This window comes from Micrasema longulum, unplaced genomic scaffold, assembly GCF_059751315.1.
Source record: "Micrasema longulum isolate JH-2025_06_02 unplaced genomic scaffold, ASM5975131v1 h1tg002923l, whole genome shotgun sequence".
Lineage (NCBI taxonomy): Eukaryota > Metazoa > Arthropoda > Insecta > Trichoptera > Brachycentridae > Micrasema > Micrasema longulum.
Window position 1 is genome coordinate 9,232 of NW_028280041.1, and position 72,089 is coordinate 81,320.

General features: G+C 30.3%; 1 protein-coding gene across 1 annotated transcript; it reads left to right on the top strand.

Annotated features, from left to right (window-relative positions):
• Positions 1-19,387: 19,387 nt before the first annotated feature.
• On the top strand, positions 19,388-49,442 carry LOC148271342 (facilitated trehalose transporter Tret1-like). The gene is made up of 9 exons (XM_088241504.1): positions 19,388-19,702; positions 24,105-24,240; positions 32,095-32,309; positions 34,633-34,777; positions 35,696-35,858; positions 37,151-37,320; positions 38,882-39,077; positions 44,733-44,916; positions 49,069-49,442. Exons 1-9 carry the CDS (start codon positions 19,667-19,669, stop codon positions 49,255-49,257), a joined length of 1,434 nt encoding a protein of 477 aa, XP_088097630.1. The 5' UTR covers positions 19,388-19,666; the 3' UTR covers positions 49,258-49,442.
• Positions 49,443-72,089: the final 22,647 nt, after the last annotated feature.

Below are 72,089 nucleotides of genomic sequence, written 5' to 3' on the forward strand. Positions count from 1 at the left end.
TCCAATTTAAAAGAAAATGGACAAATAGACAAGAAAAAGACCTTCGAACCCTAGCGCTGGGTGTATTAATTTTTGTTTTATTGTTTTGTGCGCTCTGGAGTAGATTAGATTGTTTTTAAAAGGAATTCATTTTCAATGTTTTGAGTTAGTCCAAATGTTCGAATTGATTATCTAATTTTAATTCAATAGAGAAGGGAAACATTTTTGAAAAGGAAATATGGAAGTCATTAAGATTTACATTCGACCTGTCATTGACTGGTTTGAGTGGCCATTTTACACACTTAATTATCTAGGAAGGAAATCTTGCCTATTAACAAACATTTGGTTATTCTCAAAACATTGTTGATGAAATTGGCACTTTTAAGAAAAATTATAAAAATTGAAAAATTAGTTTTAGTTTGTTAGTTCAGCCGGATGAATCTAGTCCATATAATGAAAGTTTCAGCTCTTTTACTTAAAGGAAAAAATTAAAGAATGTGGATGCATAAGCATAGGCAGAATTGTCAATATTACACAGTGTGCAAAGTGGCCACGTAAACCAGCCAATATCAGTTCATAATCCCTATAAATACCTAGGTTCCCATATTCCCTTCTCAAAAATGTTTTCCCTCTCAGTAGCAACAAATTTAATCTGTTTATTTTTTTTATTTTTTCGTTCTTACGATTAACTCAAATTTTTCATTCTAAAAGCCATTCTCAACGATTTGTACATAACTCAATTTAAGAAAATGGGAATCGAGTTGGGGTAGAGTGGGATTCAAACTATGGACCTTTGAGCCGTGAGTCCAAGACGGGACCACAAGCCGATTTTTTTCAAATTAATTTTAAAATTCAGTGGTTTAGTCAATAACACTGAATCGGGAGAGCTTTTTTACATCTTTGGTAACATGGATTGTGCAGCGAAATTAAAATGACAGTGGGCAAAACACTTGGCGAGGCAAAATGATGGCTGGTGAACACCGAAAATAATAATGTGGAGACGATGGACAAATGAAAAAGTGTTAGAAGGCCACAGAAAACATAGTCGATGACATTGCTTCTATTGCCGGTACAACATAAATTATAAAATCGGGTGATAGGATGGAATGGAGACGTTTGGAAGAGGCCTTTATCCAGCAGAGAGAGAAGAGAAGAAGAAGATTAAAGGAACGTTTCTTCAAACGAGTATTTTATGGAACCAAAGAGATGACGCTTTACCTTCTAAGTTGTCTCAAATATTCAACAAACCACGCTATGTACTGGCTAAAATGAAATACAACAGAGAGGCGGTGCAAGTTGTCCGTCACAGGGCGAAAATAATACAGCTGCGAGTCGATACGGAGAAGAAAAATAAAATTAAAAACATCTTATTTTAATGCTATATAGTGGTATGTTTTAACAGTTTGTAATTTATTATAATTATTAATAAAATAATTGGGTGAATATTCCTTGCTAAAATCACCTTTTTTTATTTATTCTGTAAATTCTATTTTTAAACACTTTCTGAATAAACGGAAATGGAATCTATTTTTATATGTATTTTCAATCAAGTAAACGACTACTCGGCAAAATTATCTAAGAGTTTTATTCTTAAAAGGGGAACGTGGGGTATGATGGGGTATCCCGCAAACACAGAAAACTAGTATGATCCAGGATTAAGTTAAGTGAATACTTTTTCAATAGAATGGTGTTTGAACAATAAGTGTGAAGTTAGTGTGAAAATTGCTCGTACAATAAAGACTGCTAAATCGAAACAATATTATTTTGCGATATTCAAAACGTCTTGATTGCGGGTTTCTGTTAAAGATTGATGAGATGTTTTTAAAATATAATAAAATATTGATTGATTTACAAAAAAACAGGCTTCACTAATAAAACCGAGAAATGCCAAATAACATAAAAGTTTTTGTTTGGTTGTTTAGCGATACGTAACAGTACATTATTAACTTACGTAGGGTAGAAGCCGGAGAGAAGCCATAACAGGAGAGACGCCATAATTATCAGATCTCGCTGTGTGTGAGCGAGACGGCAAAACTTTAAATATAGAATAGTAGAAGTTCATACACGATCGTAAACAAATCAGCGCCTGTCTGGTGTTGTGATCAGAAGGATTAAAAGTTTTTTCTGTGTTAAAAGTTGGGCACAAATTTGAATAATTTGACATATTGGTACCGATTGTAGGCATAATAGAAACGCAATAAACCAAGTAATTTGTTTGCGAATTATTTATGATACAGTGTCACAGTTATTTAATAAAATGATGCTTATGTTTTGTCACCTCCACTATTTTAAAAATATGTTTAATTATTTATAATATTTTTAGAAAACATGAAATGGAATCTGACAAACAAATTTTAGTTTAAATTGACAACGAGTGCGCTAAGTGTTGGAAAAAATATTTTCTAACCAACAAAAAACGGACTAGATGAAATGTATCTATTCAAAATGGCTTCACGAGCCATGTAGTATGTATTTCTCTAATTGTAATGCCTGCACAAGGAGAAAAATAAAATCGAGAAAAGTAAATGAAAAAAATCTATGTATTTTGTTTAATATTACTCAAATTTTTTGTATCATTGCCTCTCTATTTTAATGAGTAGGAAAGATGCTTTTTTTATTGCTAATTATTTTTGTAGTGAGTATTTTTTGTTTTTTTTTTAAATCTGCATTTTAGTATGGCGCGTTTATTGTTGTTTCGAATAAATACAAAAGTAATCAATTTAATTAACAAACCTGGTTTTTATTGATGCTCAATCAAAAAGTAGTGCGTTTCTCCGGGTTTTACCCTACATCAAAACATAACATTAACACAAAAATTAAAATCAGCGGTGGATTCGCAAAAATCATTTTTAAAACATTGTAAACGAGAGTATTGGGATTCGTTTACGTTTATTAATAAAAAGATACTTTAAGTTGCTCGGGGAAATCTACTTAGAGTATATTAGAGTTAAAAAGCTTGAGCCGATGTAGACGATGATAACATTGATGAAATATACGGGTAAATAATGTTGATGAAAAACACTTTAAACTTTAATTTTGGAAAAAAGTTTTGATTATTTGTACCGGTTTTTTACCAATAAATTAGGACCTCTGCTCATTCTGTGACAAAAAGATTTGGTTCTCAAACGCCTATTAAGTTTACGCTAGAATATATTTTAGATACATTAAAAATAGTAATCAAAATATTCAAAATTGTGATACTAAGCCTATTTTATCATCTGTCAATACGTAAATATTGTGATACTTATAAATTAAAGCCCAAAATGGGGTACTGACATGTAAAATGGAGTAATTAAATCGCAAACTATTTGTATATACATAAATATACTTACAAACCACGTTATTATTTCTACTTTTAATGATAATGCTACTTTGATTGTTGTTCTTTAGCAAATTGAGCAACATATTAATACTCAAATAATTGTCAGTAGGAATACAGTAGTATTGCGTTTGTTTTCCCTTAGCTACCCCATTACGCCCCCTACCGACTGGTAGAAGTAAACTGAACAGGGAGACTTTTTTAATTAAACACAAAACGATTTGAAATTATTGCTGGTCTTATTTGAGGAAGAAATTCTTCCAATTTTCCTTTTTCTCTTAAGAGTTCGAACAAACTGTAATAAGAAAAGCCCTGTTTGATCTATCGACTTGATTACAGACAAATTAAAAATGTCTCTTATTGAGTTTGATTTACCAAACTACGCCTGATTGACTGATAACGTAATTAATCCTGTTATTAGAAAATAAGTTGTTTTCTGAATAAAACAATTAAGTTTTTATAGGAGAGATTATATAAATTGTATGTACTATGTACTCGTATCAATACAATCGACATATTTTTTTTTTTGATAATTTTTGTCGAAATTTCACGGGAATTTAGAAGTATTATTAAAAAAAACTTTACAAATTATTCATGCAAAATATGTAATAATTACATATTTTTATATTTGAAAATATTTTAGTGAACTTCATAGCAACGCCAATCACATCATTTTAAGATTATTTATTTAATAAACGTATGGTATATTTTTTTTATACAATTAAAAAAAACCATTATATCGGTTTTTTCTTTTTAATTTTGCCGATTTTGCTCATATATTTAATTATGATTCTTTTACAAGTTTACTATCATTGTTTTTACCATTTCACCTAACAGCATCCAGTGAAGTCTTTGTTATTGCATTTGTACTGAAATAAAAGCGTATTAAAAAATATATCTACAGGGAGTATTCTTGATACTCCCGTTGGATCTTTATTTTGGAAATGCGAAATGACATACGTTACTCTCGTTATTGGACTATTTTTTCGTTTTGTTAGTCAGAAAAAAGTTGAAATTAAAAAAAGAATACTACGCTTCACATCATTTATCAATAGAAACCATAAGTATAAATAGCTAACCTATGAAGAATTAGTCGATGGTAACTAAAATATGAAACGTTGGCCATAATCGCCTGGTTAAATTGTCGACTGTGGTATTTCCAAGTGTAGTAGTAGAGATTTGTACAGGTTGTGGATTAACGTTTGGCATTTAGAAGTCAAGGTGCACGAATTTTGTTCAGAGTTCCAGATTTTACAGACTTCTTTCTTTTCTGAGGATGTGGCATTTTCACAATATCTCAATAGTTTCTGCTTTTTTTTGTCGGCCTCTTAGTTTAATAGTCAGCATATTTGCCTGTCATGCAAGAGGTCTCGGGTTCGATTCCCGACAAGGTTGATATGAAATATTTATTTAAAATGGTGTTTTCACTCCAGAATATTTCATAGCTTCTGGACTGGTACCTGAAGCGTAAGACTGATCATCTTATTTCCATGTAACAAAAATGATCAAGATTCGCTGCGATTGGTGTACCAATGCATTGTCCTAAGCACCATTATGTGCAAAAGGTTATAATGATGATAAATGTAAATTTTATATTGATTTTATTTTTAACGTCGAACTCGCGTTTTCAGCTCTTGGTAGACACCTCAGTTACTAAAAACGACCAACTTGTTCCGGAGATACGACTGAACCAAGCGCACGTTGTGCCCACATAAGCCCAAACTTCGAACCTTACGCACAACATGTACGGTAAGATGTTCATTTGCATTTACATAAAAAAAATAAACTCGAAAGGTGTAGTGATGAGTTTTACACTTCATATGTTAGTCTAAGGACACTGAAAGCGTTAAATCACATTTTAAATATATACTTCATTCCGGCTTTGCTAATAATCAAACCCGGGATCCAAAGCAAGGTAGGCAAATGTGCCAACCACAACGCTATTAGAAAGACTTATTTTCTCTCGATTTCCTCTTTCAGGATATTTACGATAGGTAGTCAAGTAGCACTCGACAGTTTTCAAGTCGAAAACTATTGTCCAGGGTTCTGGTTTTATTTCACACTCAGTACTGTATTTATTATCATTCTGGACACTAACAAACTTATTTATTAATACTACTACTTCTACATCACGCTATTTCCACGTAAGTGTAGGCAGAGAGGATGCATCGCCACACACGTCTATTGCCACACACATACTGACATTCATTCCTACCTTCACATTCAAACATTTTACCATGCCCTTCGTTTGCTGCTTTCGACATTATCAGACTTGAGATTTCGGTTTATCTAATCATGTCACTTCATTATTGTATGCAAATACATTTATGAAAATTCTTGCACATGACTATTTAAATTAAATTATAATTATTTTATATTTAAGTGTCTGTAATTATTTCACACTGTGGCTTATTATTCCTTTTAAAACCACTGCGGTTGTATTTTTTATATGAAATTACTACGCATTGTTATTGCTCTACTAATGTAGTGTCTTATGCATCACTTTGTTCGTATAAGAGATTTAACTTATAATTTATTTGTTTTATTAAAGTTTCTAGAATATAGGTATATTTTTTATTAATATCCCTACAGAGATGGGGTAGAATTTTTTCAAATTCAGGATTGTGGATATTCGAGCGTTTACATATTAATAAAAAATATATACCTACTCCCCCTTGGAAGAAATCCAGATTTGTGTATGTACAAAATACACGTACCAAAAATAATATAGGTATATTTACTATTCATTATATTACACCCATCAGTGAATTCAATTAAATTTGTAAAATAATTAAAATAAATAATAAAACGTTTGATAAAACTGTACATATTTTAATCAAATTAAAGTCACATCACTTATTGTAGACAATGTAATTAGTATTACCTGCAGCAGAGATTGATTGGCGTGTTCTGAACCATCCAGAATTAAATTATAAATTTATCAGATGAACAAATCGCAATAATTTCAGCTTCTTCGCAATTTATTACGGGTATTTTAGTTTAAAAGCCAACAAGGTTTTGATCAAACACATCGATAAAATTGTAATTACATTGATATTACTTGTACCTATTTATATTATAATACCGTATGTACGTAGTGACCACACATTTTTATCGATTGTTGCGCGGTATGATCGACAATTCTGAAACTATGATGAGCATTGGTTTGTATGTTCCTGATAATTACCTAAGACAGCGTCAGCATAGATTGTTTCATATTCCGATATTCAGGACCAACCTGCCTATGGTTATGCCTGTTGGAAGGGCTACAGCTATGCTGAACAACATCGCTCTGGATATTGATCTGTTCCATGTATCCGAAGTGGTTTTCTGGAGCAGGATTCTTCGACTACTTTGACATGAGTCTCTTTCGTGTATTTTTTTTTCTTCTTCTTTATAATATGTACGTATTGAATATATTTTTGTAATTTATATGTTATATTTAAAATAAATAAATTGAATTGAATTGAATTGAATAGTATGAAATATAAAAAAAAACGACTTGTTACTATTGGAAGAGATTAGCAATGGCAGTATGTTCACAGTTTAAATCATGTTTATTAATGATTAATGAAAACCTCAATATGTTGCAATGGATACAAAAAATATTTTTATAAAGGAATATGGAAATAAAGACATTTACAGGGCTTTTGACCTGTCCTTGGCTGGTTTAAGTGTCAATTTTAAACGATAAGTAACATTCACCATTTTGTTCATGTTTAATCATCCACATTTCCTCAACTTTTTCATCTGTTGACATCTGTTTATTTGGTAAAAGAGCTGAAACCATTATAATGTGGGTAAGATTTATCCGGCTTAACCAGTTCACCTACAAGGCAACGCCTAAAAACAATTTTTTAATTTTAATACTTTTTCTTTTACCAGTTAATTTAATCACTAATGTTTTGAGTAAGTCCAAATAAGAGGCTACATTTCCTCCCCAGGGAGTTTTTAGATCTAAATTTGGCACAACAAAGAAGGAAAACATTTATTCTTTTCTCAAGAATTTTTCAAAAAGATTTCCCTCTGAGTGGTGTGTATTTCCCTGGGAAGGAAATCCAGCCTGTTAACCAAAATTTGGACATACTCAAAACATTGTTGATTAATCTCTTTTCAACCCTTGCCTCATGCCTGAGGATGATGATCAAGCCTGACTCCAGGCATGGCACATCTGTGGACAGTCTTCCTCCATCTGGAACGGTCTTGTGCTCTTCTGTAGGCATTTCTCAGTGATAAATTTGTTAATACAGTGACCAAGCCTTATTAATGAAAATGTTTAAATTTTGACTCAACAATCGAAAGTATGTAAAAATATTTGAAGACAGGTATTGGATTTTACCCCAAGAGAATATATAAAAATCTTTAGCTTGACCCACCATTCACAACACACCACATCTGAGAATCTGGTGCCCAAATATAAAATTAAAATTGTTCGGAGGAGGTAAACGTATTCAGGGGTGCAATTATGAATCTTCTCTTTCCTCTAGAGAGTGGTTATTTTGGGATATATATTGTTTCCATGCGACTAATTTTTGCTTCATATATGGCCACACTGATGATTAAACGTCAAAAAATATGAACACGTGGAATCAAAGATGTTGATTTTCATTTAAAACATTATTGCGACCTTAAGCATTACCCAAAACTTATTGTATTTATTTATTTTATAAACATAAACGGCAAATTAGCCCTTAACAAACATTTATAATATTAACATATTTGGCTTCATATTTATTTATTTTTTTAAACATGAATTTCCTTATACCCAGATTTATAAAAAAAATAAAAAACCTTAAAATTATACAGCGTATTCAGTGGAAAGTTGAAATAATAAATCATTTTACAGTAAAAAAAACAACAAAAAAAATATAAGTACTGTTTCACACAGCTAGGCAAAGTGTACAAAAAACTGTATATAATTCATTAGGTTGAATTGACCAAACCGTGGTAGTTTTATTTTCGTAAAATCATAAGTACTGTTTCACACAGCTAGGCAAAGTGTACAAAAAACTGTATCTAGGTAGTTAGGTTGAATTGACCAAACCGTGGTAGTTTAATTTTCGTTTCTTAAGCAGTTTTATACACCATTTGACGTTCAATGATCATAGTGACCATTATATGAAACAAAGTGTCCTCGCATTAAAAAAATAAAAATTTTCAAATTAATCAGTCTCCAGGGGGTAGAGAAGATTAAAAATACCACCACTGGTAGCCTTGTCGTACTTGTACAAAAAAAGATAATCATGAAGTCGGTAGTATTTACTTCAATATATTGGGAAAAATAGAAAAGTGAATACTTTTTCTGTGTCCAAGCGGATGAAAAATTCAGTTCTGTTTGTGAAATAAAACCAGAACCTGGATGCTCTCAGGTAAATATCCTGAATAAGGATATCGAACAAAGGTAAGTCCACCTTGTTGTGTAGTGATTGACGCATTTGTCTACCAGTTTTGCGGTCCTTGGTACAATACCTGGTGGAGTGGACATAAAATGTTGAATTTAAAGATTTTTCGAGCTGGAATATTTCATTGTTCCTGGGCTGGCACCTGAAGCGCAAGACTGATCACCTTACCTTTATGTAACAGATGATCGAAAAAAATGCGTTTGTTTAGTTTGTTTAGTATGAAAAGGGGAATGGTTATAATGATGAACATCATCACCGACTTGGATTAAATTGAAAAGATATGACAGTTTTCCAAAATGATTACAAAACCCTCAAAGCAACCAGATCTGTATATCTGACATGACCTTTAAAAGGACCATGGTTACTAAAGAGACGCAACGTGAAATATTCTCAGAGAGAATCAAAGGACAAGATCTCGAAATGTTTTTAAAAGCTTGATTATGATATTTTATGGGAAACGAGAGGAATAAACAATTTAATTAAACAAGTAAATCATAACATAGGCAGAATAATGAATGTAAAATGAACACTTACACCAGTTGGCGATATATCAAATATTATGACTTTTTGTGAAGTTAGAGGTAAACCTCTATTAATCTTTGTGAGTTATCAATAATCTTAGAAGTAAATTTTTTTTTGTCTAAAAAAATTTTTTTACGACCGAAAAGAATTTATTGTAAATGCGTAAAATTTATAAACTAGCCTTTTTAATTCATAGTTTACAGCGCTCCCAACAGATGGCTATCGGTTATACTAATTTCCAAATTGTAATACATAACGATTATCAAAGAAATATATTATCATTATTACTTTTCAACAATATTTTGAGTTTGTCCAACTTTTTGTAAACAAGAACTGGATTTAAACATCTTATGGGTTATTAAAATTAATATATTACAACAGAGATGGAAAACATGTTATAGAAGAACAAGGCTTATGAGCTGTCATTAATTGGTTTAAGATGCCTTTTTACACTCTGTATAACATACAACATTCTGCCTTTGTTTGAATATCTATATGCATTCCATTCTTCTCTTAAACCAGTCAATAAAAGATCAGAAGCCCTGTAAATGCCAAGACTTAAATATTAACTTTATAAAATGTTCTTCATCTCTGTTTCATAATAATTTTTGTTTAATTAATAATTTTGAACAAGGTGATTTGCGGGTTTATTTGTACATATTAATTTCTTCCTACCAACCAATGCCAATGTTAGTGAAATAAATAATTTAAGAAATATATTTTCTGTCAACAATAATAAATTAATGATACACAACATAAGAGTAATAACAAATAATGTAAATCGTTTCTTTATAAAATTACTTTTTTTTGTCGGCGTTGTAATTGATTTTGTCAACACAATATTTTTACATGACTAGTTTTTATAATATGTAGTTACATTATACGGATAAATCAATTTTTAGGAAAAATGGACAAGACTATAATTTTCTTAAAATGATAGAAATGAAACTTCTCAAAGATTTAACAATAACTCAAATTGGTGTTTCGTTATTTCAGGATGATTGTTTAAGTTATGTAACTGTACATTATAATATATTGATATTGTCTTCGGATACCGGTAACACATGTAATAAATACTTGCTGTTTTATTCTCAAAAAATATTCCCTTCTCATTATTTCATATACTGACGCAGAGCATTTTTTTTACAAAGGGGAAGGATTTTCAGTAAATTGATAATAGATTAAATTAAATGTTGCATTGAAACTTTGCGATTTTTAGCTTTATAGTATAACTGATCGGCATGGAGTTGATGTCAGCCATGTGGCTGGGGAAATGTGGCTTAGTCGGAGATTGCTCAGAATCTCGTGGACAGATTTAATGAGTAACGCCGAAGTGCTAAGACGAGCCAGTATCGAAAGTGAACTAGTGTGTTGAATAGAGCAAAAAAAACTAGCATAGCTGGGCTACATCATGCGCGGAAGCAAAACTACGCTTCTGCACCTAATAATTATGATAGGATAGATCAAGGGAAAGCATGGAGTTGTAAAGTGATAGATCTCCTGACTGAGGAACATCTGTGACTGGACGGGATTGAGCGGAGTTGAAGAGCTGTCCCGGTTGGCGCAGTACAGGTATGCCTACTCCACTATGATTGCCTATGTCAGAGCGTCCTGATATGGCACAGAAAGAAAAAGACAGAGTTGATTTATAATACTAAAAGTATATTTTTCATTAAATCTCATTTTTATTATGTTTCCTATTAATTCATGACAAAGCCACGTACAATTATTATATTTTTAATATATAAACTTTTTTTAAACGAAGAATATTTAGTGATACTAAGGGTCTATGATAATTTTTATTTTCGTTTTAGAATTGGTTGTTGAAAAAAAAATCATAGGTTTCATGTATCATATAACCTCATCTCCATTTTTTTTTTAAATGTAGTCTAAATTACAAAGCTAATTAAGAAATTATAATTGTAGTCTTACACAGCTGTTATTTCAAATTAATAAGGTTTTTTTAAAAAATATTTAATCATATTTAAATACCTTTTGATATATATTTATGGTTTTAAGTACAAAATTTTGACTAATTTCTTCCTTTGACCAGTCTGTTTTTTGGTTGGCTGAAAGATATTGCTTTTAGCAATAAGTCCGCCAAATATAAAATAAATTAAAGATACAAAAAAGTTGAAACAAATTTCTTGGGCTGAAAGATGTTTAATAATTATTGTGTAATGACAAAACTCGATTCTTATTTAAAAGTTGTGTTATTTCAGGTAACTAGTATAAATTAACAAAACCACATGGTCTGAAATTCAAATTTTATTTCATTTTCAGATACAAAAAGTTTGAAAGTTATTTTAGTTTATACTGACTTTAACGTCTTCTAAAGCCCCACGAACTTTAACTCTGAATTACTACGTATTCTGTACAATGTCGGCAAGACAAAAGACAGCAAACAAAGCCAGTCCTAGATAGTTGTGTATGTAATTTGTACGATTCCCATTCTTACACTTTTGATCAATTTCTCCCTCGTGTATACATATCACACATCATACACAGGCTGTACCCAAATTAAAATAATTGTTTTATTTTAAATAATTAAACGTCAAAAAGAATAACTCTGGCGTGTTTTTTATAAACATATTGATTAAGTAATTATGCTTAGGCTTTACAATGAAGAGTCCAATGACAGCTCGCTTAAAGTATTTTTACAGCAAAGAGAGGTATACAAAAGAAAATTAAGTAGCTCGCTTTTCGAAAGATGAGACTTACCGACGCGACAGTGCAATGTATTGTATATTTAACCCTTGTGTGGCTGTGATGTCACACTAGTCGACAAAGGACACAAGACTTGATATATCTCTCTTATTTTAAAAAAAGGTGAGTTCATATTTTTTGTAATCCTCAAATGGTCATTTTCACACTCGATTTGTAAAGTAACATTTGTATAACTATGCTAAATGTTGATACAAAAAATATTTATCCTTGCAACGCGAAGAATGAATGTCTGCTAATTCAGCAACACATCTATACAGATACCTTATACAAGGGAGAACACGAAGATATAAGTCATATCAAGCAAGAGAGAGACGCTGTTCTGCGGCAGGTGTCGTTTTAAACAGATTTAGTCATCAGTCGGTTGATGACAATGATGGGGGACGCACGCGCGTAACATGAGCGGCGTATTTGTGATTTTTAATTTATTTTGCTATAACAGGGCTAAATTATATGTTTTTTTTGCATTAATTATGGAAAAGGAATTATTAAGCAGTATGTTTCCATGTTTTTATTTTTTTTCAAATGTCTGAACTTTAGAATATACCGTCTTTTACTAGTGGTAACACGATTTTACATCACCGTGCGCAAAGGGATTATTTACCACAGACTTTTAAGAGTTGATATAATTATTGTTACTGTGTATATTTTGTAGTTAAACTATTTAGTTTACAATATGTTACTTAATGTTGTTTTGAACACACATTTTACATTGTTAAGTTACCAAGCTGTTTGCATACCGATCCAAAAAGTTTTACCTTATAACCTGTTGATAAGTTTTAATAAAAAAATAATATTATTTCGAAAACACGTCCGAGTAATAATGTCACCGTCAAATAGTTAAATGAGTAACTGAATGAAATGGCAAGGCTGTTCATCAAATGCCGGCATTTACCCCAATGACTAGGCCGTTTGTAAAATAACTGAGATTAACTCAACGTTTAACGTGTTGACTTGTTGTAAGCTAGTCTTTCTTATTCATAAAGTATTTTATGTCAATCTGGCGTGTTTTTTTTTTACAATTTAGGAGCAGGGGTCGATTAAGATTAGTTTTATGATATATTGAGATAAATTTAAATACCAAGTTAAATTTAGTGAATCAAAAATACACATGCAAGCCGCTGACCAACAAACGGTAAAGGTATACGTTTTTTAAGTACTCAATATCGATAAACAAATTAAATGAAATATTTTAATTTGAAATATTTTACTCGACTGTATGTGATGGATATTATCAGAATTAAGGATAAACAGGAGCAATGTAACATTAAAAAAAGATACTCTTTATCGTTTCCCTATCCGCACCCGTGGTGCAAATTTTAAAAAAAAGTTTTTTTTTGTTACATGAAAGATAATTTGATCGGTCGTACGGTTTAGGTGCCAGTCCAAAAACAATAAAATATTCCAATGTTCTTCAACCTTCGAAAGCAATATTTCAAGTCCATCCTGTCGGGAATCGAACTAAGGACCTCAAGCATGGTAGTCAAACGTGCTAACCGCTACACTACCAGGCGAGCTCATCTCCAAATTATTTACTTCTTTTAGGATTTTTACTAGAGAGCAGCCATCGGAATCGAATAGAAAACACTTGTATGGGGTTTTGGTTCTATTTCACAGACCCGTAGTATTTACCCGCACAAACACAGAGTTTTTAAAATAAATCAATGGTATTTACATGATTTTTTTACTAAACGAACTTTAAAAAATAATTCATAATATTGATGGGTGTAAAATATTTACTCGATCTCAATAATTTAAGATGGGACTGTTGGTACATTTGTAAATCATATCAGATCGTGACTTTAGTACATATTTGTGTGGAAAACAAGCCATACTTTTGTTGCATATGATTATTAGTAATATTTATGATAATTTACAGTAAAAGTATGTATATAAACTGAAGTTAATGCAATAGTTTAAAAATAATAACAAACTGTTAAAATACATAAAATGTTTTCCAGACCAATTATTATAGTATTTAGAAGTTTGACTCTAGTAGTTTGCAATAAAAATAAAACATGCCTAATTATAATGCATTGTGTATTTATATTATACAAGTAGGTATATATTAGTAACTCATAAATGCGTACCCATTTAGATCTAAATCAAAATATTTTTTTTAAGTTTAAAATATTATTATAATCGATCAGCAGTATCCGTGGTGTAATGACTAATACGTTTGACTCACCCACGGAAGATTCCAGGTTCAATTCCCTGTAAAAACTCATAAATAAAAAAAGTCATTTTTCTTATGCCTAGGTTTCTGTGCTTGTAATTCTTCACTGTAGTTAGGCCTCTGGTAGTGCAAAAAATAATTGAAATAAGAAATATGAAAAAAATATACCTTTGTGAAAATTAATACAAGCATGAACTGTAAAAATAATTATGTGATAATTAATAACCTATATGTTTTAACTATGCATTTATATTATTTAACAGGGAAAGTCACAAAGCGGTTCAAATATAAATTTTTGAAAATGAAAGATTTCTTTATAATATTTTGTAATAATTCAAAGCCTCACACATAATTTATTTAAAATTTGGGAAGAATGAGTTAACTCATTAGTTTTCTAGTAGAAAAATAACACTTTTCCAATGAAACGATATATTTTTTTCGGAATAAAAACTAGCCTGTATCGATTGCCGCCCCCCGAACTATCGCTACCTATGCAAAATATACGATGGTCCGACAATCTATTGCGACGTAACATTGTCACTCTGTTTTGTTTGTTTCACTTTTCTCTAATCACAAACAAACAAATTAACACACTTTTGCATTTATAATATGAGTATGGATATGCATCACGATGCGAACGTTCATAGATGTAGAAAACGAGGAATACTGAGAAAGACATAACACGAACAATTTCAATAAATGCTTGAAGATGGACGTGTCATAAGTGGGTATGCTTATTCCAATATGAGAGGACTTATGAATGTAGAGAAAAGAAGGTTTGTATGCAAAGAAAGAGTTATGTGGCGTTCTGTCCTGTCTATCTATCTGATGGTTTTGCTTGTTATCTGTATAAGGTATAATATCATAATGTAAAAATGATATATTCCTGCATATTAAAATTACATATTCTAATGAGCCAAAGTTTTATGATATGATGCGTTAAACTAGTAAAATAATAATAAATAAAAAAATTAAAGTTTCACAAACAGAAACCAAAACCAATTAAAATTTTCAAAAGTATTCATAATTTGAATAAGTATTGGGTTGTGGTCCCGTGACTAAGTGTAACGGACTCGTAGATTAAAGTTCCGAGGTTCTCACCCCGATGTATTACAACATGTTTCCCCTTTTCTAAAAGTGAGTTATTTTTAACGCGTTAAAAATAGCGATAATCGTAAGAACGCAAAATTTTATTTACGAAATAAATAATAAATATTTAAATCTATTAAATAAGATTCACTCGTCGGTACACAATTTTTTTCAATAATTTTTCGAGCATTGAATGAAGTCAGAACCAGTTAATCAAGTTCCAAAAACGAGATTGAAGAGACTGACAGGAAATTGAAGAGCATATATTATATAATATTATCGTTTGAGCTGTTGAACGTGAACATGTTTAAAATATTATTATCATTCTCTATCTGAACCCAATGGTGAATAGAGCACTGAATTAGTACACCAATCACTGCGTTTATTGACTTTTTTTCACCAGAATAAAATATAACTGCGTAAAAAAAATAATTTTTAATAAATATTTCATGTCAACCACGTCAATAACTGGGCCCAAAATCTCAAGAGGTTCCAAGAGGCGTGCTAGCACGGTTGGCAAACGCAATGATTATTTGACCACGAGGCGAAAAATAATAAATTAAAATTTGTTTCCCGCGAATATTTGTTTATTTTGATGATTACGTCTCTTGAACTTTAAACTAAACTAAGGTAGCACGGTAGGTAAAAATAAAGAGACAAAGTATTTTTGTAAAAAACTTTATGATTTAATGATAACAAATTAAACAATAAATAAATAAAGAAAAAACTTTCACTTGGTTTTTAAATATAAATACTTTTGAAACAACATTTTTTTAAATCAATTTTCTTATTTCCTACCATCAAACATTAAGCCTGCTTTCTACACAACTAATAATATTGGAACATTGTTAAAAAATCACAAAGACAAAGTCCATAAATATAATAAATCTGGGAAAAACCAATTAAGTTGCTATGATTGCGATTTAATCTACATTGGAAAAACTAAAAGAAACTTTAATGGCATAAGAAAAGAAGACTTAAGATGCTTAGAAAATAATCATTTTTCTGAATTCGCAAACGATCTGATAATAATCATAACTTCAATAAAAACACTGGATTAAAAGTACTTTAACTTACTTAACTTTTTTACTAAGTAAAAATATTAAAATTAGACAACTTAAAAATCTTAGAAATTAAAAAAGCAATTAATAACAAGAAAAAAATAATGAATAACCAAATAAACAATATTTCTTCTAGTCTTCCCCTGTCTAGCTTCGAAAATATTGATATCAATTTATAAGGAAAAAAAGACTTGATTTATTGGGTCTACGTGTAGTATTTAGTTGACACGATACAAATAAAATAGGAATTAATTCATTAGTTTCGTAAACTATGACGAATAAGCTTGTTTGCTTTGAAACCGGTCGGTGGAAAAAAAAATTGTTGTTAAAAACAAAGTTGTTTTATTTATTTTATTATAAATACTAGCATTTTAAATAACCAATTTTTTTTACTCTATGTTATATAATGACTACGATAATAATTTTTAATAATTTTAATTTTTTTAATTTCGTTCAAATCCTTTTTTATAGTAAAATGATTTTGGTTTTTTTTTGAGAAAAGTTCTTTGGTTGTAAATATTTTATTTCCACAGTATGTTTTTAGCAAAATTTTGATGCCCTCGAATGGCCGATGTAAATCTGTAGCTTGGATCTCTAAAGGCCAATGTCGTAAATCGTAATATTACAGGAAAGTTATTACTTAGCCATTTCGTGGCGTTATAATAATCTGTTTGACGTCTTTGATAAAAAATATGAATAAAAAACACTACGACACATTTATGATTGTATAAAATAGTTAAATATACAGTTATTTAATTGACATCGACCCTCTATAAAATGATGGCAAGAATAATATGAAATCTGGCGCTGGGTTTTCTAGATCCTAGCAACAGAAATATAAACAGCCATAAGAGTAATACTGATTCCCATGAATGCACTATTTACAAAAAAATAAAAGGACAGTATAAAAGTTTATAGAATTATCTTTATATATATAATTCTTCTGTACGTGTGATGTCACTGACCTCCTTTTAAACGGCTTAACCGACTTACGTGCGGTTTTCAGCGAAATGTAGATCTTTGCGCTGAGCGTGTACGTAGATATGAAAACTTTCAATAAAATCTGTAAAAAAAAAGTTAGAAGCACAAATAATTTTTTCATCGACCTACAAGGGTTGGGTTCGACGAGAATGCTCATACAAAAACAATGGAAGGATGTTATTTTTTTGTGTTCAAAAAAAGTTTGTTTTTTAATGTTTACAAAAAACATTCGCATTTTATGGATCCCAATAAGATTTTTTTCCCAAACCTTACATTCCTTATAATTTCTTTCCAATTCATTATTTTAACTAGATTTTTTGTAATACTAAAATAATACGAACTGACATGAAGTGCATTTTTTAAAATCGCTTTCTTGAATAAAGTGCACCCCTGTTGGTGAGAAGAGCCGAGTTTGACACTTGCAACAAAAATTCTATATTTGAAAATGAATTATTTTATGTTTTGAAATTCAACCATAAACAAGTACCTAGGTAGAATTAAATTCAACATTTGTGTATTGATAAGTTTTAGTTTTGGAATTCAATAATAAACAAGTACCTTGGTTCCCACTTATCAATGAAAAGTCTTTTTTCGAGGGTATATCAGGCAAGCCAACGTTCAGCTAGGACAACATCTGTCGGGTCCGCTAGTTAAGTATAAAAATGCGAAATATTAACTGGCTTTTTGTAATGGTCACGAGTAACGATCGTAATGTGAAATATTATTACGTTAATGTGACCACCAATTGGCAAATATTATGAATATGCTACATAGGATGCATCTTAATCTAGCAAATACTGTTTGGCAATTCATCTCATGCTCAGCGTGATCAAACAGTACTTTCACTTTTGTATCGTCAATATATTTGCGACTCGCCAGGGACGGCTTAGATTTATGATAAATAAATAAAGTATCCGAATTTAAAATTGTCAAGAAATTAAATAGCAGAATTTAGTTTCCGATTAATCGAATCATCAACATTCCTCTTTCACACTGCATTGTACGCCAATTGCAGAGTTTCTCGGTCATTTTGTTACATGAAAATAAGTTTATTAGTCTTACGCTACAGCTTCCAGTAACCTCTTAACGTGTCCGGTTGGATCATATCCTGTCACTACAATATGCGGCGACGGATATCGCCTTGTAATTTGCTACAATTAGCTTCCAGTATAAGGACCACGATGTTTTAGTGTATTTGTTTTTACAATAATCGAAATAAACTAGTAAATAAACGTAAATGAATCAAAACAATAACCTATTTTGTAGAAAAGATAAGATTTATATCATAAATTTTGTTTTTATTATAATTTGAACACGATTATTATATTCAATTTATCATTTATTATCAGAATTCGTGAATGAGATTGAATGATTTTTTCGATGTAAGATATTGCGATGTGTCATCACAGTCGCTTCTTAAGTCAATACGGCATAAAAACATTTTAACTAACGAGTAAAGGATTAAATAACAATTGCATTTTTGACAGGTGGGGTGTTATATTTAGTATTTTTCTTGACAATTACCACATAAGCTCAAATTCAACGGGATGTTTTTAAATCAAAATATTTTTATTAAAAAAAAAAAAACATTTGCGTTATATTCGGAGTTAGAGATTAGTGAATTTTATCTTTCGTTCATGCTTCAAAAATATGTGGTCGCATCATATTCGGGCAAAAACGGGATTTATATATTAAAGAAAATGAATCTAAATGCGATAAGTGCAAAGTACATAATAACAATAAAAAAAAACAACTTTGCATCAAAAGATTTTTTTCTTTTTAATCTGAGCCGAATTTGTAATTCAGCGTTGTTATGCATTTATTTTGTTGACATAAGATTTTTTTTCGTCTTAAATAAAATGTCAAACTCGCTTTATTGCTTTGTAAAATACCTGTATTATGTGATTAATAAATAAAAATAAATGAATAATCAAATAAGATACCTACACTACGATTGAAGTACAAATGCAGTGCCCAATGCACCATTGAGTGCGGACCGGGAAATGATGATAGACCGGGAAATATTACGTTGTCGTTTGTGGGCAATATTTAAGAATATTAATTTTAAATGAAAGCGGACCTGGATTGGATGGAGATTCGCATTAGTCGCTAGCTGTAGTAATTCTATGCCTTTATTCACGAGTAGTGACGCTTTTCCGACGGCCGTGAAAACACCACATCGGTATTGGCGGGAATCATATTTAAACTATTTTTTATTTGTCTAAATTCCAAAAGAAATCAACAAACAATATTTTGATAATAGTACAACTGCGATTTTCAGTTCCAAATGTAATTAAATAAATTCGTTTGGTGATTTTAAATTTTACGGCGATGTTCAAATTTTATAAATGTGACCAGTGTTTTTAAACAGTTTTTAATTATTGTGTAATCAAAACAACATTGATAAATTAAAATGGAAACATTGATGGATTCATCTCTAGCAAGACAGGTAATGCCATAGTTTTGTATTTAAAAAAAAAACAGTTTTTTATATAAACTAACATAACAAAAACACACAAAAAATCACACGATTAAATAACTTATTTATTTATTTATTTTATTTTATTTAGGAAACATTGTACAGTTTTATATTTAACACAGTTAGACTTAACTTTAATGGACCAGTGAAGTTTCCATATTATAAAGAAATTATATGTAAGGTTATTAATGAAAGAACAAAAAAGAGAAGGAAATAAACCATAAATGGAAGTTTTTTAAAAATTAAAGTAAAAAAAATATTTTTAAATTTGTAGTTGGTAGTTAGTATTTACAAATGGAAATAATATTAAAAATGAAGAAAATTTGTGAAAGTAATTAAAAGTTAATAAATAAAATGAGAAAGAAAAACATGCTCAGATATAAAGATGAAATAAAAAAGTAACAACATTTTAAAAAAGGAAAAACATAAATATACGCATATATGTTTTAAAGGATTCAAAGAAATGATGAGAAGAATATTTAAATAAAATATAAGACAACAAATTTAAATCAATTTGAAAACATCTTCAAAATTAATGACACATTATAGTAAGAGCAGCAAAACATTGATTTTATATATACATATTTATGTTTCTACCTCTCAAATGAATAAATTTTTTATTTTTTATGTAGGGATTTTGTTTCGTAATTTTTATCACAGAACTTTTTTCGTTTATTTTAAAAATAATATTCGATTTACGAATGTGGACGAATCTAGGAATACATGTCAGGATAGACGTGTGAAGCGGTCCATCTTCTCTGTTTACCCTTACGGGGAAATAACGTTATTAAAGTAGTAATTAAAACACTAAAAGCATGTATGTTTTAATAATTAATTATGAATGCCACGGGCAAACCATGTTGATTGCATACTTGTATTTTCCAATATTTTTTTACAAATTTATTAACTTTGTCATTTTCATCAAATTTTCTTTGCTCCTATTGGAGCAATTAAAACACTGAACTAGTGCACTAATAACGGCGTATCTTGATCATTTTGTTACATAAAGGTAGGGTGATTAATTGTACTCAAATGTAGAAAAACATATTTTTTTAGATGCTTAATGTTGGCCATGTCGGGAATCGAACCAGATACATATTGCACGGTGGGCAAACGAACTGACTATTACACTATGAGTCGGACTTGACTCCCAATAAACTTTCACGAAAATGGCTTATTCTTATATTTATGCAAAACGGATAATAGTTTTTTTAATTTTATTTTAATAAATTTCATAAAAGAAACATGTTTTTTTTAAATTCCATACTGATATACTTTATGCACCCAGTAAATGTTATCAATGTAACTCTCCAAAAAAAGAGACTAACTCTTGGGCTTGGAGAGTGACTTGCACTGTTGTAGTTGTTTATTTATAAGCGTTTATATAATTTTAAATACGAGTACATGAAAAAAAAAAACACAGGATATTTACAGAAAAAAACATAAAACAATATTACACTCATACAAATTAAAATTTAATGTAGTTTTTACACGTGTTCAAAAAATTCATTTAGATTTACTCTAAATTTATTTATTGATGAATTATTTTTAATAGTTTTTAGTTCATTGGGGAGATTATTCTAATTTTTTACACCTTTAAAGATAAAGATATTTTGACCATGACTTTGGGAATTTAGAAATTTTAATATTATGTTGGTATCAAAATGAGATGCATGAATGTGGAAAAAGCTAGAAATTTATGCCAGGAGAGACGTGTGTGGCGTGTGCACAAAAGTGTGGAAAGTGATGATTTTATAGACCCTTATTAATTTGAAATTGTTAAAAAAAGAGATATTTCCCTATTGTCATATATACAAAAATTATACATGACAAAAATAATCATTATTTTCATATTCCGTCTTGCTAAAAAATACCGTGTTTAATCAGGACTATTTACAAAATCTTTCAAGCAATATATCAACACATATACATTTAAGTATAATATTTTCCTGACATAAATAATTCAAAAAATTCACATATAATCAAAAATAAAAATAGTGATGAGCAATTCGACAACACAGCGGTTCGGATAACACTAGATTTTTTTTTGCCTCAGACCAAAAAATATAGAATTCTGAAAGTATTTTTTCTCTCAAATTTAAATATGATATCGGGTTTTCCCCCTTCATGCATTATTTTCAAAAAACAGGCATTTGTAATTTCAATACTTTCTGCATTTTTAACTGTTTGATATTCAGACATTCTTAAGGGCCGTTTACAAGTGGAAAATACAACAAATATGACAATATTGTCATGTCCCAGCTCCGTATACAGCCCCGACCGCGCTGGACCGGCCGGGACTGCAGTTCACACGCGAGCGCTGTGAAAATGAATACACGACGGCGTTAATTACGAGCAAATTTACGAAAAACACTATCAATTTATACCAAGATGAACTGAAATTGTTAAAAGACGAACATTAAAAAGGCCTTTCTGTCGCAATTTTCGGCAGATTTTTTTTTTGGGAGCGACACGTTGGCCCCGCGCAATTGTAGAGGTTATCATTGTTTCGCGGAGATAGACTGCCCGTCTACCTCGGTGGCGATGTCTGGTGACGGTGGCGTAGAAATGGTCGAGTCCGGAGACATAATAATGTTGTATTATTTTAATGTTAACGGCCTTTTACCTAGAAACTTTGACTTATATGTTTGATTTTAATCTTCTTTGCCAAGCTGCATTTTCCAGTGGATTTAATAGTTCCTTAAAATTTTCATCATCATGCATTGGAGATCGCTAAAGCATCACTAATTTAAGAAAGTTTCTGTTTGAGATTAAATTAACAACAACTAGAAACAAATATTAAGTTTTTTCAAATGTTTGCAGAGAAGTACAGGATTTTTTTTTATATATATATTTGGACCCCTTTATTTAGTAGCCTTACGTGTCATGTACAAGGCTAAGGTACTCGGAAAAAATCGTTTTAGTTTGTCTTGGAAATAAGATGTTCGATCACTGATTTCGGTTTATTGCCTTTATGAATCCAATCACCATTGTTGTAAAGTTCAAGAACAATGCCGCGTGATAACTACTTTTAACTACAGTGTGGATATCTGTTAAGGATATTCCATCTTTCCTGCATTCTGCTTCAAGATTATGGCGTTGTAAACTAAAAAAATGGGCACTGAAATAGTAAATATTCGATACAAATTTATAAGAACTAACATATCTCAACAGAGATGGAGAACATTTAAGGGAAAGGAATACGTAAACCTTGGCATTTACAGAGTTTATCATTAACCAGTCAATGATAGGTCATTAACCCTGTAAATGCCCAGACTTCCATATTTTCTTATCTTAAATGTTCTCCACATCTGTGATTGTAATATTATTATACACGTCCGGAATCTAATTTGACCCATTAGAAAAAAACACGTTATATCAGGCCAAGCAAGGATTGCATTTGATAAAAAAATGTTTACTTGTTTTAATGTCACTATCTATACTTGAAGATGTACGTGTTAAAGTCGGAAAAATCGGTGCGCGTGCATGAGAAGATGAATGAATGTAGAGGAAGCGAGATCTGTATGCAAAGATAGAGTTATGTGGCGCTCTTTCTTCTCTACCCACCCTTACGGGGCAACGGTGTGATGTTTTGTTTTGTTTGTTTTATCTATACATTTACTTATTAATTTTAAACATAAATGTTTTATAAATTTTATACTTGAAGTACTAACTTTGCGGTTATTCATTATAATAAAATAAATAAAACAATTTTATTTTTAACCACTAATTTATGAAATATTCTAGTGTGAAAAAACCCTCTTAATAAATAATTTATATCAACCATGTCGGGAATCGAACCCAAAACCTCTTGAATGGTAGGCAAACGCGCCAACCATTACACCACATGGCCGATGGATCGTTTTGCCATCTGACTACCAATATATGCTTCCACTTGTTATATTCTAACTCAACACAGTGCTTATAGCCTGATAGAATTATGGATACGTTTTTTAAAAAATATGCGTATTTGTATAAATAAATAAAAAAATGAGTAAAATAAATGTATTCTTCTTGACATTCCATTTTGACGTGTTGTAATAAAATTAAATAAAATAATGTATCTTACGTAAAAGCAAAAATAATATCTTGTCGGGCAGATTTTTTTTATTTGAATAACCTTAACATTTTCAACTCTTGATTATCATTTTTAAATTTGGGAAAAAATGGACGCAATTTATGTAAACACCTTATTTATAATATTCAAACATAAGTTCATTTGTAAATGCTTATTAATATTTGTGGTAGAGTGATCGCTGATCACATAAACTAACCAATTATAGTTGATAAGTTCTGGACTTATATATTTCCATCTCATAAATGTTCTTCATCTTTGTTAAAATACTAATTAACTTTTGTGTTATTATTTCAGATAATATTGACTTTAGCTGCATCTTTGGCTTACATGACCATTGGTCTCGTCAGAGGCTACTCTTCTTCAGCCATACCCTCAATTCAAGAGAGTAATCCAGAAATTCTTCCAAATGTCGAGGCTGTATCTTGGATGGGTATACAATTATATTTTACGAATTGAAATTACAGATCAGAAAAATAAAGTACGTTTTACATCAGAGTTGGGCAGAGTTCACAAGAGGACAAACAAAGTACTCCCTCCACGTATGTGGATATCCGGTATCCGAAAATAGTTGAAAAAACTTTGGGTCATCTTATTGGTCTCCATCGTACTAAAAAAAATGTTTTTTTTTTTAAATCGAGGAGCTTTATTTATTTTAAATAAAGAAGTAAGTGGTTTTTTGACCTTTTTTTATTTGTTAATAGTAATCATAAGGAGCGAAAATAAAAAAAAATATCTTTAATAATATCAGCGCTATGATTTTTGTAATTTACTCAGCATGTGACTTCGCTATTTTTCTTAGATGAGTTCTGCCTTCTATCATTGGTTGATTTGGAAGAACTGGTGACGTCGTTCAAAGCAGTTTATTTTTATTATTTTTTTATGCATTTTCAAGAAACTTGCTCTAATGCTCTAATTTCTACCACGCGTAAGAAAACATTTTTAAAACCAGTTTCCCGTAGCGCTGAACTTCTTCATTGCAATTTTATTTACCGTAATTTTTAATTAATTTTGACTCTTCTGCGTTCATTGCCCTTTTCAATGTGAGTTTGGCAAACTATATGGAGGGCTTATGTCGGATATTGTCATTCTTCCACATGATCAAAATTCAATAACATAAACAGTAGCAAAAACTGTTTATTCAGTTGAATGATTTAGTAAAAAAAAAATTTTTATATTACGATGATGATTATTTTCAAGGATAACCTAATTTTTCCGCGCAGGACAGGACGGTGAGACAAAACATCAATTCGAACGTAGTTGACACGTTGCGTAAATAGATACAAGACAATACACTATACAATCCAAGTTGTAGAGGTAAGCCTCTTAGAAGGGGATATAATAGCCCGCCCATCTATTTCGAGAACAATGTCTTGATCCATTGTAGTGTCCTCCTTATTTCTCCGCAAACGAGGACAATAGGTCCAAAATTATTAGGAGAATACAATATTGTCCGGTCCTCGTGTGCACTACGCATTAGAAAATATCTGTTATCTATTAATTTTTGAAAATTTAGATATTACATTGACTTTAAGTGGCATTTTTAAAATCTAAAGTTTGGTGCCGTTAACATTTTTTTAAATTCAACGTACGCTTTTCCCAAATTTGTTAGAATTAACAACAAAAAATAATAATGCGCTTTTTTTTTTGAGCCTGAGGTTTTAGTGCTGTTGTGATTCACTACTGTAATAATGAGGAACTTCAGCCCTACGGGAAATTGGATACAAAAAATGTTTTCTTGCGCGGAGTAAAAACTAGAGCTTTAAATTGTACCTCAAAGTTTCTTGAAAATGTACGGAAAAAATAATAATAAACATTTTAATAAAAACGCACTACTTTGAATGACGTCACTGGTTCATGTGAATCAACCTATGATCTGAGAGCTATGGAAGATTTCCGGTCTGCATATCGCTTCTGGACCAATGGGAAGAACTGAATGAGAATAAGCGGAAATGAACCTCTGACGTTACACGCGGAGTTATTTCAGAAATACAAAACTTTAAAAAATCGTAGCGCTGATAATACGATATTTAAAAATTGAAAAAAAAAAATTTGACTTTTAAAAAACCAGTGAACTTTCTCGTTGGGTTTTCTGATGATGATGTGCAAAAAAATTCTTAAAATAAAAAAAATACATTTATACAGGTGAGTTTAACTGAACCCGCCATAACAAATTTGCACATAAAGGAGGTCATTAGCTAATTATTTGATTATACTTCACTGACTTAAGTTTTATAACTTGGGAGATATGTCAATTTTTATACCTTATTGAGATTTGCCCAAAATTTGACCTTCAAGCATTCATAACGTTAAGTTTTTTCAATATTTTACTGTTTTTTTTATTATTTGTTGTTAGTCAAAAAAATTTTTGATTAAAATACGTTGTAACTTCCATCAAACTATGGTTAAAAAAAAATATTACGCCTCTAAAAAAAAAATATATTTAAACTTAACGATCAAATTCAACCTAAGAAAAAAAAACTACTACGTTGTTTCAATAGTTTATTCTATTCAAAGTTAGTTCTTTAGTTTATTACCTTTTTTTATAAGCTTAATTTTTTTTTTACCCTAGTTCGAGGAAAGTTCCGACGTGTTTTAATCACAAATGTTTATAAATACCAAAAAGTTATAAAAAAATTTTGAAAAAAAAAAAAAGTGTTAAGTGCTTGAAGGTCAAATTTTGGAAAAATTTCAATAATGTATAAAAATTGCTATATCTCCCAAACTATACAACTGTAGCTGAGAAAAGTAAGGTCCAATCATTAGCAATTGACCTCTTCTTTATGCGAATTTGATATGGCGGGCTCAGTTCCAGTCACCTGTATCCAAAAAACGTACAAACTTCGTTAAAATGTATTAAGAAAGCAGATTTTGAAAATCTATGGAAATAATTTTTAAAAAACCACAACGATAGGAAAAAATATAACTATTATATGTATTGCCTAAACTTTGTAAAATAATGATTCAGATTCAATTGGAAAAAAAGTATTTTTTTAGAATTTAGTCAGTGGGTTTTGCATAGAGAAAAGTCTGAAGAATTACTCAAATTGATTGATTAATAATAGCGTGAATAACCAATATTTTAAGTTTGTTCAAATTATTTAAGATAAATACTAGATATAACCCTCCAGGGAGTTATCCAAATTACCATATTACAAAAAAAAACAATGTATAGATGTTCAAACACAGGAATAATGGTGACTGTTACAGTGAGTAAAGTAGCCACTTAAACCAGTCAATGGTAGGTCATGAGCCCAATAAAAAAATTATTATTTATGATTTATAAATACACATAAGTTCGTTAAAATGTATTCCTCACTGAGAAAACTCGTGTCGAGACATGCATATTTCTTTCACTAAAAAAATCTCCGTTTCTGTTGTAATATGTAAATACTGTGGGTAATTAAACTTGTACAATAAATACACTAATATTTTGATCTGCATATAAAAATGTCTACCTGAAAATAGGTTGTGCCTAGTTAGGCAGACTACAACTGTTAACAAAAAGGCGGACTGTAAACGAAAAACGAATTTGATTCAGTTTTGTGATTTGGAAATATTAGAAAAAAGATAGGAACATGGAATCGATACCAACCTTTAATATGGTCTGAATGTTCTTCAATTTCTGGCACTGGATGACAAAATGAACTATAAAATGTTACAATGTTTTCCACGACGCGCGACGATTCCAACCACTTTTTATCTGATTTTATGTCAAGTCAAAAAATGTTGTTTGGGTTTTGTTCTAAATCCGAATCTTCTGATTTTGAATATCTTCTATCTTAATGTTAGGTAGGTACCACAAGGATGGGACACAGATGGGAACGAAAGGTAATCGGCCAGGAATAGTATCGATAAATGCTGTTATTTACTTAACATCAACCAACCAAGAAAAATCTATTATCTACCATAAAAATGTATTGTATAGATTGAAAAAAAAATCATTTTTTAAGTACCATTATTATTAATATTGAGATGCAAAAATTACTTCAGCAAAATAAATAAAAATGAAAATAAATTGCAAACAATAACTACACGTTTTCCATTACATCTTGCGTTTTTAGATTTTCTTGCGATTTGTAACAGTTAGTTTAAAATAAATAGTAAAATTAAAATGGAACTTAATGCAGTTTTTCAAAAAAATTCGTTATTTTACGCTGTTTCATCATTTTATAAAAATATACTTTAGGGTAATTTATCATACTTGAATGTCATATTACAGTGCGCCTATGCAAAATTATCTAATCCATGTGACCTTCGGCGAAGTAGCGTGTTTGAGTAATGGGTCAATTTACTACTTGTTATATATGTATGTACGGGACACGGGACTCATATCTACTAAAGCAATCGAGATGTTCATAGAGCTTTAAATAATCAAATTGAATGAATGGATTCAAATACCCATACTTGACTTTAAAAATCCATTCATCTTATATAAGAAATTTAATACTCACACGAGCATAGAGAGATACGACATACATACATAATACATAATACATACACATTATACATGTACGAGTATACCTGTATATAATAATGGATCGCCGTTATTGGTCTCGCAAAAACTCTCGAAAATGGCTTTACTGATGTACATGCGGTTTTTTGCAAAATTTTCTAATTTACATCCTCGAGGTTTATAAATTATAACATCTTCAATATTATGTTGAATGTAAAAAAAATCGAAGCAAACATGTGTTTTTAATCGGTTTTCCAGGGTTGCATTTGATTAAAATGCATTTATTGAAAAATTTGGAGGATGTTATTTTTTTCCATATTAAAAAAGGTTGTGTTTTAACATTTTCAAATGAGGATTATTTTAAATGGATACTAAATTGATAAATTTCCTTACGATTTCTTAATTAATACAACTTATTTTTAATGGATTTGCAGTAATGCTTCAATAATTTTAACTGCCATTTGACACAATTTCGAAAAACGGATTCTTACACTAAATGCACCACTGTTGGTAAGTAGAGCAGATTTTGAAATTCGCAAAATATATATATATATTTGAAAATTAATCATTTACAGTTTTGGAATTCAACCATTAACAAGTACCTATTTTAATTTAATATTTGAAAATGAATTACTTAAGCTTTTGGAATTATTGAACATTATTTTTTATTTTTTTATTTATTAATAAACATGTAGTTGATTACACATTATTTGAATCATAAGTCCTCTCCACGGAACTAAAAGTCCTGTGTTGAGATAAGACGAGAAATTAGTTGACACAGACACATGATAATATCACTACAAATATAGGATCAGAAACACAAAAAAATAATCAATCATAAACAAGAACGTAGGTACCTACTTACCAATAAAAAGTTACACCATCTTTTTAACGTTTATTCGAACTGTTTTTACACGTTTTCACGTCACAACAAAATATTTTGGTTTCGAATTTAGTGTCAAGCTCACGTCGAAACCAGGCTGGCAGTTAAAGAACGACTAAATACACGTAGGGCAGGACTGAGCGTTTGGGCATGAGTTTAGTGTCATTATTTAAGAAGGTTCCGGGTGCGTCTTTGTATATTTATAGGTAGACGGTTTTAATTCATAACATCGAACCTGTTTTTTTGGTTACATAAAACAATTATGAAGTAAAGTTTTGTTATAATACTTAATATTGTGTTATTTTAAGAGAAAATGCGGTCCATCTTTTCTTCGTACAAACGTATTCTCGTTTTTTCTCTCTAGATTATGACACTAGAGCATTGAATTTTTTACACACTATAGATATTTATTACTGGCGTGTCCCTATTGTTTCGTTATAACAAAAATAGTTTATTATGATAAGTAGACACAGATTTATCTGGTGTCTTCGGGCGCACCGTATACAAACTTTTTTTGAAAAACGTAAAACGTACTGAGACAGAAAATTTTATTCTGATACTTTGAAAAAAATAACAAAATCGGTTGACTTTTGAGGTGCGGAAAACGGCATAATGAAACGTCGATTTTGTCTATTCCAGCAAAAAGTCTGACATGCAGTTGTCTTTTTCGCACAGTATCGGGAAGGCATCGCAAGACAGTGACAGGAAAACAATGTTAAAAAAAAAGAACAGTTCCGAAAGTATTATGATTATATTTAATTGATGCCGTTTTTTCTTATAAAATAAACAGTTTTTCATACTCGCAGAACAGATTTATTTTTATATTTTCCAAATTTGGTATCAAAATGTAATAATCGCAAAATTAACATAAAATTATGGATGTATCAAGGAGCCTCATAACCTGCCATATCCCTTAACTTGCAAAGTAAATATATAGGTGGAAGAGTGCCAACTAGGCAAAAAGTAGAGGTAATATGCCATCAAAATGCAAATATGAGGACATAACACCATACTGAAATAAACGTTTTACCTTACTCTTCCTCTAAATTTTCAATTCGTTAAACGGTTTCCATTTTTTACGAAAATAATTCGTATTTAGAATAATTCTAAAATTAATTTCAAGCATAGAAGTTATATTATCAACAGCTACAAATACATATAACAAGATAAATAATTATAACATTGCATTGAGCCAGAAATCCATCATTTTTTAAAAATTAATTAATAAAATGTTCCCATGTAAAATTATTAGAATGGTAATGGTAAAAATGTTCACAAATTTTTCAAACAGGTGCCGTGGCACAGTTGATTAGACGGCCAACTGTGACACAGGCGTCGCGGGTTTGATTCCCGACAGTTGCAAGAAAAAATCCTAGAAAGATTTTTTCTCAATTGGTTTGGGTGTTGTGGTGTATTTTTCATTACCTCCTTCCATATCCCCTCTATCTCACCTGCTGACAAGCATCAAAGTAGAGGTTTAGTGAGTTATTATTTTTTTTTTTAAAAGGGCGCACATACTGTATTTTATAAACTTAAAACCGCTGTACAAAATATGCTAGCTTAATTGTTTTTGGTTTTATATTTTTTTTTAAATGTTCAGTTAAGATATTGACCATTTAGTTTAAGTCACAAAAAAATGTATAAAAAATTTCCAACAATTTGCGGAATTTCAATTAGGTTATTGATAACTTTATAAAAAAAGCTCATATCTAACGTGAAACGCCGATGTGCGAGATTTTGAATTTTGTCCTGTTTGAAAACGTAATATTTTTTTTAAAATCTTACTGTCTAAAAAAACAGTTTTGAATATGTTAAATACAATTTTTATTAATATTTTATTGAGAATTCTAAATTGGAAAAGTAAACTCTGACACTTTGTACATACGAAAAAAAATGTTTTCTTAATGTGTCATGAAAGTTTTGGTTGATCGTATGACATATTAGTATGCTTTCTCTCTGGACCTTTATTACTGTCGCATAGAACCGCATTAAAAAGTTTAACGTTAGGGGAAGCATGCGTCAAGTATATAGGTATTTAAAATGAAGATGAAAAAAATATAAATATTAAAAATAACAACACGGAGTTTGCTCAAAAAACTTTCTGTAATGATGCAAGCATTACATAACTTGCATCATAATTTCCAGGAAGATTAATAATACAGTTCTGTCCGTAAAATAGAACCAGAATCCTATACGTGTGTTTTCAGTTCGATGGCTTCTCTTGTGTGAAAATCTTTAAAAAGGAATTTGAGAAGAGAAAAGTCAACATCGTAATGTAGTGGTATGTGCGTTTGCCTACGACGCTTAAAGTTCTAAGCGAAATATTGGTTTTATAGGTGGTTTTATAATGAAATGTTTTGTTGTTCTTTTTTTCGGACTGGCACCTGAAGCGTGAGACTGATAACATTATTTTCCATTTATAAAACTTTATAATCATTCATATTTGTTCACTGACGGACTATTTATAAGATTAGTATTTCTAACATCCAACTAATCAAATAAAATGGGTTATATGTTTTGATTTGTTGACTAAAAAAAATAAAAAATTCTTAGATAAAACAAGAAATATGTTCACATAAATGAACTTATATCGATACTTGACTTCAATAAAAATAAAAAAAGGATCAAGAAAGAGAAAGACGATGTTTTTTCAGAGGTGATTAAAACAAGGGTAATGTTCTAAAAACATCTATGATAGTGGATGACAGTCGATTCTACAGTTTAGCATTACCTTCTTGGTAACAATAATTATCCAGATAATAAGACAGGCCATATGCACCACTACAAATGTATAGGAAAGTAATGACGATGGTTTATTGTTTATTAAAAAAATATTTAATCAAAACCGAGATAAGATCGTAAGACTTTTAACATACAAATGTATCGTTCACAAAATCTACTATGCTTGCACTTATTTATTATATATTTAAATATTTTTTCTGTATTAGGTGCTATCCCGCCCTCAGGAGCTCTGGTTGGAAGTTTGGTATCTGGACCACTGATGCAGATCTTTGGGAGGAAGAGAACAGTTCTCATTACGTCTCCATTGTGGGCCGCAGCATGGGTGATAGTCGCTACAGCCCAGAGTTATGGAGTCATCTTGACAGGCAGAATCTTAACAGGTTTTTGTGTAGGCCTGGTGTTACCTGCTTCCCAAGTTTATGTAAGTAAAACTAGGGGTTAATAATAACCAAAATAATGCAGTTTTTCAATTTAAATATCTACAAATGTAACTGTAGGCTACTTAACCCTTGGTGAAATCGGCATGTTAAAATACGAAAGCCTCGGACACTAAGAGATACTACTATGTCTCCAGATGTGTGACGAATACAGTTTTGTGTTTAAAATGAAACCAGAATCTTGGTCCGTATTTGTTTTTGACTTCATGGCTACTATCGCGTGTGTAGTGATTGGCGGATTTGTCTATCATGGCCGTGGGTTCATTTCTGACATAGAAGACATAAACTATTGGTTTTAAATGTTGTTCTAAGAAAGTACTTTTTCTCTAAGGATCTACTTTCCTATTGTCATTATTAGTTTTTATTTGCACACGTATACTTGTTACATTCTCTGTTTTGTATAAAATGATTAATTTTTGTAGATTTTGTTAATTTTATTTGAAAATATAAAAGTCACAGAAGATCGTAGCTGACAGAGTCCCTCGGCACTTTATAATAGCTGGAGGTGAATAGTAAGCTTTTTGTTCCCTCACCTGGATCACCTGAAGCCTTAGGCTAAAACATTATTTTTCATTTTTGAAATTATAAAAATACAATGCATTTTTCTGTACGACTTCTTTTATCTATGCACTCTCAGGTAATAAGGATAAAATGAAAAATAAGACCTAACCTTCCAATTGCAAAAATGATCTAGATACTCTACAATTGGAGTACTAATGCAGTTTCCTATGGGCTCAACACAAATAAGGTAAATATGATGTTGATGATCAAGGCTGTTAAGATGAAAATTCCCATCGAATTACGAGAATTACTGGTTGCTGGTTTACATTAAATTTCCTGAAAAAGCTTTTCATTGTCAACTTCCTGTAACGTTCATCATAGTCTGTAGACAAAAAAAGGTTCATTATTATTTTTCGACACATTTCATTAAAAAAATTGTAAATGAATAAATTAAAAACTTTACTATTCTGTTGTTAGTATTCATTTGTTTTTTAAAAGTTACGTAAATAAGTGCCGAAGTATCGATTTTGTATTCAGTAAGTTGATAGAATTCTATATTAAAATTAGACAAGGTATTCATAATAAAATAATTTCAGTAGATTTAATTAAACTTTTATTGATATACTTTTTTTAACACAAGATGAAGGTATATTGTGACGCGTTTTGTTTTGATGGGAAATTATCATACTCTTTTTGATAAGTCCTTACAAGACGGAACGCGTCACATTATACACCCCCGTATAATTAAAAATAATAATAAAAGTACGATTAAATTCAATAAAACTACTTTGTTTTAGATACATTACCAAACGTTGAAGTATATAATCATTTAATTAGTATAAAATAAAATATGCAAAAATTAAAATATGTTTTTAAAGTTATTTATTTACTTTTATTGACAATGTTATGCTTGTTTTTTCAAATGTATTTGAGGAAATAGTGCATTTCACTTCATAGTTATCAGAATTTCTATGTTTCAAAATAGATAAAGAACATTTTGGCGATAAGAACTAGGAGCATACAAATCTAAACATTTACAGAGCATAAGACATGTATTAACTCATATTTATGAGAGATAAATTTACAGACTGTGTAACATTAACCATTTGGCCATGTTTAAAAACTTACATTTCACCAGCTTACCAAAAGCTGTTTCAGGTAGATTTTTTTGTTCGGCAACAATACATTTTTTCTCGTATGTTGATACCACCAAGAAGACTTAAATCCTCAAATGCAGTGCACGGTATGCTTTAATTTAGTTTTTGATTTTTGTGAAGAAGAGTTAAATGATCCTTGTTACAGTGTGATTAATATTCTTCTTCACGTATCATGTCAGGTCTCCCTGACATTGAGGACAACTTGGAAAGCTTTCTATATCCGTAGAAATGTTTAGCTGTAATATTTTCTCGTGGTTTTCTTCGGTGGGAATTTTTATTGAAGTTACTTCCCCTCAACCAAGAGGTTCTATTTTACGATGCCGGACACTCATCATTCGTCTTTTTTTAATCTACGATAGCACTTATTAAGGCTAGGGGCCACATTTCCTAGGGCTCGCGTGGCCTTAGAGACTATTCGTGGATACTAGAGACTAGAACTATTGATGGAGTCACAGATGAAATGCAACTGAGGCATTAAACAGCAAACGATTATTCACCACTGCAACCCTACCAAAATTTGAGCATTGGGTATGATAATTATAAAAATTTAGCTTTGCCTAAATTTTATTTCCCTTTCGTAAACATATTATCCGTTTTTGTTGATAGAAATGTACACATCTTCCATTTTAATAGTATCGGTTTTACGTAGGTGAGTGAATGCTGTTCAACCAATGTGCGTGGAAGGTTGGGTTCTATTCCAGCTCTTTCCATGTCTTTTGGGATCCTTTTATCATATACATTGGGTTACTGGCTGGAGTGGCGAATTCTCGCATGGTGTTCTGCAGCCATTGCTTGTAAGTATCGAACCTTGAAAATTGAACATAATTTGAAAAGATAAAATAGCTCAAGATCAACTATAATATCAATTTATTTATTATAATTAAGACTAAATAAATGTACATTTATTTTAATTTTAGATTTTATTAGAAGCTAACCTAGGAAAATATACATAAATAAAGTTCTGATTGTGTACAAAAGATATACAGTACAAGAAACATTGCCCAACCGATTGATGACCCACTGTTGCAGATCAATACACTGCTAATCAAATGTTGTGCAATATATGTAGGATATCTTTTGCACACAATCTGAACTCGTACCGGCAGTTTTTTGCTTTGCTTTTGAGGTAAAACTGCCGGTAGAGCAGTTTTTTATTTATTTATTTTTTTTATTGGAAAATTTATTTACTAACCCTAACGTATTATTATATTCATTTGACAAAAATACAATATATTTTTTTATTCTTACTCTTTGTTGATAATGATATTTTTTACATATTTTTAAAAGTTTGTCTGAGTATTTTGTTAAGTGTTGTCTGGTAGTTTATTGTATAATTTCAGTCCATGGTTTATTAGTCTCGACTGTTTTTTTTCGTTTTAGAAGGTTGTTTATGATATTTTTCTGATATTCTCGTATTGTTTTCATGTTTATTACGGTTTCAAGTATTAATTTTTAGTCTACAATTACACCAGTGGCTAATTCATGAATACATTTTAAGGATTCTAGTTCGGTTACATTTAATTGTCTAGTTTGTTTAAAAAGTTTTTTAGTTGCTGTTAGATAAGGTTGGTCATATACTGACTTAAATATTTTATTTTGCTGTCTTTGTAGTCTGTTTATGTCATTTGATTTGATTTGTTTTTGCAATTTTCTTCGAGAAATGCCTAAAAAATGGCTTTTCAAAATGAACAATGCAGTATTTACATTTTCAGGTCTCATATTTATTTTCCTGCTACCTTTACCAGAATCGCCGATATGGTTAAGTATGAAAGGAAAATATTCTCAAGCTGAAAAATCACTCAAGTGGTTGAAGCTGCCTCTCACCCACGAGTCTATTCAGCTGCACGATAAAACCAATGATAGTGAAAAACACGGGTGAGTGATATTTCGGGAATGTTCATAATACAGGGAAATCGCCCAGAAAACTTTTATAAATAAAATGTTTCCATGAAAATGTTCTTTTCTTGAATATCGAGAAACCTTTTATATTGTTGTGAATTAGAGATAAATATCGGAAAAATGGAATCAAATAAGTGTAAGTGAAAATAGATTTGTTGGATTAATTTGGATAAGTCAGTTTCATGGCGTAATAGTTAGCGCGTTTGCCTAGCATGCAAGAGGTATTGGGTTCGATTCCCGACATGGCTGATATGAAATATTTATTTAAAATAGCTTTGTCTTCAAAGGTGTAAAAAAATATAATAATCTTCCCAATGAACTAAAACCTATTAAAAATAATCTATCAATAAATAAATTTAAAGTTAATCTAAAAAAATTGATCAAGACAAGCTTTCTACGGATTTACAATCCATGAAGTCCTGGGAACAAAGAGAACTGCATGCAACTGATTTACTGAAGTCTTGTACTCCATATCCACCAGCTCAGTTAGCTGAAGCAGCTAAATCTTTCTCCCACAGTTAACATAGTAGTATTTTCCGAAAAAAATGTTTCAATGGAACCGGATTCTAGTCTTATCGCTAGTGTCGCGTACGCATGCATCAGAGGTCCGAGGTTCAAGCCCAGCTGTACCACTTGATTGCCATTTTCTAAAAAAATATTCTCAGGCTTTACCAGTATGTAGGTGAAATAATTCAGTGAAATAAACCTCACTTACATCAATGAAAACTTCAGATTTTTAACAGAGTATAATTAAAGTGATACGGATATTCGAACATAGGTAGAAAAGTATGTTACATAGCGTGTTAGGTTTCTTAAAGGACTGGACCTCCATTTCTGTTTTCTAAAATGTTCTTCATCTATGTTGATAAACGTAAATTTTTAAATGTGTACCTGAAATCTTTTATAAAAAGTCTCTTGAATTAAGGTTTTAAAAATATTATTTTTTTTCTGTAAGAAGTAAAAAAAATGGATCTAAAACATCTGTTTTGTATAGAATGTTTTTATTTCAGATAAACATGTTGTTTTATTATTTTTTGTATTTGTTAAAATAATTACCTGGTTTGTTTGATTTAATATGTTGACGAATTTATAATAATATGTCCGTCTCGTGGATGACCATTAGGTTAGCATATTTGTTTGCCGTGTAAGGCATAGCATGGACCCTTAACTGGCATAAAAGCGTAAGACTATTTATCTTTTAAATGTAATGATAATGATGGATATGCCAACCTTGAAACATGACTTATTAAGAATTTCTTCTTTTTCAGTGATCAACTGCCAGAGAAACAGGAAGAAAAGAGTCTCTTTAGCCGTGAGGTATTTTTTAGTGCCGGTGTAATTAAACCATTAGGGGTTGGTCTTGCCCTTTTGGTATTTCAGCAAATTAGTGGTATAGACGCCGTCATTTTCTTCACAGTTTATATTTTTGAAAGTTCAGGTAAAATTCAAATATCATTTTATATTATTAATGAAAAAAGGAATAAAAAAAGATGAGATTATAAAATTAGATGCCGATAATAAATAAAAAAAAATATTTATTATAAATGATGATTAAATTAGAATTTATATATATATAAATTAAATAGACGTACATTTTTTTTTAATTATGAACAAATTTTAATTTTAATTAACTTTAGATGATAATTAAATTAGAAGTAGATAATAAATCAAAATTTTAATTTATTACAAATGATGATTTAATTAAAATTTATAAATATATAAATAAATTAAACAAATTAAAATTTTAATTCGAGATTGTTTCAAATAATAATGATTTGAAAATATGTAATGGAAATTTTTAAAATAAAACAATTAAACGAAAAAATAATGTAAAATCATTAACAAATCTTACTAAATAATTATTCAATTACCCACTTTTCTATGTCTACAAGTTTCGAAACGTCTCCGTCTCTTCGTTGGAACACTAATTACAGAAACATTTTACTTTCATTTTATACCTTTACCATAGGCGTTGTACAAAAATAGAATACTAGTAAAAACGAACGTGCTGACAGGACAGATGACGTTATTAGCCAATACAAAGGTGCACTGTTTTTTTTGTTTTTGTTTAGTGTTTGTATTTGTGAGAAAAATAGTTTTAAAAATGAGTGGAGGACGGGAAAAGAGAGATATACGAGTTTACTACGTAGAGGGTGACCATAACAATGGAACAACGTGTAATGGGCTAAATTGAAAGGTTATTTGATTATAATTCAAGGGGACATTATTTTTCAAAGCCTGTCTTATCTGAAATATCTCCATATTATTTCTACCGATGCAGTGCTCTATGCACCATCAGATGTGAAACGGGAATGATTATGATGACGATCTCCGAGAAATTCCAAGAATTCTTTCATAGGACGACATATCAAATACCTGTAGTCTCTTTTTGTCTCTTTACGCTAGGCAACACGTCTTAAGCACAATGAGAAGCAATACTATCATTGCTCTTTTTAACCTAGCCGAACCAAAGCGGGGGATTCGAATCCCCCATAGACCGATTTGGTCATTTTCTTTTTATGTATATAAGCATTCGGCAAACTAACAAAAATGAATAAAATACACGAATGAGTAAAATATGTGTACTCGAAAACATGAATAAATTATTGCACGGTCATAAACACTTCCAACGCTTTATTCTCCCGATGCCATATACAAGTAGGCGCTGGTCCCCCCGTTCGGATCATGTGCAATTTTTGGATGCTTAGTGAGGGAAAGGTTAATGGAAAAGAGAATTAAAATAAATAAAAACACATACATTGCTTTTGTAGACATAACTTAAGCCTTCGGTAAAAAAACTTTTTGAAATAATGAGAATGATAGATGTAAAATTAAGAAAACAAATGAGTAATATATATGAACCTTATAAAAACAAAGTCACTATAATCAGATGTGGTCATGATAAAACATTAGCCAATATAAGTCAAACAGTAAGATAAGGATGCCCTCTGTCATTAGTACTTTGTAATTCCCATTTAATGCTTTTAATTCATTTCCAGGTAGCGCCCTTGATGACCACGTCGCAACAATCATAGTCGGCTTGGTGCAACTACTCTCAAACAGTGCATCACTGTTTCTGGTGGACAGATCTGGTAGGAAGCCCCTTCTCATCATCTCAGGAGTCATCACATGTATAGCCATGGCGACCATGGGCGTCTCCTTTACCATTGATTTGAGCCAAAGTCCTGTTTTAGGGTAATTTACTTTATTAGATAAGCTTACAAAAATCTGAATTGAATAAATATTACATGAACAAATCTGATAAATAAAATAGTATTTTGAGAAGCCAAGGATACATTCCCCTTCAAGTATGTTTTGTACACTATAGTATTTTTAATATTTTATTTATTTATTTACACCTTTTATCAAAAATACAATTTAACTTTCACCTTGTCCAGTTAACAAAGGTGCATACCCCGTTCCAAGTTAGGCAATTACATTCTATAATAATAATAATAGTATAATATAATAGAAGGCACAGACTAATACAATATAAACTTACTCGTATTCACATTTTGATACATGCGCATACACATACATACATTCATAAAACATAGGCAATTTATTTAAAATGCGAAACTTCATGGTTGCCGACTGTTTATATATATTTAAATTATTCTTTATTTTCATATTTTCATTTCGACATTCAGTAAAAATCTCCAGTCCGTGGCATGCATCAACTTTTCTGACTCCCTACGACCAATGTCATAAAATAGCGAGATCAACACCTTCCGCAACTTGACAACACTCCCGTCTTTCCACGATTCTGGCAAAAGGTTATGGACCTTTTTGCCTACGTAATAGTGTTGTCTCGATACCAGAACAGTGTTGACCCCTTCACTTAGTATCAGATCCCTATAGAGTATTTTGTATTATGGTTTTGGTTGACGCTCGGGTAAATGTCTCTATTTATGAGTGTAACCACTACCGTTCTCAATACATACTGTTGAATAATATTCAGTAAACTAAATTCTTTGAGGAACAAGTCACTTGGATATCGAAATGTTTTTTTTTTAATTACTCGGATTGAAGATTTCTGTGCAATTGCTACAGGTTCAAGGGCGGCTTTTGTGCAAGTTCCCCAACCAACTAGACCGTAAGTCAACTTCATCATCATAATAAGCTTGAAAACCTTGAGTAAGCATGGCTGAATCCAGAAGTCTCTTCCACTCTTGCCGGTCTGCTGCCCTTCCTCTCCAGTTTCTCACTTTCAACATTGTCGTATCCGCACTGAAGTAGTCCATATATCGCATTTTGGGCCTTTCTAGTCTTAGTCATCTTTGTAGCACAGATATAGTTAGGCGTTTTCAGGGTTTCGTTATCCATTCTAATTGTATGGCCAGCCCACCTCAAGCGCCCCACCTTGATGGAGTTGATTTCATCGGGCGTTCTGTAGATTTCATATCTCCCTAAAACACTATTTTAATTGTGATAATGTAATATACATAGAAACATAATATGTATGTAGGTACATGTGTGTATATCAAATATCCCAATCGACTGCTTGCGTATTGGATCTCAACGTTAAGTACATCAGTAAACATGATATCCGTTTATTAGAACATCAAAAAGCCGACATAAACAAGCATGCTTATGTGCGTTGTCAACTCGAATTCGCTTCATTAGTATGGTCTCCTCAGTATAATGCATATACTAATCAAATCGAGAACATTTAAAAGAAATTTAAAAGGAGCCTGGAATATCGTTTTGGTGACATTAAAAATGATTACTTTTAATATGGAATCACTACAAAAAAAGCTCCTTACATGTAATATTTTTTTTTTTTTCGAAATTCTTAATAATATGATTGATTCGCCGTATCTTTTACAAAATATTGGTTTCCGTTGCCCTCTTCGCTTTACCAGATTAAATTCACTTTTTAATATACCAACTTGTAAAAACAATTAAACCTCGAATTTATTCATAAAGCGTACCTATAAATGAAATGGAAATTATAATGGACTCAGTATTGATGTAGACATTTTTACCTACATGTTGCAAGTATACAGAAAATTTCTTCATGGGATCGATTATTTGGGATAGTTGCTGAATGTGCATCTTGAGTGGTTTATGCTTTGTATAGCTGCGTGGATTTTCTAACGATAACCTCCATGGAAAACGCAAATGTTAACAATTATTCTTTTCTCACTTGAATTCCTTATTTATTTATTTTTTGTCACATTTAATGTTAACATCTTTTGCATAATGTATGAAAATTTATTTGGTCTTTTTATGTTAAAAAAATGTTGTTTTTAATACTTATTATGTATGACTGTATGTTTTATGAATAAAACAAAATAAAAATTAAAAAATTAAAAAAATTAAAAAAATTAATATATTATTTATAATTTTTTTTAACTAAAATAAATAAAAAAAATAAAATTAAATTAAAAAAACAAAATATAATAAAATAAAATAAAATAAAATAAAATAAAACAAAATAAAAAAACAAAATAAAGTAAAATAAAATAAAATAAAATAAAATAAAATAAAATAAGATAAAATAAAATAAAATAAAATAAAATAAAATAAAATAAAATAAAATAAAATAAAATAAAATAAAATAATATAAAATCAAAAATACTATGTGATGGATTTGAGGTTAAAAAATACACCAATTAGTTGTCTTTAGTAAATATTGCTAGCGTAAAAAAACATTTAAGTTTAATAAAAAACCCGATGTTCGCAAAATACCTACGTGTACCCTGGGATGTTTAATGTTAAAATTGAGTCATTTTTATTCCGCAAGCAGAATATTATATTGAATGCATTAACATGACACTGATATATATTGTATTTAATTGTACATTTTTCAAGTAAACATACATTAAATGAAGAACTTCAGCCCTTTTGGAAATTTGATGCGATATATGTTTTCTTGCGCGCGGTCAAAATTAGAGCATTAAATTGTACGGTAAAATTTCCTGAAAACGTGAGAAAATAATAACACAAACATTTGTATAAAAACAAACTACTTTGAACGACGTCACTGGTTTATATGAATCAGACAATGATAATGAACTATCCAACTGAAATATCCATTGAAATTTGTGTCAGCGGCTTATTTAATTTAAGTGCAAGAAAATAAAAATAAAATCGTGAAGATAAGACACATTTTGTATGTAATATACTCGTATAAACGATGCGATGATAGTTAACAATATTTCTAGGTTGGATATGCCGAGCGCCCTTGAAAAAATATTGCTCGTTATATAAAGTAATCAATTTGCGCAAATAGTTTGCAGTCACAAGACAATTTGCGGACGATTACCAACAATATGTTTATTTCATGGCTTATTACTTTATTTATTTTTTACATGAATGATGAAGTAATATTGGCTGGTTTTACGTCCATGTGACAACTTACTTAAAATTCTGTTTTAAAGATGTAATTCGAAATCAAATATTGAAAAACAATACGAAAATTATACTAGAAACCGTTTTAAAATAAGGTGGTTTTTACAATTAGTATTTATTTAATTATTTCATAAAAATCTAATTATTTGTTTCTTTTCTAAATTAGCAAATATTACATTATGAACACGTTAAATCATTGAAATCATTTAAAAAAATCATTAAAAAAAATATGATCATATAATATTAAAAAAAAAAAATTATCCTCAAATATCTGAAATCTTTCTCAACATTAAATTTATGAAAATAAAACCTTATACCAAAATATTAATAATTTTAACAGTTATTAACATATTAAAACAGAGATAAAGAACATTTTAATGAAAGTAATGTAGAAATCTAGGCATCTACAGGGCTTACGACCTGTCATTGGCTGGTTTAAGTAGCCACTTTACACACTGTGTAACATTCACCATTCTGCCCATATTAGATGAATCTCACCCACATAAATAATGATTTCAGCTCTTTTACTTCACAAACATCAACAGATGAAAGAATTGAAGGAACATGAATGTTACACAGTGTGTAAAGTGGCCACTTAAACCAGCCAATGACAGGTCATAAGCCCTGTAGATGCCTAGTCATCCATATTACCTTATCTAAAATGTTCGTTATCTCTGTTGTTATATGTTCATATTGACAGTTGAATCCAGTCCTTGTCTACAAAAATTTGAACAAACTCAAAATATTGTTGAATTTGAGCAGTGCCTGTGGCCTTTAAATTTCTCTGTGATTTTAAAGTTCTATCTTTTAGTGACTCTTAGTTCAATAAGATGAAACCTAATAAAGGTTTTCAATATATTAAAACATATGCCTTAGCTTTCAAAGGCAATCATTATTTTAAAATATTTTAAGTTTGTCCAAACGTTAGCTGGAAAATACTGTTTCGAACCGCAGAAAGTAAGGAGGCTCAATTACAGCTAAGTAAATCCAGATTTGAAGAAGTTTTGGGTTGTCTCCGGGAATCGAACTCGGAACCTTCTATGCCTGGTTCAAGCCACTTAGTCATTACACCATAGATTTAACCCCGAAGTTAGTTTTTAAAGACTGATAGATAAAGAGTACATAATATAAAGGATGACTGTCAAAAAATGAATTTTTGAGGTAACTCGTTTTTAGGTTTTCAAATCTCTCGGGAATCGAAATAAACTCCTAAATATAAAGGAACCAGCCTAATCTTAATAACGCCTGCTGTTTGACATTATCTTAAATAGTTTTCATAGTATTTAATTATTGCCTTATCTCCAGTATTTACCCAACACTCACTTTTTATCTTCTGTATAATTTTTTTTCATATACAATTATCATGGAAAGTAGATCCTTTATGTCAAATTTTATTAAACAGAAATTAAAGTTATGGGAGCTGTAATCAGATGCCATTATTATTTTAAAACACTTAAAAATTTACATAAATTCTTTTTATCTATGTAATTATTTGTATTTTTTTATAAAATGCATGCTTCCTCATTCTGTTTTGTTGTATATCACCTCAACACAGGGCTCTGGGCCTTAAATAGTAAGGTAAACATGATTTTTTTGTAATATGTATATTTATATGAATAAATTAATACATTTTAAAAAAGACCCTTCATATTACAACAGAAATAAAGAATACTTTTCTATATTTATTTATATTTTGACATTGTTTGTACGCCTTTTTATTATACAGAATAATGTTCCCTCACTAGGGTGTCCCGTGCCGAGGGAAACATTTTACAAAATGTGAAACATGCCTAAGATTAGCTATTTAACAAAATTAACATAATAATAACAAAAATTTAAACGTAATTCATCCTTTGGACCTAATTATCATTACCATAATAAACAGTAAAAAACTAAAATAATCAAAAAAAAAACAACCAATTTATATAGACCAATAGAACAAACTTCATAAACAGTACACACATTTGACCTATTTGGCTTGATCCAAATAGGTCAAATGCAACTCACCTCCACTATCCATTTCTTAATAGCATTTTTTTATTGTGAGAACTTATTAACTGTTCTTATGGATAATGGAAGTAGATTGTACACTTTAAGTAGTAGGTCAATCCTCTTTGACCGAAGGTTGTATTTATTTTTTTATTTTTTTTGCAGCATCAGGGTGGAGTATCTAGTTACTCTTGTATTTGTAACGGAAGGTAGAGAATAATGTTTACGTGCGTATAGTAACAGAGCTTTTACATAAAGTTGTTTTATGGATATTACATTAAGATTTTCAAATATACCAAGGGAACTAGTTCTGATTGGGACTTCTAAGATATTTTTTTTTTTTTGTGCAATTATTATTTGCTTGAATGAATATATTGAATGAAATCTGTCATTTGGTGGTTTTTGTAATTAATTTACCCACTGTAATATACTTTTTTGTTATAATAACGTTCTACAGTTAATTTGTTTAATCTAAAACATTTTGCTTACTTTTCTTTGTTTCAGGTATTTACCTCTAATCAGCCTCATAGTATTTATGATAGGCTTTTCTCTGGGATTTGGATGCATACCTTTCCTGCTTATGGGAGAATTGTTCGCAACTAAACATCGGGGAAGTCTTAGCGCCATTGCGGGGTCGTTCAATCTGGGCGTTATGTTTGCTGTCATTAAGTCATACCACGCTTTGAATGTAAGTCAATATTATTCGATCTACAAACAAAACTTTATTTTTAGTTTGAAAAGCGAGTGTTAAAATTATTGAATGTTTAAAAAAATCATGTGAAAAATTGTTAAGAACCAAACGAATTACAATGGGACGTTAACAGAATTATATTTAATTGTCTGTAAAGTAACAATGAACTTTTTCAACAATAATGTGTATCTGTGTTTAAAAATTTAATTTATCAAACGTATTTTAGATAAAACCTAAAAAATATTTTTTATATGTTGTATATTGTACCACCAATTTCCTCTTAAACTTAATAAGGAAAACATTCGTTCATTTTACCCAAGTTTTGTTCCTCAAAATTTATAAAACATATGTTTGTCCACTCTTGGAGTATGCCTTTGGTAGGCATCTGGAGTCCCTATTTTAAAAAGACGTAGAGTTGTTGGGGAAAGTCCAGAGAAGAGCAACTAAAATGGTAGTTTTTCTAAGAAATAAATCATATGAGGACCGCTTAAGGGAGCTCGGATTAAGTTCACTGGAAGAGCGGAGGCAGCGTGGTGACTTGATTGAAACCTTCAAAATCTTAACTCAGCAATACAATGTACCCAAGTTGAAATCAATGTTCAATATGAATGAAAACCGCCATATCAGAGGTCGTTCATTGAAACTAAACACTATATTGTTTTCATCTCACCCCAGGAATAACTTCCTGATAAACCGAATTGTGGAGAAATGGAATGGCCTTCACGAAAAAGTGATTGGTACTAAAACAGTAAATGTGTTTAAAAACCGCTTAGATGCACACATCAATTTATAATGTTTAATAACCATGTACACTTGATATACACGCATCAGCTTAATAGCTGCTTGTGTATTTATAATGGTGATAATATTTCTGCTTCTTCTTCATTGATAAGCCTTACGGGCTGATGCCCGTTTCTCTCCACTGCTTGATATAGGTCTCTCCCAAATCGTTCCATGTTCTTCTGTCCTGGGCACTCTATTTCCATCCATGGCCCACGAGTTCGACGACGTCGTCAGTCCATCTCCTTTGTGGACTCCTTACTTTCCTTTTACTTCCATGGGGTTCTCAGTTTAGTATTCTGGGGGTCCATCTATCGACTTCTTGTCTCGCCACATGACCCGCCCACTGCCATTTATGTCTTCCCACTCTTTCTGCGATATCGGTCACCTTTGTTCGGCGTCTTATCTCCTCATTCCTTATGTTAATGATAATAATTATAATATTAATTGTTTATTAAATTTTTCTTACAGATACAATTTCACTTTAACGGAAATTTATTAAAACTAACTTTGTGTCTCGGGGCCTTGAATTAGAGTGCAAAGTTAACGGAGTTTTCTTCAATCATCGATAAAATGAAACTCAATTATACTCACGACGTATATTTATTTAAAACTTTGGAGTATCTTCACGGATAAACTGTAATTGAACAAGTTTAAAAAATGCATTTCTATTAATATACTAGTTTTTGGGCTAAAAATTCAATTTTACTTTGTAAAAAAATGAAGATAACTCTGTAACCTTTCTGTTTTAATACGCGCCTTAAAATTCAGCAAAGCAAAATAATTATAAGGTCACTAGTTGGATTAGATTAAAATCTAATGTGTTTGTTCAAGAGGTTCTCAATTTGGTTTCCGGCTGGTAGGCATGAAATGTTTCATGTTGATTTACACAAATATTATGCCAGGCATCCGCAACATTATAAAATTTGAAAAACAGAAACATATGCAGGATTTAAAAAAATATCACACAATGGACTTATGCATTACAACAACTTCCCTGACTACTTGACAAATTACATCGGAGAATTTATTTAAATTAAAAATTGAAAATCATAAAATTATTCTACTAACTACCAAACTGCTTTTAAAAATTATTAATTAATAGTCTCTGAACATTTTCCCAGACATCAGAATGTTAATATTTTTTAACTCAATGCTTTTAGTTTTCTAAAATGTACAGAAAAATATTCAAAAAAAAATAATTTAAATATTAAAATAAATTTACGCGTAATACACAAACACGTGTCGCTATTATTCACAAATAAGGTTTCCGGTTATAAACGTCAGATTAAAAATAAATCACAAAAATTTGTTTAAAAAACTAGGGGGTAGTCGTGGTGAAAGGTGACTTCGCATGTGAAAATCGGGTTGTGGTCTTGTGGCTAGTGTCTCGGACTCACGGACCGAAGGTCCGTGGTTCGAATCCCACTCTACCCCAACTTGATTCCATTTTCTAATAAAGGGGTTATTTACAACTCGTTGAAAATGGCCCTCAAAATGAAATATTTGGGTAAATCATTAGAACGCAAATATTTATTTTAATTGAAAAAAAAAAAAAAACGGATTAAAAAATTCCGAATCCTATCAAAATCCAATATTTTGTAGTTTTTTTTAAAACTTTTATCATAAATCTACTATCGTAATATAATCGGTATAGACATTTTCAAAATTTTTTTTTCTATGAACTCTAACGTATTTTTGTACTTTTGTCTTTACTTCACTAGTTTCAATTTATTTACATTGATTATTTTTCATTTTCATATGTTTAAAGTTTATAGTTTTAAACACAAAAATACTTATGTGTTTATGTACACGATAAATGACCCGTTAGCAAATAAACGGTAAAATAAAAAAGACTATCATATGGCTTTGAACAGTACTATTATTTGAAAACCAAAACTTTATGGTAATATTTTCTTATAACAAAATTATTTTTGGATGATAATCAAAATTATGTACGCTGCGCCACGCTGTATGATTTCAAAGCAAAATAAAAGTAACTGTTTTTTTTCGTTCGTTTTTCGTAAGCCTTAATATTTTCATACTACTTATGATAAAGTCTTAAATAATGTTTCGACTACCTTATTGCATACTAGCATATTAATGATTATCTATCATCATAATTTAAAGAGGAGATTAAAAATTAATGCATTATAACTGATACATAAAGGAATCAATAAAGAACTTTTATTAAAAGTTTAGTAGGCCGTTAAAAAGGAAGATGTTATTTTTATGGGCTATAAAAAGGGATATTTCTTTCACGTACTTAAGAATATTAAAATCCGTGTGTATTTTCAACGATATAATCAAAATGTCTTAAGATATATAAATATAAAACCTCTCACTGCTATGTCATGTAACATTTATTAAATGAATGCAAATATATTTTTTTTTTTAATGTAGCACCATTTAAATAAGAAGTTTTTTTGACAATTTTTTGGTACGACGGTAGAATCCCACGAGAGAAATTATATAAAACAATGAAATACACAAAACAAACACGTTTTCTACATAAAAAATAAAAATATTAATTTTAGTGTTGTAATTAAATTTCTTAAAAAAAAATTATTTGTCGTACAAAGTACATAGACTTTGGTGGACAAGTTGCAAAAAGCAACATCCTCTTATCAACTAATAACAGACAGGTACAAATTGGTTATGATTTACATTTTTAAAATAAAATATTGTTTTACAGTTGTTAGTAAAAGTTGAATTTAATCGAATATTTTTCATACTTAAGATTTGCTCTTATATTTATATTTGAATGTAAGTTTTACGAGATTGAAAAGGCAAGGTTTAAATGTTCTAATCGGATTCATGAGCATATCTGTTATTTGATTAACCTCTTTTTCCTTTGGGTAATATTTTGAATAAAGCTAAATAAATAATTTTTTTCTTTACCTTAATTTAACAAAGTACAGAAGTTTGATCTGAATATAAAGACAAATCTTATGAAGTAACCAGTCTGACAATGTTGGTCACGATGAAACCCGGTCACTGGTAAAAAATTATAAATAAAAGTGGAATAAAACTATAAACGTACTTTTTTTATTATAATTTTTTATAATTTTTTTTATTATAAAGTTTTTGCAAAAACTACAGGGTATTTATTGAATATCTTACCAATAGGCAAGGTCTTTCCCAAATTCCCTTTTATTTTGAACATAATCAATATTTAATTTATAAAAAGGCTCAATTTATGCTGTTATAAGTTGTTTTTTCATAACCTCCTTCCACGTTTCTCTTTTCCACCTGCTGACAAGTCTTTAGATAGAGGCTTAGTGGGTTATTCCTTTTTTTTTTTTTTTTTAAGTTTTGAAAATCAACATAGTGAGTGGACTTATTATTAAAAATTATTTTTTGTTGCAGGAAGTTTTAACCATTGCTGGAACCTTCTACATGTATTCTGGATTCTGCGCTGCTAGCGTTTTGTTTGTGATTTTCTTTGTACCAGAGACAAAAGGAAAAACTTTAGAGGAAATTGAAAAACTGTTTAGTAAAAAGACACCTTTACAAGCAGAAGTAAACAGCGGAAAAGACAACTTAGCTTACCAATAAACTATTTAAGATATTAAAATTAGTAAATAATTAGCGCTCTACGAACGATAATACATTTATGGAGTTTTCTTTGCAAAAATAATAATTTTGAATTTAACGTATTTTTGTTTTGTTGTTTGTTGTATTATTTTACTTTTTTTATTTATTCATAAAAAACGCGAAAAGAAAACGAAATAAAAAATTACAAATATTACATAAAAACATCTGGATAACACGATTAAACATATATTAATCTATGCAATGTCGTAGTATTCTCCTGCAATAGTCTTATCACTTAGACAAAATCCAAATTTGTGCACTTTTCTTGAAAACGACTTTCGTTTTGGCGACCTTAATATGTTCATCTAGGATATTAAATAAAATTTTTAGATGCATAAGATCACAGTTAGTTATTGAAATAGTCATAAACAACTTTATTCGTAATTTTACAGTAGGTGTTACGATGAAATTGCAAAGGTTACCCGGCCAAAATAAGGGCATGGTTATTTAATAATTCTAATTTTAATGAATTATTTACTTATTAGGGTGATGCTGATAGAATTGACTAAATTGGTTATAAAATTATTTAATTCTATTAATTATTAATCTTTTATTTAATAAAACATCAACAATTTTTTATTTGTAATTAAATGTAATAAATGATTTATAAAAGAATAACTAAATTAATCTAACAATTTGATTAAATTTTCAGCAAATTATCATAAACATAAAAGTGATATCAAATGGGTTCAAGTTTATAAAGTATAAATATTGTTGATCATAAAAAAAGCCCACAAACAGTCAAAACAATATTTAGTTATTTCGTCAACTGTAAATTAAAATTAAGTTTATCGTTTCACATTTTTCTTTCTTTTAGGTAAGTAAAACAAAATTGCATTGGGGCGATATGCCCGCCTTTATATGTAAAGTAAAAAATAAATAAATAAACACATTATTATAAATGTTTAATTTTAGTATCAAGATTGTGATTTTTATTAAATCAATCAAAAGCTTTGTGAAGTATTAAGGTATTTTCAAAATTTGAAATTATTTATTTGCGAGTGACTAATTATCCAATGAAAACTCTAATAATTTGTAAATTTATAAAAAAAAAACCTGTGAATTTATGCTATTTCGAGTCTCATCCTTTTTTAGCTATGTTATTTTTATATATTTTTTTAACGAATTAATAAATTGTTTTTTTTTTCATGTTAAGCAAAATGCAAATACTTTTTTATTTATTTGAAACGGATTATTAATTTATTTTAAAGCACATTTCTTTAAATTTTAGTTTTATGTGTACCTACGTCAGTACAAGTAATGATAAGGTCAGCTGATTTAGTGATTCGAATAATTATGTACAATCAGTATTTCAAATTCCAAGTATCATATTCTTTGGTAATTATTATCAATAAATATTTTTTTTATCATGATAAACGTTGATGAATTATTTAAATGTTTTATTTGAATTGATATTTTTTATACCCTTTTCGTAGATAATTTTTTTTTTTTGTAATTATAACTTTTGCAATAACGATATCTAATCAGTTATTTACAGAAGTAGTAAACTAAAACACAAAATAGAAAATATTCGTAAGAAATGTTCTTTTTATACATTTTTTAAATATTTGATTTGAATAACATTTTATCTTTCAAACGACTTTAAATTTGAATAAAAGAGGTGAAATAATTAATTTGCTGTTTACTTTTTTTATTTGTGATCTTAAATGTTTGATTTAATTTTATTATTTTATGACATTTTTTAATTAATTGTTTCTTTTTATATTATTGGTTTTTTTTGTAAAAAAATACATATTTTTTCTAAAGAATTTTGATTTAAATGATTGAATACGAAGTTTTATTAGGAAATATTTACAAAATATATCAATATATAATTTTTTCTCAACAAAAATGCCATCTTTTGATTCAAAATAGTTATATTTTGCTATCAAACATATTATACTTACATAATTGTATCAAATTCTATCAGTTAATTTGTGTATCAAAGACGGTTGACATAAAAGACATTAGCACAAATTCAATAAGACACATGTTACTCTTTTTCTTTATGGAGTCTAAGTTCCTCATTTTATCATTTCCTTGCGTATTGACTAAAAGCTTTCTACAAATTTAATATTCCCCGAAAGCTCGGTGCCGCTTTCATCCCCCGTCCATATATCGGTATAACCCCGAATTATGTCAGCACACGAAGACAAATTTGTCTCACGAAGTAAAGAGGCATACAATTACTTCAATAAGAGCTTACAAAAGAAAATTGACAAAGAAAGGAAAGTAGCTTTGGATGGCTCAAGCCTCGCAAGGGAAATGTCACCCAGCAGAAATACAGGACCCGATATTGGACCAAAGTCCTAACAAAACCAGGTTGTTATTTTTTTTCCTAGTTTATACTCTTCTTAACTAACACCTTAATTGCTTTTACGGGAGAAGTTAAAGAAACACTATTAGAAAACGTCTTGATTGTGTTTTTAGAAATGTTCGTTATTGTAACGTAAGCACAAACATTGACATGGTTTGAATTTTTTTTTAAATCATGTCCTGTGTTTTTTTACGTATGTAATGAAATATAAACTAAGACATATTTATTTTTGTCTAAATTGAGTTGAAACTACTCCAAAAAAGTCAAAGTGAGTAATCGTATCAAAAATATTCAAATATCATCTTGTATATTTTTATATTTATAAAACGCTATTATTATTTTAGTCGGTCTCGTGATGTAGAGGTCGGTGCGTTTTTCTACCATACAAGAAGTCTTGGGTTTGATTCCCGGCTCGGTTGACATGAGATATTCATTTAAAAGGGTGTTTTTACACTACAATATTTCATGGTCCCAAGACTGGCACCTGAAGCGTTAGACTGATCATCTTAACTTCACGTAACAAAAAAAATCGAGATACACTGCGATTGGTGTAACAATGCAGTGCTCTATGCACCATTTGGTGTGAAAAGGGTATGATGATGATGATGATTATTATTTTAAGATAAATGACAACAAAAAGGCAAAATGTCAAACTGAAAAACATCTAATACCTGTGTTTCGTAACTCGCTCAATTTTGGAATTCGTTTTTAATGATTAATATTTTGGTTCAGTATCCATTATTTATTTGTTAATACACATTTGTACACGCCACAAATGCCTTTTTGTACACATTTTTTAAAGGCAGAAATGCCTATTATAAATATAAACATAAAAACATTTAACATAACAGTGTTCTGTTACAAAATTATGAATTATATATAATAACAATATTGCAACAGAGAGGGAAAATATTTTTGAAAAGGGATTATGGGAGTCTAGGCATTTACAGGGATTATGACTTGCCATTGGCTGGTTTAAGTGGCCACTTTACACCTAATTTTTACATATTACACAGTTGTTTTATACATTGTACTACGAGTATATAATAACTTTGCGATGTTTGTACTTAACAAACTTAGGTAAAAAAATAATAAAAACAAAAATAAAGATAACGAGGTATATTCAAAATAGCAAAAATCATAAATAATAGATTTGTTGGTATTTTTGCGATGCATATTGAATGCCCTTGGTATAATACAAACTGTTTCGTTCTAAGAACTCAGTAAATTAAAGTAAAAATTTAAAAGTAAAAATTAAGGTAAATTTATTCAAATAAGTTGGGTTTTGACGAAAATCAAAAATATGAAGTTATTTAAGTGATGTTCATAAGGAAACTATTAATTTTTAAGTAGTTTCTGAAGAAAATCACACATATTATCATAAAAATAAAAAAAATACAATTTTGAATACTTCTTCTTTCTTTTTCTACATCCGCTTCTAAGTGGAGCATAAAGACATCACCAGACCCTTCTAGGAGACCCTCTCACTAGCCAGCACTCTCAATTTCTCTCACGTCAATCCCGCGTCACTTAGTTCCACCGAAAACAGACTGTAGAAGAATTTCTAGAAGAAAGAAGACTCATACCTCAAAAAAATATTTATCCTTGCTACGCAAAAACGAATGTTACGCCAATACGGCAATAAACATGTACAAAACTGAGCGCGAGGATAGAACTCATAACAAGAAATACAGAGACACTGTTCTGTGGCCGGTGTTTGTGAAAAGAGATTCAGTTGGTTATTGACAGTCATGGGGGATGCACGCACGCACGTAAGAGAACTAGTGTATTTTTAATTTATTTCGCTCTTACTGGCTAAAATCATTTTTTAATTTTTATAAATTATGGAAAAGGAATTGTTTAACATGTCTTTTTTTCAATGTATGAACTTTAGAATATTCCATATTTTGCTTGTTGTAACACGACGTTACATCACCGCGCGCAAATAATTTTTTTACCATAGTATTTTAAGAGTTAAAACAAAATGCCGATTAGTTTACTCTTGTACAGTGCCAGCACTCTTATAAAAGTACGAATCCTGGCACCGTGCTAAAATTCAAACCACCAAACTTCTGAGTTTTGAGAAGTAGTGCTTTAGGAAAATATTAGATGTTAGGTGGGTTGATTTTTTGACTAATATTGAAGTCCGAAAACAGCCTGCCATAACAGGCGTTTTGGGGGTGCGGCGGTAGACCTGGGTTGGACACGTGTTTCGGATGCCTCAGGAGAGCCTTAACCAAGTGCTTCTTCTCCACACCTTCGGGCTTCCTTCCGTTCTGAAAGACCAGCGATAACAATCTTTCGGCTTTATTAATTTGATTTAAATATCATTAACAAATTTTTAAAACGGAAAGATGATAACTAACTCTCCCATGCCTAAACTAAACAAGAAAGAGGGTTAAGATGTTTAAGCAAGTTACAATAAGTTGACGCCCGTCTTAAGGAAAATCGGTTGATTGATTAATCAATTATTGTAAACTTACCAATATTTTAATCAAGAATATTAAAATAAAGTAAAGTAAAAAAGTTATAACGGAATTTACTTCAACAGAGGGGGAAAAAAATGAGAAGGGAATATGGAAGTCTAGGCATTAACAGGGGTTATGACCTGTTGTTGGCTGGGATAAGTGGCTAATTTACACACTGTGTAACGTTCACCATTTTATCCATGTTTGAACAGCCACATTTCCTCAACTCTTCCATCTGTTGACTTTTGTGAAGTAAAAGAGCTGAAACCTTTATCACCTTTATTACCTTCTCAAAAATGTTTTCCCCCTCTGTTGAAATAAATTTAAATATGAACAACTCCCTAGGGAGAAAATCCAGCCAGTTTGCAAGCATTTGGACATACTCAAACATTGTTATAACGGAACGTATATGTAATAAAAACATGCAAAAACGATTTATATGTTTTCTGTAATATTGTTATAATGATTTTCTAACGGATTTAACACAAAGTATTGTAAACACGTTTTAAAAAAAATATCAAAAATATCAATTTGGTTGACAGTAACACGGGTAGTACACCTACTTATGTTCCTACGCATACTAATTTATTGCTATTTTTCTCAAAAATCTAATTTTTTTCTTGGCCAGGACTGATTTCAACATGTAAATTTATTTTTCAGATGCCTCCTGATTTGAAATGTATCACGTGTCACAGAAATAATGAAAATCAAGTTTGAAAATCATATAAGTTTCAAATTACTTATTTTAGTCCCATGAGATAATTTGGAACTCAAAACATTAGCACAAAAATTCATTTATTTGATAACGACTTAGAAATATTCAAAAGTGAATATAACCCACTAAAGTGGTAAATAATTTATGCAAATAAGGTAGAAATAATAAAATATTTACAATGTAATTTAAAAAAAAATAAAAATAAATGAAAGCTTTAGTTTTTACGGAGCTTTTGACGGATTATTAACTAGTTAATTAAGTGATGCCTTTATTTAATAAGGCTTTTAGTACCAAATCTCTTTTTTGGATCATTATTATTAGCAATATTTTACCAACCAAAAGCAGTCATAATTTGTACTGTTAAAAAATATTGTATTAGGTGTTAACTTAAGTAAGGTCTGACTTTTTCCAAATTTAAAAATGTGCTCAATAAGTATAAGAAAATGAAAAAGATTATAGGTCATACTATTTTATTTTTTTTAGAATTTGCTTTATGGAATAACATTTTACAAACAAACAAACCGTCAAGCCGTTTCCCCGTAGGGGTAGGCAGGGAGGATAGAACGCCACATCACTCTCGCTTTCTCTACATCCATACATTTTTTTATGCATGCACGCCGATTATTCCTACTTTTGACATGTTTATCTTCAAGTATTTGATGGATTTAATCGTGCTATCTCTTTCTCGGTTTTACTTATTTTCTGCGTTCATCAACATTTGCGTCGTAGATCCTTGAAGCCGTTCTTTCGCTGTCTATTCGCTCTACATGTCTAAACCAACGCAACACCTCTTTCTTGATTCCCTCGATAATGCATATCTCATTTTGAATCTTAAAATAAAACACTTTAGGCGTTATTTATAAACTTGGCATAAAGTTACGCCTAGGTAAAGCAATAGAATACTGTCGGGAATACCACACTTATTTTAGTGATAAAATAACGATAGTATTACCATTACCACTTTGCCAAGGCGTAACTATATGCCAGGTTCAAAATAAAGACATATATATATATATAGACCACACACGAGTTTGATATGAAAACACAACTAGTCTCAGGTATTCTGATAACCCATCATTAGGTGTAACTATTAACTAAATCAAAGTACAAAACAAAATAGGGTACTTAGGTACTGATAGGGTTGGATGGAGGGGGTAAGGCAGGGTGGGTGGAGAAGGTAAAGCATGGTGGGTTTTTTTATTTATTAGAAATATTGAAAGAAGGGGTAAAAAATTTTGGAATACAATATCGTGAATATACTAGCAAAAAACGTAAACTCGAAAATATGCAGATTTGACTTAATAAAGTAGTTTTGTAAAGTTTTTAACGCTCTTTAAACTGGCAAAATACGCTAAGTCATATTAAATTTCGTAAATCTGTAGTTTTATAAAAAAAAATAAGGTTATGTTGAATACCCGGTATTTTATTCAGGCTAAAAGCTTAAAATAACTTGAGTCGGGTTGTGGTTCTGTGGCTGGTGTCTCGGACTCCCCGATCAAAGGTCCAGGGTTCGAATCTCACTCTACCTATTTTCTAATAGTGAGTTTTTTACAACTCGTTGAAAATGGCCCTCAAAATTAAATATTTGGGTAAATCATATGAACGCTAACACTCCTTTAAAAAAAATGATGTTTACTTTTAAAATTACGAAACGGAAAAATTCAAAACATGTTTTTACATGAGCACTAAACATCTAACTATATTTAAATAAGACTTAAAATAATAAAATTGGAACGAAACTTAAATGCTTGATTTCTCAAAACAGAGATTTGAGAGTTAAAGCTTTTTGCCAGTATACCAGTAATATAATTATTCATTAAAGGTCTTTTACGTTACAAAAGTCAACAAATGGAAGAGTTGAGGAAATGTAAAAAGCTCGAACGTAGGCGGAATGGCGAATGTTACGCAGTGTGTAAAATGTCAACTTAAATCCACCAATGACATGTCACAAGGCCTAAAATTATATAACTCTTTCTCGTTAATGTTCTTCTTCTTTGTTGTAATAAATGTATTCTTATCACAGATATTTTCAGTGGGCAAATAGGCCATACGCGTTTAGGCGCATTGCTAAAAATGCCTATGTTATGCATATTTGTATGTAACTACTTACCAACTTTTCTATGTCTACTGGTTTCGACACGTACCCGTCTCTTCGTCAGTACACCATTGAAATATTAATAATAACTAATGTAAACTTTAATATGATGATGAAAGGAATGCATAGAATGGACGATCAGGTAAGGAGTTTGAATGGATACAGAAACAGGATCCAGAGAAAAACGGGAATAAAATAACGATAAATTACACTAGGTTATAAGGATAAAACATTTTTTTTTTCACACATTTTAAAGTTAATTAATATCATCGTGTTTTCCATTTAAAATCTAACATTGAAATGTAAAATAATGATGTGTTGTTATAAAATTGTTTGTTGGCTATATTCTTTTTTTTTTTAACAATAGAGTGTGAATTTTATTAAATTTTGTTCTTACGAGAGCGTAAATCGACTTAAAGGCTGAATTAAACCATAATTGATGTAAACATTTAACTTTTTTTTTCTGACTTATTACCTAATTTTATTATTTAACATCCCTAAATATTTACTATTAAAACTCGTCATGGGTTCGATTCCCGATATGGTTAAATTAAATATTTATTTGAAAGGGTGTTTAACACCAGAATATTTCATAGCCCCTGGATTGGTACCTGTAGCGTAAAATTTATTATCTTTCATGTAACAAAATAATGATTACAATAAGCTGCGCTTGATGTACCAATAGTGTCCAATTTAAAAGAAAATATATTTTTGATTTATAAATTTATTGCAAAAAAATAATAAACATACTCAATAACAGGGAATTTATATAAAACCAATTGATGTAAAATGAAAACAGAGTGTTTTCTGTTTATGGTAGTCTCCATCTAACATGGCACAGCCTGTTCTAAGATGGAGATTTTCTATCTTAAGAGCATAAGTAGTCCTATACTTATAAAACAATAACATAAAAAAGAAAAACAGAAAAACTTCTTAATTTTAAATACATAGCTTTTCAAATGTAAGAAATTAAAAATCGTTATTATACGAATATAAAGTATATATATTTTATGTGCACTATTAGGTGCGGAGGGGAATGACAATGATGATTTATTTATTTATATGACTAGTTTCGGTATTATTTTTAATTTCAAAATTTTTTGGCATGAATTACTTGAGACTAATTTTAAATAAAACTTTAACAGGGTCATTTTCATATTTTTTGAAAAAAACATGAAAATGTAAAGTATTACTAGGTTACATTAACTTATGAAAAAAATGCAAACATTTCCAAACAAAATGCAGCTAAAGAAAATAAAAGTAATTCCTTTTTTTTTCAAATCAGTAATTACCGGTATCGACCATTTTATAACATGTAATTTAAATAATTATACAGATTGTTTTTATGAGACGTTTACAAAATAAAAATAAACAACAACGTTTTTGTTATTTTTTGTTTGTACATCAAAACGACAAACCAAATAAAAATTATTTGATTTGAATGATTTAAAAATAAATGATTTTATTTTTAATATTTTAAGCATTAACTTTGTGGTCAAGCATTTTACTAAATGTTGTTCAATATTTGTATATAACCACTTACCGAGTGTTCTATGTCTACCGGTTTCGAGACATACCCGTCTCTTCATCAGGACAACAATTAAACCAACATACATACCAACATGTAAAACCCACTTCCTTTACCATAATAGTTGTTGCACAAAAATACAAAACCAATACTACATGCATTTTAATAAGCACATGCACTGATTAGGACAAACATGCTCGGATTAAATTGTGAAAGTTATTATGCAACAAATATGGTTAAGGTGTATCGTGGGTTTTGCATGTTGGTTTGCACGTTGGTTTAATTGTTGTGCTGACAAAGAGACGAGTACATTTCGAAACCAGTAGACAAAAAAATGTTGGTAAGTGGTTATATACGATCACATAAATATAATAGTGGATAAGGTGTATAGACTTCTAGGGTTTATCTTACGAATCTCAAAGCCATTCTCATCACCAGATTTACTCAAACTTGTTTACTATACTTATGTGCGTAGTCAACTCGAATTCGCTTCATTAGTATGGTCCCCTCAATATAATGTATATATTTATCAAATTGAGAATATTGTAAAGAAATTTAAAAAGAGCCTGGAATATCGTTTTGGTAACATTAAAACTGTTCACTTTTAATATGGAATCACTACAAAAAAGGCATCTTACATGTGATTTAATTATTGTGTTCAAAATTCTAAATAATATGGTTGATTTGCCGTATCTTTAACAAAATATTGGTTTCCGTTGCCCTTTTCACCATACTAGATTAAATTTCCTTTTAAAACAATTATACCTTGAGTTCATTCATTAGACGTACCTGTAGAAATTATAATGGACTCAGTATTGATGTAGACATTTTAAACTACACGTTGCATTTATACAGAAAATTTCTTCATGGGGTCGATTGTTTGGGATAATTGCTAAATGTGCATCTCGAGTGGTTTATGCTATGTATATGTGCCGCGTGAAATGAATATGTTTATGTATGTTTTTTATGTGCGTTTATGTGTGTGTGCGTGGATGGCTTGGAGTGTGCATTATGCATTTTTATTTATTTTAATTTATTACCAACGATAACCTCCATGGAAAACGCAAATGTTACAAATATTATTTTCTCACTTGAATTCCTTATTTGATGTTGACATCTTTTGCATAATTTATGAAAACTTAATTAGTCTTTATATTTAAAAAAAATATGTTGTTTTTCAAACAAATAATGTATGACTGTGTTTTCTGAATAAAATAAAAAAAAAAACACAAATATTTAATAACATTAAATAAATGTTTTTATTAACATTGTTTCAACCAATAAATCGCTTTCTGCTTCTGATGGCGGCTGTTTGATATTTGAATAACTGCAGGTACATTTTAATTTTAATAAATACACCTGTTATTTATTACGCTGACATCAATGCCTTAGGTAATCTTGCACTAAGCATGATTGTGATGGCTTCGCACTTAACGACAGTGTTCTCAAGGATTCAGGCATGGGACGCACAAGAAGATGATCCAATACCCGGTTTACTAAAACCACCGCCTTTGTCATCAATACTTGGCCCAAATATGAAGCGAGGACAAGACGGTACTCCATAAAACTCCCACTCTGTGATGAAGAATAACTGATATTCACAAAAAATTGTCAAAGAGAATTCGGATCTCGACATTCACGATCAAAAGAGGTATAAACTGGGTCAAAATCAAAGCATTTAATACAAAATGCATACACAACACAGCCAGAGTGTACGTAGGTATGTAGCTTCGTTTTAGGTGCGATTGCTTGGAGTATTTTGGCCTTAGGCAATTTGCATATATAATATTGTACATTTGCACGCGGCTCGGTTAGAAATGAAACGTAGAGTCCTACACAAATATCCTACAAGGGAATATTCCATTAGCATCAAAATCCGTATGTGTTTTTCCAGGATACAATAAATGAAAACGTTACATTGGAAAGAAAAACCAAAGACAATTTGAGATATACGCCGATACATGATTTTTTTTTGCTTTTCTAGATTATTTACATAATGAGATATTTCATTATGCAAATAAAGATGCTCTTATACCTACTCCTACATTTATAAAACAAAATACATTTTTTCATAAACTGAATAAACATCGGAAAACACGTAAGTTGGTGTGTAAATCTTAGCGTGCTAATATTTAAGTGTTTTTTTTTTAACAGATTTTAGTAGAATATAAAATGTTATTTTTTTATCAAATTCAAAATGTTTCAAATGTGTTTTTTTACGTTGATGACTGACAAACTTTCTGCAAATTTAAAAAAAAAGCTTTTATTATATTTTTTTAAAAATCTACGTAGATTGATCGTGATGCAATGTGACACTTTTGTAAATTGACAGTTATGTAATATTGAAAATTTGAAATAAGCACCATGAAGAAATGTTGATATACATTAAAGTAATGTAAATGATAAACAACTATAATGGTTTACCATGAAAAATAAAATTTACACACATAATGATACAAAAACAGAGTAACAGATCACGACTTACAAATCACGCAAAATACATTTAGCCAGCGCTTATACTTACGTTATAGAATCCGTATTACTAAAAAAAGTAATTAGATTGTTGATTCCTTTTCAATAGAAAAACTGGCGTCCCCATTTTGACGCCAGTGCTATTAAAAAAAAATTAAAATGATTTTGTTACTATTTTTTTAATAAATCTTTGTTGTACATGTACTTTATTTGTGGCAATAAGCGTCATTAATTATAACACTAAAAGATGAACACTTATATTTTATTTGTTAAAATTTCTAGCAAAATTTAAATTCATTATGAAATTCATAAGAATAGAAGTTAAGATTTGTCATTATTTGTACTTTTTCATTATTATAGCTGTTTTTAGTAGGCAGAAAAGGTTTTTATGTAAAAACGTGTTACCAAAAATATTTATGTCACATTTAACATAACGAGGAAAACAATTTATTAAATATAAAATCTGGCGAGAAATTCGGACGGACGAGGAGAGAAGAAGATGATCCAGGAATAATAATAAGTGAAAAAATGACATTAAGGTTCAATGGATATCTAATAATAAATATGGGAAAAATAATATCAGCCTTCAAAAAAAATAACAATTGAAAACGTTGAAGTATTATTGCTATTAAAAAGTTATCACAGAATGAAAATTGATAACTTAAACCAGATAATGACTGATCAGAAACCCTAGTAATACTCAGACTTCCACACGCTGTTTTAAAGATGTCTCTTATTTATTTAACTTCTTTGACTAATCCGTTCCAGTGATTATGCAAATAGCAATTAATTATTATCTCGACAACTACAATGAAACGGGGCATAAGTTTTCCTTTGAGCCGATAATCTTAGGGAGGCCAAAGAACCACCAAATACGACTAGTAAAAGAAGCAATTGAGATTTACAAACATCCCGACAACATAAACAGAGATGATGGAATGCGATTAAAAACATCCTGGTACCCAGTCATAAAGAAATCGCATAAAGATTGCAATGTAACACAGATTTGTGATACGGTATAGATCCTAAGTACATAATGGTACACATTAATCTAAACGACTACGACACGGTACAAGTCCCAAATACATAACATCACACAAAAACGACTACGACACGGTAAAAATTCTAAGTACCTAACATAACACATATGCATACACAAATAACATCAACCCTGATGATGGACGCTGTAACGCGATCCGAAACGTCGGTAGAGAGTACGAACGACACACGGCATAATAACCCAGAAAAACTTATTGTGCATCTTAACGGCCGTGAAAATCTAAGAAGTTTAAACTACAATGAATGTTACCAAGACATTTATTGAAATATTTAAGTAAACCTTAAATCGTAGGAAATCATGTATCACATATTAAGATTTACTAGATAATTAAAAACGAAATATTTTGTCTTTCAGGATCTTCGAAAATTGCAAAATATCATGTTCCTTAAGACAAATATATAAAACATTAATTCAAGAGAAAGATGTGAAATATAATAAGATCACTTATCAATATATAAATGTAATTTTAATAAGATGAAAAGAGACAGTGATTATCGGGAGATCATTTCCTTACCTCAGGTTACCTAAGGTTACCCTATAATAATCTCAGGTTACCACAAAGAGACTCGAGGGAGCTTTTTCACTCAAAATGTTAAAGGTTCAAAAAAATGTAATTTTTGTTTTACAGATTTTTTTGAGGTTTTATTCAGATTTTTTAGAAATTGCACGTAAACTTTACTCGTTGTGCATTATTAAAAAACATTACAACTAGAAATTACTACTCTTGCCGAGTCAGGAAATGCATTTAATTTAAAACTGCAAGGAGAGACTTTGTTCATCGAATATTAAATAGACCGATAAAGCATAGAATTAGTATCGCTTGCTACTTTTATTATAGGGACGAGTATCTTGGTGTGTTTGCAAAACACGTTTGATTTCAAAATTTGAATAAATAATATTAGAAATAACTTAAGGCTTTGGATTTTAATAAGTGAAGGCAACCTATCCTAACAAGAATGATTTTAACAACAATAAATAAATAAACATGGTGTGGCTTTAAACGTTCAAAAAAAAAGCAAATATATTTATTTCAGTTTAAAAATGTACATCATTCAAAACAATAAATTTTGATAAGTTCAAAACTACTTCTAGGGATAAGACTGACAAGACGTGGAATGAATTTAAGGAAAGAGGAAGGTTAAGATTGGTTTACAAAGGATATATGCATCTCGAATGGCATCCAAAGAACGCATGGTCTATGCATTCCTCGTCAAACCTGCAATCAGACCGAAAACAGTCCACAATCTTGATTTTAAACAAATGTTTATTTACAATACAGTGGCTAATCCTCAGTCAGATAATATTGAAGACGATTCTTTTAGACAATTTGTAGGCATGATACCAGAAAGAAGGTTGGATGAAATTTTGTATATTTTCGTGTTAAATTCCCTTGTTTGCATTTGAAGTTTGCCAAAACTGAATCCAAGATAACTATAGAAAATATTAATATTAAAAATATTAGCTTTGTAGTTAATTATTATATTTACAAACATTCAATACTGTAGATACTTTACAAATTAAAAATTGTGACAAGTCAAAACTTAGGTTTGCCAAATAAAGGACCCTCCTTAGTTAGCCAATCTTATTAGGGTCCGATGTCTTGCAGGACACCCACTGGCACAGCGTGATTTAAACTGGGCTACTTGCTTGGACTGTACCCCGTCTGTCTAACCTATACGTGTTAAAATACCACAATTAATTATATGAATCATTAAGGTATAAATTCAACATTAACTCGTCAAAAGAATTAAATAATTACATGCCTAATTAAACATAGGTATAAGTTTTCTTATAAACGAAAATTTATTATATGTAGGAATATCTCTTTTAGTTTGCATTATTGTGTGCGGCACGATATGTTGCTATATGAAATGAAAAATATTAAATTTTCAAAAAATCATTCATTCATAAACTTATATACTCACTCAATATAAACTTCAATTATGCATTAATTGGTAAAAAATCCTCATGATCAATATTATTCAAAATATTATTTTAAGTGAGATGTCGAATAAAAAATTTGATCAGTATAATTCCCAGTGATTATTGGAAAAGGAGTAACAAGGCCGCTGGAGTAATAACAAAGATTAGTGGTAGACAATACGGGTGAATACAATACAATACAAATTTAAATTAAATTAAATAAATATGGTGAATACAAACCTTAGGTCGAATGTTTGGTTATAAGCCTCACCATCGTTCCATGTTCATTCTCTAGTTGGAGCACATGGTATCCATAAAGAGAGTTAAAAAAAGTTTTAAGCCTTACAAACCAAATATTGAATGATTAGGATTAGGGTAACATTTAAAAAATGCTATTAGGCCAATGGGTATTTAAGAAGGCACATATTTGCACTTGAAAGTTCTAAAACATTATCAGGATGAGATTCATAGAGTTCTGTGGAATTGTTATGAAGAATCTGCTTCTAAAAAGCATCCCGGGGCTTAAGTATAACAAAAAACAAAAAGAGAACTTTTTATGGAAGCTGGCAAACTATATAAGGAAAAGATAAACCCCAACAGGCCTCCTGGTGAGAAGGCCTGTTGTACATTTACAGTAGTGAATTACAGCCCAAAACCCCCAGGTTTGAGAGACCTCATATTTTTTAATTTTCAAAACTCACTGAGAATTACACCAGAACCCTTCGTGCGTGAGGCAAGCGTCTTAGCCAATATGCTGGGGCTGCCAAATAATTGGCAACAATGATAAAAACAATTCCAGTAAAAACTCTGAAAAAAATAGAAATTGAAAAAATAACATTTTATAAATGAAATTCATCATTTTCGGGTGAGATTCATCTAATTGAATCATTTCACCTTCATACTAGGCAACGCCTGAAAATGTTATTTTTTCAATTTCTATACTTTTTCATGGACCAGGTGGATTTATCAACAATATTGAAAGTCAAATAAATTATTTATAATAAGTTCAAATTCTATGCAGATTAATGAAGGAAAGAAAAGAATATATGAATAGAGAAATCATGTCCCTCAATGTGTATAACTAAGTAGATTGCTGCACAGGTCTACAAAAAAAAAGATAAACTCCATGCTATGCAGCTTGCCTACCACATACCGCTCACCGCATCTGAGGACATAAGTTTTCTTGTCAGTGCCCACATACACGGAAAATTTGCTCGTTACCGAACAAGAAAAGCTGCCTGAAAGAGTTCATTGTAATCTAATAGCCTTAGCATCTTTGTGCTGAAAGATGTTAACCCAAAAGTTCATAATATGCACTTTTGGATTGAGAAAAGAGGGAAGTGAATTCTTTACTGACGGGGATTAAATTGATTGGACATGATCGATAATGTAAATTGACTTAAATTTATTGTCTTATATTATTTCATTTAAAAAATTTTCTCATCGTTTCTTTGAATCCCATAAAATATGTGTATTTATTTATTTATATAATATTTTTTTTTTTTCATTTTGAAAGTGCTCCCTTTTGAAAAATGTTTTTTGTTTTTTTTATATTTGAGCATGTTTATCACTCTATATTTTAATTCTTACCTTTTTATTACTTTTGCAAAAAAAATCTTTATTTGAAATATTATTTCTATTTGTTAATACTAACAAACTTTTAAATTACTTTTGTTACTTTAATTTTAATTTTTAAACAACTTCCAAACATGTATTTTTTCCTTCTCTAAAAAAAAATCAAAAATAATATTTGATACTACTTTTGGCCCTCAATCAGAGCTTGAGTTTTCAAAAAAGTCATTTTTTGCGCTAAACCAGCTGTCATTTCGTTTTTAAGTAAGAAAGTCAGTCCAATTTTTTTTCGATGTTCATAAAGCCTTATGAAATAAGCATCTAAGAGCGTGAGTTGCACTTTCTTTTGTAATAAATGGGTAGCATGGTTTTAATGAGCCATTGTTTTTTGTCAATATTAGCCAGGCGCTCAACGGAATCAGTTCTGCGGAGTGTAAACTTTTTGCGTTTTGGTAGTTTTAAAACGTATTCGAATTTGTCTTGTGTTTAAGTTATAATTTTTAACTAACAAAATAATAATTCACCAATATAAATAATAAACGAAATATTCAGACAGTTATAAACTTCAAACCTTGGTTGTGGGCCAAAAAAGTATGGAATATATTTTTTAATGATGTTCACGTTCAATGTGATCTAGAATGCACTTTTATACCCCTTTCACTTTGATGTCTAAAAAAAAAAACTTCATACGTCATCGGCCCACTCTAGTGGGTAGGTGATTAGGTTGAGCGTTAGTTTGAATAAACAAAATAAAATCACATAATTTCTAAATACTGTTGTAAAACTGACGAATATTGAATAAAAAATTAAACTTTTACAGAAAAACAAAATTAGCTAAGTCACTATTTAAATAACTGGCCCCTATATGAAAAAAAACAATTGATTCCATTTTCAATGTGTTAGAGATATGAATAAAATTTATCTTTAAGAAATTACGTAATTTTTGAAATAAGAAAACTGTGAAAAATTATTGTATGATTTTATTTTTGTAACAGTAAAACTAACCGTCTAATTTTCATGTAATGACATCAAGGTAGTCTTTATTTGGTGTACTATTAGATTATCTTATGCACCATTGAAACAAAAAGGACGTGGTGACTACAGTGATTTCATATGCAACATTTTTTCCCAGATTGTTTAGAAGTTTTAAAAGCAAAAGCATATTTTTTTTAATATTTCTTGCCTTTTTTCAGTAAAAATAAAATTTAAAAAATAATCGAAATCGCTTTCTCAATTTTACATAATCTTTACACAATTAATAAACGGAAATGATTTAATTGATAATAATACAAAGATAGGTAGTATTTTAAAAGTAAAATTAAAAAAATGAAACGGAGTTCTAGTAAAAAACTTACGTAAACTAAGTACACCCCTGATAAAAAAATATAATGTAAAAAAAAAACTAAAAAAAAATATTGAACGCAGACATGCGAGATGAAAACACGGGTGTAGTTAAGAAAGTTAAGCTTCAGTTTGTCTCAGTACTTGGAACCATCCCCCACGAATCAGGGGAAGAAAATTCCGGAATGCACCCCTCTAGTAAGCGGATCACGAGCATCCGCAGCCCGATTTAATGCACCAAAGAAGGCCTGTAATGCATAATAAGGATAATTGGATTTATTCAGGGAAATTTTCCATTTCGCCTGGCGTCTGAACCGAGAAATTTCAAACCCCTTTTCGATTCGGAACAATCCTTTATCGGCTCGATTGTTGGCTAACTCCGTGAACCAATTTATAAGCGGAAATCAATTTTCAGAGAGAAACAAGGTCAAAATGTATTGTGTATTTTTAAGTACTCTTATAGACGATAAAACAACTGATAAAATTGCTTGGTTAACGCCTTTTAACATTTATTGTCAGATGTTATACTCGTATTATGATACCTACAATAAATTTATAATTTATTTTTTTACCTGTTTCGTATATTTATAAAATTTTGTTTACATATTATTTATACGTCGTTTAAAATATATTTCTCCAGTTGGTTGCCCCATTATAGTGTACATTCTGATTCACTCGAGCGCGTCCAGAAGAAATGTCTAAGATATATTTATTTTAAACTACATATTCCAGCTGCTTTATTTAATTGAATTCAATTGTTATCTTCAGCAAATATTTTAAAACTTTCCGATAAAAGAATCCAACTGACCAAATATTACATTATAAAGTGATCAATGCATTCATTGACTGTCCAGATTTGCAAGAGTTGGTGTGTTTCCGTGTACCTGGTCGACATACCCGCCAAGGATCTCCTTATTGTTTTGGAAGTTTTAGGACCACCTATCACTTGCACTCGCCTATTTCCAGGCTCCACAGATATGGTAATCAGTATGAGGACAAGGCTGATATATTTGATTCTGGACTTAAGTAAGAAAACGAGTCTGATTTCTTTTTTTCTTTCGCAACATAATTATTAAACTTTTCTTTATATTTAATAATGTTTTCCCTTTTAAGCTTTTTCATATTTCTGTATTAATATCTCTAATATTTGTGGTTGCTTACGTGTATTTACCTACTTGTTTCTATTGTTTTAAACATTACAATTAACCGTTCTACCGTGAAATTTTTTTGATGTGACCAACGTGGTCAGTTTGCAGGTGTGCTTTTTGCTTTTTGGGTGCAATTTTCACCCGTTACCACAAAAAACCTGATTTCGTGCTTTGCATTTTACATGCATTCCCCCTCCCAACTTCCTGCCGTACTACCACTCTTACGGATGAAGCGACATCAAATCAGTGCTGTACACGTGTCATAATGAACGCATCACGATGTCATACAACATCCTCTCGCAGAAAACTATAAATGTAAATCGTTATTAAAGCATTTTATCCGAGGAATTTTTAATAGCAAGAATCTGCAATTTGCTTTAGCATTCAAACTTTAGAAACTCATAGCTTGGCAACCAAACGTCCTAAGACAAAAGTGTCAAAAATATTTTTTGTATAAAATTTTATTATCTTCAATTTTGTGCCTCAAAAATGTTTTAGTAAGCACAAAAGTTTCCGAGATTTATGCAAAAAACTGGAAAATGGTACCTTTAAAACCTTCCTTCTCTTCGATCTCACTTTTCACCATCAGGGTTTTTTGACACACATTAATGTAAGTTTAAAGAAAGCATTCAAGACCATTTCCAAGACTCGTTCATTTTTTTCACTCGATTTGTCTAATTTGACTGGACTTTTATAAGAAAATGGGAATCAAGTTGTAATAGACTGAAATTCGAACCACAAACCTTTGAGCTATGAATTCAAAACACTATGTACGGCGCCACAAACCAATTTATATTGATTTATTTAAATTTATTAATTTCAATAAAATTGAAAGAAAATTTTATGAACGTACATATACACATAAACAATAAACATAAAATAATTTATAATATAAATAAAAGACGATCTTGATCCGCAAATTTGGAATATCCAGTGACCGGTTTCATCGCTTTCGTGACATCTTCGAGACTGGTATCTTTATTAAGGAGTTCAATGTATTTATACAAAACATAGGTAAGGATAGATAATTTAAAGTTATATGAAAGTAAATTAAAAAGGGTTATTTTTATCTTAAGGATCATTTTCAAAATTTTTTCTTCGGGTTAACTAATGAGTAATTTGTGGATTAAAGTATCGCTCGTCTTTTATTTATATAATAAATTACAATGAACTTCCATCAAGAATTTTCACTGACAAACTTAAATGATTTAAACATAACATAGGTGTATAAAGAGTAAATGACTTTTTATTACATTTTTTAGAATAATTTTCCAACCTCCGCACGACATGCATCAAGCTCTCTGACTTCCCAAGACCGATGTCATCAAAAAAAACGATGTCGGCACTTTTTTAAGCTTAACAACGTTCCCTTTTTTCCGCAATTCTCGCAAAAGGTTATAACTCTTTTACCAACCTAATTGTAAAAGTTGATAAATAAGAAGTTTATGCTAATAATGTGGTGTAAAACGTTTAAAATTAGTATGACAGAAAGTTTTATACCCGGAACCCCCTTTTTTAAAGTGTATTTATTAATTATCTGGACGGATGAAGAGTACGGTTCTGAGTATGATATGGAAATCAGCATCTTGGATAAGTGTTTTCGACTTGATAGCTTCTCACACGTCGTAAAAATCCTGATAAAGAGATCGAGATGAAATATGTTCACCTCGTGGTTTAGTGGTTGCTGTGATTTCCTGAAATATTCACGGTTCTATTTTTGATACCTGGTGGATTCACGTAAATTTTATCTGAAAAAAATGTTCTACACAGCATATTTTTATGACCCTGGACTAGCACCCAAGTGTTAAAATCATCGCCATATTTTCTGTGTAAAGAAACCGATTAAAATACGCTGCAATTGTAGTACAAACACAGTGCCCTATTTTCTACTGGTGCGAATGGGGTAGTGATGATGATGATATGTAAGTGCAGAATACATTTATTATCCATGTAAGAATCTTACGGCAGGGCTACATTGTTTAAGTGTGTTGTGGAGTGGCGCGTAACACTTGTATGGAATTACATTGCTCTCGTGCTTTGTGTCCAGGCACAACTCCACAACACACGAAAACAGTGTAATCCCTACTTTATGGGTATGATTATATTTATTAATAAGTCAAATCATAAAAATATATCACCGAAATCAACAGATGGAAGAATTGATTAAATATGAATGTTCAAACATAGGCAAAATGTTTACAGTGAGTAAAGTGGCTATTAAAACCAATCAATGGTCGTCAAAAATGCCTTGACTTCCATATTTATTTTTCTAGGATATTTTCTATCTTTCTCGTAATATGTCGTATGAGTTGTAAACGAATATTTTAATAATTAAAGTTAGTTGATGCCGTACTGGTAGAGGGTTTGCAAACCTCCTTCTTGGTAGTAGAAGATGCGATGACAGAAGAAGTAGAACTTGGTTAAATTCCGTGGAATGTGGAATCTCCAGTTAGCTTAGGGCTCATGCCCAGGAGACTCGCTCAAGTTAAATAACACTGTTGCCGTTTTATCGGATTCTCGATAGTGCATTGTTGTGCTTTTCTGAACGCAACTCTTGCCAAGAGCAATCGATTTATTGTTGTGTTGGGACCATCTCTATTAATGGTCAAAATAGGCAATCGCACTTTGTTACTTCTGAAGTGAATTAAAAGAAGAATTATTACAAAGTGTGTAAATAAATTACTCGTATTTATTATTGACGGTGCTTAGACTGTTAAGGCAAAACATGGTAACCCCCAAATTAAAACAAATAAAAAAAATAATCAATTTATTTGTTTACACTATTGCACACTGCACTTGGCGGGTGTATTGCTATGAAGAGTTTGTATGCAATCAACTACAAAATAATTGAATGTTTTTTTTTTTAAATCCTGGTTATAGTCCCGTGGCCTAAGTCGTGTACTCACGGATCAGAGATCCGAGGTTCGAGCCCTACTCACTATATGCTCACTTTCTTGCAGTGAGTTATTAACTGCTCCTTTAAAAATGGCCGCAAAGTTTGGTAAATCATAAGAATTCTTAATTTTCAAATATTTTTCTTATAAAAAAAATATATCTTCGGGTAATTTTGCATACATGAACCGGGAATCGTGACTGGGATTTTATTTTTCGTAGCATAATGCTATAACCACTTATACAAACTGCCTAATTGCGTCACTCATATTTCATTATTGTATGGTATTAATATTGCACTCGTCTTATTTTTTTATACTTTTATCATTATCTGCACCTGATGCCGCATAGAACACTGAAATAAGACAGAAAATGCCCCGTATCTTGACATTATATTACATAAAGGTAATTTTTTATTTTAGTTTATTTAAAAAATTTACGGACTTAGTCTAATTTGAACAAATCAAACAATGAAAAACAATAACAATACAGTAACAAATAGTACAGCAATACAACAAAGAAAAGCAATGACAAGTTAATACATTAGGCAAGCATTATGGAATCCAGGTTAATTCTAAAAATATGCACTCAATTTATTGGAAATATTTCTTAAGTTTATTTGTAAAAAAACTAAATTTACAATCAAAATAATTGATATCTTGATTTTCATTTACAAATCTAATCATTCTCATAATAAGTCTTATGATGACCGACAAACGGAATTTCATTATTTCTGAGCCTACGCAAAGGAAAATTAAGATATATTTGTTGGAGAATAGCTGGGACATCCAATAAACTATTAAGTATTTTAAACATGCAAATTAAATCTGCATTGAATCGACGTTGTGAGAGACTGGATATATTCAGGAAAATTCCATGTTGGTATTGTTATAGTGATTTCTAGTGATTACTAGTTCGTACGCAATTTTTGTTATAAATTTATGCTGAACTGATTTGATGCGATTTCTATAAGAAACATATAAGGGAGACCATATTACGGAGACGTATTCAAGAATGGGACGAACCGATGAGCAGTTAAGTGTTTTTAGAGTTAATATGTTTTTGAAATCGGATGTAGCTCTATTAACAAATCCAAATAATTTAAGAGATTTGTTAATGATATAGTCAATGTGTTCATGAAAATTTAGTTTGTTATCTAGAATCACCCCAATTTTTTTTTTTGAAGTTACAACGGAACGAATTTGGTCATTGAGTTTATAAACTGATATATCAAAAGTAATATTTTTTTCAGATCCACGGTA

Bases quoted from the DNA above. Each gene is read 5' to 3' on its own strand.
- LOC148271342 (XM_088241504.1), top strand. From the start codon at position 19,667: ATGGAAACATTGATGGATTCATCTCTAGCAAGACAG. The intron at 32,310-34,632 runs GTAAGTAAAACT...GGTTTTACGTAG, and splicing joins TACCTGCTTCCCAAGTTTAT to GTGAGTGAATGCTGTTCAAC. The intron at 34,778-35,695 runs GTAAGTATCGAA...TTACATTTTCAG, and splicing joins GTGTTCTGCAGCCATTGCTT to GTCTCATATTTATTTTCCTG.